Source organism: Cajanus cajan, chromosome 11 (assembly GCF_000230855.2).
Source record: "Cajanus cajan strain Asha chromosome 11, NIPB_CcT2T_4, whole genome shotgun sequence".
NCBI classification, from domain to species: Eukaryota; Viridiplantae; Streptophyta; class Magnoliopsida; order Fabales; family Fabaceae; genus Cajanus; species Cajanus cajan.
In genome coordinates, this window is record NC_138527.1 from 19,246,156 (window position 1) to 19,318,244 (window position 72,089).

At 34.1% G+C, this 72,089-nt stretch overlaps 2 protein-coding genes across 4 annotated transcripts; both read right to left on the bottom strand.

The window, feature by feature from the left end:
- Positions 1–7,612: 7,612 nt before the first annotated feature.
- Positions 7,613–12,046, bottom strand: LOC109794951 (uncharacterized). 3 transcript variants are annotated; one of them, XM_083066410.1, is made up of 9 exons: positions 11,625–12,046; positions 11,340–11,419; positions 10,967–11,218; positions 10,388–10,496; positions 10,111–10,178; positions 9,195–9,264; positions 9,036–9,110; positions 8,854–8,945; positions 7,613–7,952 (listed from the first exon to the last, which is right to left on the bottom strand). In XM_083066410.1, the coding sequence occupies exons 3-9, from the start codon at positions 11,176–11,178 to the stop codon at positions 7,877–7,879; spliced, it is 702 nt and encodes a 233-aa protein (XP_082922536.1). In that variant the 5' UTR covers positions 11,179–11,218; positions 11,340–11,419; positions 11,625–12,046; the 3' UTR covers positions 7,613–7,876. The 3 variants fall into 3 exon arrangements, with proteins under 3 accessions (XP_082922536.1, XP_082922537.1, XP_082922535.1); XM_083066411.1 differs by having other exon boundaries at positions 8,854–8,936; positions 11,296–11,419; XM_083066409.1 differs by having other exon boundaries at positions 11,296–11,419; positions 11,625–12,045.
- Positions 12,047–33,524: 21,478 nt separating this feature from the next.
- Positions 33,525–42,068, bottom strand: LOC109818572 (ubiquitin receptor RAD23c). Its single transcript, XM_020384087.3, has 12 exons — positions 41,839–42,068; positions 40,661–40,822; positions 37,139–37,192; positions 36,386–36,453; positions 36,197–36,280; positions 35,879–36,056; positions 35,529–35,681; positions 35,373–35,441; positions 35,235–35,282; positions 35,046–35,155; positions 34,873–34,951; positions 33,525–33,853 (listed from the first exon to the last, which is right to left on the bottom strand). The coding sequence occupies exons 1-12, from the start codon at positions 41,902–41,904 to the stop codon at positions 33,737–33,739; spliced, it is 1,188 nt and encodes a 395-aa protein (XP_020239676.1). The 5' UTR covers positions 41,905–42,068; the 3' UTR covers positions 33,525–33,736.
- Between the last annotated feature and the right edge of the window lie 30,021 nt (positions 42,069–72,089).

Genomic DNA, 72,089 nt, shown 5'->3' on the forward strand with positions numbered 1-72,089 from the left:
AAGCTTTTTGGCGTTCCCTCGCTCTACAAGCCCGCTCGCTCCCTCCTAGAAAATTTTAACTATGGAAATCCGGAGGATTTCCCTTCGACTCAGTTCGAGACTCAAGCAAAAAGCTCAGAACTCGAGAACTTTGTCGGATCAACTCTCCAAGTGATTTCTAGGCAGAGCACTGCTCAAAAAAACCCAGAATACTCAAGAAGAGGGTTAAAACTCAGTGTGAAAGTGTAGAATGACGTCCAATTGACGTCATATTTATAGGGATGAGGCGCAATACGGCCTCTGGGGGTCAATACGGTCCGTATTGAAGTTTTGAACTACAATACGGCCGTATTGAATTCAGTACGGCCGTATTGAAGTTCAAAAAACCTCAATACGGCCGTATTGAGTTCAGTGCAGCCGTATTGAAGTTCAGTGCAGCCGTATTGAGTTCAGTGCAGCCGTATTGAAGTTCAGGAACTTCAATACGGCCGTATTGAGTTCAGTGCGGCCGTATTGTAGTTTAAAATGTTCAATACGGCCGTACTGAACTTTTGGGAGGCCGTATTGGGCTTCATTCCCTCCACTTTCTTATTTTTTGCTACTCTAAGACCTCTAAACCTACAGATTGTCATCCTAGGGTCTTCCAGGGTCTTCCAGGAGTCCTTCCGGCTGACTTTCCTTTGGTCTTCGAGAGTCTTCAAGCTTTATTTCCGACCCGGACAATTTTAGGGGTCTACATGTATAAAAATAAGAAATAATAAGAGGGCGAGTGCATCACGTTTCAGAAACATGATTTCAATATCATGCTTCATATAAGTATAATTAGTAATTGAATAAATAAGAAAAACAGATTTGTAAAGTATTGAGGCAGTGAAAGATAATTTGGTAAATTAGAAGTATTTTCGTATATATTTCTGTTAAATATTTTTTATATTTTTTAAAACATATTCTTTAACATTGTCAATTAATTGGATCAAAATGTATATTTTAATACAAGGAAGGAAGATAGTGTAATATTCACATTTTTTAGGAGAAAGGTGTAATTTACTCCTTTTATTACTCTTTGGACATAGTTTTTTTTTTTTTTTTTTTTGTGGATATTCAGTGATCTATATATTTCTCCTCTTCAGGAAGGTAAAAATATACCGATAAAATTATTTTCTAAACTTACTCGCTGCACATGATTGATTTTCTAAACTTGGACGTGTTGTATATGGCGCCTTAACCCCCCGAGCCTTCTTCAATGCTACAGAAAACCCCTCCCCTCCCATGCACCTCCTTCAATCTTACAGCGTGGCAAAAGCTGGCGCCTCCATAGCTGGCGCCATCAATTTACACCACTTGTGAAACGTTCACAATACTTAAATGCGCAGCTCTGTTCAGTATTCCTTTCTCTCTCTCTCTTAATTTCAAATTTTCTGCAAAGTTAAATTGGAGTTGTTTTTTTTTTTAAATGGTTAACATCAAGGTTTTTGAATTCGTAGCCGCATTGCGTCCCGTCCGCAATCGTGGCTGCATTTCTCTGTGATTTCGACCACAATTTAAAACCTTCAAACGAACCTTGATCTATCTACCAATGGTGTTGTTTGATTTATAATTTCGATGTGGCTTTAATTTCGGAAATTCATTTTTTTATTTTTATTTAAGCACATCCTTTTGACAATAACCATATATACTTTTTACTTTTTTTCTTTCTCTACTTGTGTTTTATTTATTTATTGAGGTGTTGATTTTATTGAAAGCTTTTTTTTTTTTTTTGGTTCAGATAAGAAGGTGTTCCCGCACTTCTACATACTGGGGTGGTATTCGACCGGGAGTGATGCGGAGGAAACAGATATGCATATTCACAAAGCTGTAAGTTTGCGTTATTGCAATTTGTCTCGATTTAAGCATGCCTGTGATGTGATTGATAGGTTGATTTGGGTTCATGAGGAAATTTTAGTAGTTGTTCAGATGATGAAGGAGTGGAATGAGGTTTTGTGGACTTAAGATGTGGAGTGTTATTGTACAAGTTCAATGCACATTGAATAGGAATAGATGCTGTGTGAAGGTGGTTTTATTTGGATATATGCTTTGAAAAAGGATATAATATAGTAGAATTCATCTGGAACAGAAAGCTAGGCTAAAATAGGCTAAGGGTGAAGCAAATGAAAGTTTATTCGGGTGAAAAGGTTTGGCATTGAATGTAGAATTAACATGGCTTTTTAAATCCAGTTTTTCCTTCTCCCACCATGCATGGACTCAATTTCAGTCAGCTCTTTCTTCCTCACTGTGGATCTCACACTTTTCCATTATGTCATTTTCTTCGAGATCTTTTGTCCACCCACCACTAGGAACACTCCCACCTCAACCTTCTTTTTTATCTCACTTTCCTAACACCAAAATCTCTGCCAAACATTCTTATCGCCTCTTCTTTGAATTTCGTTGCTACTTTTCCTCTTTTAGCTAGGTTTTGGGACTATCACTCTTGGTCTGCACACTAGCAACTAGAATTCTAGATAGTTGCTTTTCTTCTTTGGTTTATCTGACCACCATGTAGTATCTGCCACGTGGGAATTTTAGTCTAACTAAGTTTGTTATCTTTTACTGTTATCTGATATTTTTTTATTAATTGGCATTGTGTTTGGGCACCATTTCATAACTGTCTGTCATCCCTTGGACCTTGCAACACATTTATGGACTGAAGGAGGCGCATGGGGGAGGGAGTTTTCTCTAGAAGCAACTTTGCTAAAATTTAAGCAACTCATAAAGTGAGTCAAAGCTAATGTGGCAGTGATGTGGTACAGGGGATTGCTTATAAGCAACCCCTATTGGAGATGCTCTAAGAGCATCTGCAATGGGAGTTGCTTATAAGCAACTCCCTGTGCCACATCAGTGCCATGTCAGCCCTGGCCCACTTTATGGGTTGCTTAAATTTTAGCAAAGTTGCTTTTGCTAAAATTTAAGCAACCCATAAAGTGGGTCCATGGTTTTAAATTGCGGACCGCAACACGTGTTGCGGCCGCAATATTGCTGTTGCGGCCTTGTCCGCAACGGCATCGGACCGCAATTGCGATGATACTAGAAATCACACATTTTTTCGCAACGTAACGGTATTGCGTCCGCAACACATCTGCAATGTACCGCAATACATCCGCAATACGATAAATTGATACTATAATTTTAAAATAAATTAAATTATTCATTAAAATAATAGAATATTTTAAAAAAAAGGAATTAAAATGTATAAATCCTTAAAAATAAAATATATATTGATAATTATAAATTTTTTATATTTAGTGAAAATAATTAATAATCTCACACCACAACAGTCGCAATCCGCATCGCAATACCTGCAATACCCGCAACCGCAGTAACTGCAACCGCGACCGCAACCGCAATTTAAAACCATGAGTGGGTCAGGACTGACATGGCACTGATGTGGCACAAGGAGTTGCTTATAAGCAACCCCCATTGCAGATGCTCTAAGGCGCCACGTGCCACGTCAGTAATGGAAAACGCATGAGGGAGAGGCGCCATCTGCAAAACTCCCTCACCCCCTGCGTTTTCTATGCCACGTCACCTCCTGCGTGTCAAAAATCACCTACTTTGATAATTAATTTTTTTTTTATAATTTATTTTGTTTATTTTTTATTTTTTTTAATTTATTTCAGCCAAAAAAACCCAGGAAATAATAAGACATCATAGGGACAAAGTAAACCAATCCATTGTCCAGTATATTGTTAAATTGTTACTCTGGCAGTTGCTCAATGGACTAAACTATCTACATAGGTGAGTCTTTTTTGTTTTGAAACTGTAATTGTTTCCTTTTCTTTTCTTTTTCTGTGTATATATATGTTGACTTATTATCTTTTTCTTTTTTGTTTATTATATGGAAAATTCAACGATACCCACTATAATTGTGGAGTACCAGAATAGTTGTCTAATATATATTTTTTTTATTGTAATTACTTGTTTTTATTTTTATTTTAATTTAATATTTATAATAATTTATTTTTATAAAATTTTCTATATCTTTATATTGTTTTTATATTTTTTAATTTTTATCTTAATGTAGCATATATTATAATTAAATAGTTTAATATTAATATTTTGTTAATATGTTTTAGTTTTTCTTTGGTGTTAATTTTTTGAATATATAATATAAATTAGTTTTTCAGTTGTATTATTTATTATTTTTCTTTTTCTTATTTTAATATTTTTATAGTATTATTATAACTTTATTTATAATTTTTTAATTCTGTCATATATAAATAAAATTTGTTATGAAAATTAATATTTTGATTATTTTTTCTTGAATTAGTCTATTAATTCATTTTATATAAATTTTTAATCTATAATTTATGTTATTTAAAGATTATTTTTTAAATTTATTTGTTCACATAATTTGAGACATCAAAATTCTTTAATTTTCATGAGTATCGTTCTCTTATTATATTATATTTTTTCCTATAGTAATTGGATAATATATGGGGACTTAAAGCCATCAAATATATTGGTAGGATTTTGGCCATCTTTCGTTATATGATTAGTTATTAAACTGCTATATTTTGACCATCTGTTTATGTGTTGTATCTATCATATGCATATTTGAGCAATTATTCTCACAAATATGTTAATATTTAAGATGAAAAAATATGGGTAATCATATAATACTTGACGTCATCTATATACAAAATTTCGAACATAAAACGTCAATTAGTTAGACGCTTTGTGTACACGATATTATATGCATTCCGGCTGCAAATTAACATCCCATTGTTTGTGGCAGACTCATCGCGCCATCCTTATTGACGTTTTGTTCTCGTTTACTCAAAATAATTTATTTTGGTAAATAAATTTTTTTTAAATTTATTTCAATAATTTTTATTTATCATGGCCAAAAAGCCATATATTAAACACAAACCTTTTTTTTGTGTAAAAATATTTTTAGAAGTTTTGTTTTAGCAGGAGAGTTTGTAAGGATTTTTATAAGTTCTTATCTAATTCAATTTTTTTTTTATCATAATATTTATTAATTAAATAATATTTTAAAATAAATTATCAATAAATAAAAAATTTCAATACAAATTATTTATCATAAATCTAAAATATAATTTATATGTTTAAAAATATTTATGTATACTTATTTTAAATATAATTTATATATTCAACTATAATATTTTTATATATAATATATTAGAAATTTTAATTATATTATATGTAAGTACATTGCACATGTTATGATACTAGTTAGTATTTAAACTCATGCAATGAATGAGAAAAATATTTTCATATTTAGTATGGAATTGGTGTTTTTATGTAATTTGGGATTTGTGGTAGAGGTTGTACGAGCCCGAGATTTTTAAAATTGTTAAAAAGGATATTTTAGGAATGACAAAAATACTCGTACTTGTGATATCCACGGATAAAATCCGTCAAGTGTAATAAATACATAGCCTAAATGGATACTCATGGATAATGACTATATGTATTTTTTTTACCTATTTATAAATGAAGTGAAGAGGATATATACAATAGTATCCATACCACAGATACCTATTAAATAATATTACTTTTTTTTTTAAAAAAAAGCTAGATATGTTAAGGCATCACGATGTAGAAAAGAGATCCTAACTAGATTAGCACCTCAATCCATACCAATCATCTGCAACATATTAAAAATACACAAACAAAAAAGTATATGAAATACAAGTACAAATGTTAGTCACATCTCATCCTATGAGATCTTATAATGAGAAAGACCAGCCCTATCCCTAGAGTAAGAAGACACTATACAAGAGGGAATAAAAGTCCACCAGTAAGATCCAGGGTGTTTAAGACCAAGCCCCACTAAGCTATCAGCACAACCATTTTCCTCCCTATACACATGAGAAAAACGAAATCTCATACCCCTAACAAAAACAACATGTTCATCCACTAAACATACAGTCGCTAGGGAACTAAAGAAGGGTTGTAAAAAGCCATGATGACTAGTGAGGAGTCGTACTCTATCCAAAGGGACATCCAACCATGATCCTGATCAATCTAGATTGCACGAATAACGACCAAGACTTTTGCTTCCAAAGATGATATGAACTCCACCGACTCAGCTAGGCAACCAACCAATAATATGCCATGGGATAGTGTTAGGTTTAGAATAAAGAATAGATCCAGTCTAAATAAAATTGTTAAACCAAGACTCAATCATTTTTAGTAGCAATATATAGGCCATTTATAGGCTCGAAAGCTATGAATTAACATACTTTGAAGAATAGCTTTTACCAACAACACATGTCCCATATAGGAAAGAAGGGACTCTTTCCACATTGCTAAAATAACATGTGATGAATTAGAATTGGACCAAACCAATCCATGATGAAAGAAATGCATAACTGATTTGTAAACATCAACACCAATGATATCCCAAAAGATTTGGAAGAATGATCCAGGGAAGCCATCAAGCCCAAGTGAACTGTAGGAGAGAGCTCAAAAATTGCAGATCTGACATCCTCCAAGGATGGAGGACCAATGAGTTTCACATTATCTGCCAGGAAAATAGTTTTGGGGATGACTTTTAAAAACATCGAATAGTCATGAACCAAATCAGATTGTGAAAAAAAAATGATTGGAAGTGATCTATTATATGACATTTAATGTCTTCTTAGCTAGTCAAAATTTGGTCACCACTTTTTAAAAAAGAGATATTATTTATTGTTGATCTCAATTTAAACTTTCTATGAAAGAAGTGAGTATTCCTATCACTATTAGAAAGCCATTGAACCCTTGCCTTTTCACTACTAGAAAAATTAAAATTAGAGAGGGAAAAAATCCGTCACTAAACTTCAAAAAATCCGTCACAAATCAGTTAGTGACGGAATTTGTGACGGAAATGATTCCGTCACAAAATTTGGCGTCACAAAATATTTAGTGACGGATTATTTTCTCCGTCACAATTAGTGACGGAATTAAGGCGTCACAAACAATATAATTTCCGTCACTAATTTGTAACAATAAATGTTTAGAAATTAATAAAAATCCGTCGCAATTTGTGAGGGATTAAATCCCTCGCAATTTGTGAGGGATTAAATCCGTCACAAACTGTGATGACTCTAACTAAGTAGAATCCGTCACAATTTGCGAGGGATTAAATCCCTCGCAATTTGTGAGGGATTAAATCCGTCACAAACTGTGATGACTTTAATTAAGTAGAATCCGTCATAATTTGCGAGGGACTAAATCCCTCGCAATTTGTGAGGGATTAAATCCGTCACAAACTGGGATGAATCCCTCACTAACTGTTGATGCCTAAATCTGAGGAAACCATTGTTTTTAAGAGTCTGGTAATCAATTACCTATACATGTAATCGATTACCAGCACTACTAGAAAAATTAAAATTAGAGAGGGAACAAATCCGTCACTAATCTTGTGATGAATAAATTTTTTAGAATTGTTTATTTTTAAATATTTTTAATAAATAAATAAAACAAAATATGTTTTTAATTATTTATAAAAATAAAACATTTTCTATAACTAGTTTGCTGTACACTTGCAATTTCGTAAACCTGTAAAATAAATGGAATTTTTTTATTTTTAAATTTGTATCATTTTATACATCATGTAAAAAGACTTGCACAACAATCCAGCTTCAACTGAGATCAAAATCACCTTGAACTATATTCACAACTCATCAAACTACAGAGGAAAAAAATATAACATCGTACTATTTTACTTACAGAGAAACTTATCAATTATTCAAAATTTAAAATAAAAACAAAGTCAAAAATGAATTCTTTCCATACACAAATAGACCCTCTTCCACTTGCTAGAGAGAATAATGGACTAGGCAAATAATGAAGAAACTACAATGATGCTCTTATATCAGCTGATGATAGAACTGCAGTTGGCATGTTCATGTCATGGTCGGTGATAAACATACTTTGTTCTGGGATCCCCAATGAGACCCTTTCCTCCATTCACTTCTAAGTCATGCCTACCAGATCACAAGTACAAAATGAATTAGAACCTATAATCTAAACTACATTTACAAGGAAATAGAAACATCAAACAAAATATATGCTACTGGTATCAAGCCCAAATACCTTCAGATATCAAGTGCAACATTTCATGAAAAAGAAAATGTCAATAGCGCACTCTTTATTATTGGTTGAAAACTTGAAATTTTATTGAGAATTATAACAGTCCACCTGTGCTTTGCACTGTCTATGGACATGCGAAAAAGCAACCCATTTTAATGGAAAAAAAAAGTTTAAATATATTTTTAATCTATCAAATATCTAGTAAATTTATTTTTAGTTTCTTAAATTTAAAATTGATTTTTTTAGTCCTTGAAAATTGAAAAAAAAAAAAACTTAAGTTAATCCTACTGCACAAATGTCGTTAGTGAATTTGTAAAATAAAAACTCGCCCATTACTGAATATTTTGCACAAAATTTATCCATTAGTGTCCTTGTTAGTGACAGCATCATACTAAATCCAACTAATGTTGTGTATAACCGACTCAATTTGACATTGTCAGTGATGCTATTAGTGATCTTGAGATACTAAAATAAGTTTTTTCCTCAAATTACAGAGACTAAAAAAATCATATTTAAATTTAAAAAATCAAAAACAAATTTACTTAAAAGTTGAAGGACTAAACATATTTAAGCTAAAACAAGTTCAGAATGCAAAGAGAGAGTGTGCAGTGTGGGAAAATTTGACACAAAATGATGACACGGGAATTTCATTCATTCCCAAATTAATGAGTCTTGCTTATGATTTTGTAATTCCCAACAAATTTCAATCAGTGTGTTAGTGTCACTCCTCTTTCATGGAACAACCTTATGAAAAGGAACAAATGATTAGAACACATGAAAACATAAAGACTCAACTGAAAGACGAAATCTGGGATGGTCAACTGTTCGCGGGGTACATATCTGAAGAGCTGTAGTAATCTATCAACGTATACCACTTTCTTCCAAACCTAAAAGTTAATCGTCAATGACAATAACATGTATAAGATGTCCTTAAATATAGTTTTAAGTCTGTAAATAAAATCTAATTCGTCACGCACCAAATTGTCGAGAAGCAACTGAAGCGCGAGTACAGTCAATTTTAGTCCAAGAGTTGGGTGAAGGACATATATTGCCTGCACATACCAGATTGAGAGATTAGAACAAAGACTACAAAGGCATAATCATAATGCTTTTAAGAAAATAGAAATGTTGCATACATGTAGATTGTGCTGGTGCTTCCTTCCAAGTATTTGTTGCAATCTTCTCATCCAACCTAGGTCCGGTTGCCTATTTATACAAAAACATTATCAAGAAACCATACTAATGAACATTGCATACAAATCGAGAGCAACCAATGATAGGAGTAACATAAATTTCACGAAGCAACCTGCTTATGTAAAATATTATTAACCAAACATCAAAACACAATTGTGTTACTATGTATTTGTTTATTCAAGTATGCTTCTCCTCAGTGGCATGTCTTGAATTAATTATAGAACAATTTTCCCAAACACTGTCACCTAACCTCAAGATTTGTTTCACAAAAATCTACCACTTAAACAGGCAAATCTGCTATCAGCATAATAATGGGTTCAAATTTAACAGAATAATGATCCTTGACAAAGGAGCATATATTAAGCCACAACACATCAAATCAAAGGACAACTAGATTTAAATACGACGTATGTGCCGAATTTAAGAAAGAAAAATAATGCAGAACCAACCATAATAGAGGTACATAAAGTAACTTCAAGATTCTATGCCACTCATGGAAAAAGGTCATGCCGATGTTACCAGAAACTATAAAAAGAACTATTGATATTTGATACTAAGGGAGACGTTTGGCAATTAAATACTATACAAGCGCAAACAAAAATGTTAAGCTATATTTCTGATGCTGAAACTTGAATTTCCAGTTCCTTTTTTCTAATTGAATAAACATGAATTTAAAGAATTTTAGCAATGAAAGCCTTTTTATTTATGTAATAAAATAATTCACATAATATAAGAACTAGTTCACCGATTAAGGTCTACCATTAGCTCATTCATAACCCTTGGCATATTTCATACCCCTAAAACATAAAAGAAAAGGACAAACCTGTAAATCCAATAATTCCATTATTTAACACTTACACTTGCAGAGATGTAACAGAGTGAAAGTATACAATAGTATAAGGCTTCTGTATTATAGGCTCAAACTCCTGAAATTTAACACCAAGATGATTCTAAGTATATTCAAATAGTAAAAAGGGTAACCCAAAAGAATACGGATTGAAACTTATGGTTATAATGCATAAATGAGTTTTAAGAGAAGTACACATGCCCAACATTGAAGATAAAAAATTATAATAGCTGAATTTATGCTTGTTAGCAGTAAAATATGTTGAGCTGAAGGGTAGAACTGAATCACCTTCACCACGTAAAGCAAAAATCGCTCCAGATCAAGACATCTAAGCAAAAAATGAGCCCCCACAACCACCATGACTGGACGACCCTCACTGTCTACCCCTCCGCGATAGCTGAAAAACATAAATACCTCTGAAATTAAATGTAAATATTAATCTGAACACATGCATGAAATCTTCATTTTGAATTGTTAAGTAAGCAAAAATAGTAGAAAATTTTAAAAGAGTAAAAAGCTTGGTTATTTGTTTATCTATGATTGAGATCTTAAAAGAATTAGATCATATCCAGAAACATTATAAATTGAATTTCATTAACCCTGTTAGAATTAAGCACGTGTATAATGAGTAGTGAGTCATTAGTATTACTTCCTCATCTGTGATTAGTGCTGATTAGCTCTAACTTAGGAGATATTTTTTTATGGTTAATAATATTATTCATAATATAAATATAAGCATGTGTAGACTGGTTGGCCGCACATATTTTTCTCCAATTCTATAAATCCAAACAATCAAATATATAATTATCCCTGAATAATTTAGGAACTCAGAGTATGCATAAGCAATGAAATAGATAGATTACTTACACAATTTTCATCTCTGCAATTTCAGACAAATTTAAGGATTTTGCTTTAGAAAGATATCTAGAGTGAAGAGAATATTCTTCAGCAGCAGACAATGGAGGTCCACCTAAGTCACCAAATCCAAGCAATTTAGCAAAATTCCAGCCTCTTTGTGCTTGAACAGTTTTCTCCCATTGCTCTAGACATCTTTCATCAGGGTCTTTAATCAAAGACATGAAGGCAGGATCCAGAAATGTATCTAAATATGATGAAGTCCTATAAAAGCCACATTAATCAGGAAAACTCTACAAGTAAAATTATAAAAAATGGAAGGCTCCTGTTTAGTCAAATACCATTAAAAAGGTTCAAGAAAATAAAGAAGAATGATAATTAATACTGTGAAATTTTCGGTTCTTCTCCTTGGAATCAGCCATGATTCCTGAGATAGCCTCCCTAAGAGCATCACTCTGAAGCTTCCTGCACAACCAACACCCAAAACAGACCAGAGACCACAAAATCTAGATTACACCACTTCCACTGAATACATTCCATTAAACAATTAAAAGCACTGCATTCACAGTGAAACGCGCGAACAAGCGAAGATATGCAACCGGAGACAGGTATAAGAAATCCGGATGGAAAAATAAATGAAAATAGGATAAAAAGGGGTGATGAACAGTACCAGGAGAACGGTGCTTCCGTGAACATCATTATGCACTGTTGCCAGAGGCGATTTTCAGCCACCGCAAATGTCGCTGGACACCGCCGCGCGCCGCCGTCAGAGGCGATTTCCGGTGGCGGCATCGTCGGCCTTTAACCTTTTCCGTGCACCTTTACGATGCCTAACTGAGACGAACCGCACACCACCGTCAGAAACGTTTTCCGGTGGCGGCCACCGCCCTCTACCTTTCTTCGTTTCCCCTTTTATTTATCTCCTCCTTCCCTCCATATAGCTGGTCGTCCACCTTAGCCATGACGATGCCATGGCAGCGTCTGCCGCGCCGTCGACGTCCGTGGAGGGAGGCGGCGCGCAAAAACCCTAGCAGAGCCTCCCCACTCCTTTCACCCTGTTCTATTTTTAGGGTTTGGCCAAGTGCCAACTGATGCCTTTGTTTCCTTCCTTTTTGGGTCAGTATATGGGCTAAGCCCATCCAGCAAACCATTAATGAACTTTTTTTTCAAAAAAGGGATCAAGTGATATTTAACTAAAATAATATATTTTGTAATTGTAATCATAATAACATTATATATATATGAAGTAAGTATACGTATAAAATATATATATAAAAATTGAATCTTTACGTAACATATATATATATATATATATATATATATATATATATATATATTCAATTGTCACGTAATCTTATAATAATAATAATAATAATAATAATAATAATTTTATATAATATCATTAATATCTATCTTTTTAAAAAAGGATTATTTTTATTGGCATCCCCTTAATATTAGATGATGATATTTGTTTCTTGTTTTAATAAAACTAGTTTAATTGATTTTATTTGATTAAGTTATTTCTTTATATGAATGTGATAGATATTCACGTGATTTTAATTCATTTAGACAACAATAATAATAATAATAATTACTATGATATCCTCTTATCAATATTAATATTAATTATATTTATAAAATGAGATTATTTGAATGTGACATTCCTTTAATCTTAAAACTTAAGGAAGTAAGTTGTGACAACTTACTATGTTAAAGTTATTTTTTTTTAAATCAAAAAATGCATAATTAAATATCGAAATATTACCAAAATATTCAACATAAATATTTGAAATCATTATATAAAAGATTTTATTGGAGGAACGATTAATTAGATGTGACATCTTTTTAACCTTTGAATTTAAAGTACAAGTTGCGACAGCTTATCTTTAAATTTTTCATCCAAAAACAAAAATGTCCAACCAAGAATTTTTTTTAACATAATAATATCTATAACAATAATTATAATTAGAATTTTATTAAATTGACTTTGGTGTACACCTTAGTTAATTTTATATTTTTAGGGTGAATAAGCTGAGACAGTTCAAGAATCCTATATTTAACAAAATAAAATTTAATTAAAAAATATCAACACACAAATATTTTCTACCAAAGAACTACGTGACTCTGATTCTTCATTACACATGAAGATACGTAGGAGCAAGAACTAAATCTTGTCGAGCCAAAAAATAAAAAATATATTATTTTCCTTTTTATATAACAATAATAATTTTAACCTTTTATATATATATATACAATAATAGTTTAGTTAAATAAAATATATTTGATTATTTAGTGAGATAAATATTTTTATAAATTATAAATAATTAGTTTAATTAATTAAAGGTAATCGTCTTACAACGAACTTCTAATGATGCTAAATTAAATATTTTAATTATTTTACAATAAATTAAATAAAAATATAATAAAATATGTTAATTGAAATTTTAATAAAATATATTAAAATACTATAACCAAAAGAAATCAAGTATTATATCGAAAGATGAATAATTGATTTAGTATGTATATACCTAATTTTATTTAAATTATATATTGAATTTAATTTTTACGTATGAATTTTTTATTACTGAATCAAATTTAAAAGATCCAATGAAGAATATAAAAGCACATTTCAAATATAAAAGATCCAGTCCATCGCATAGACACCAAAGTTGCATGAGGTTAATTGCCTTGCAAATTCCGCATATCTGCCACTGAAAAATGAGTACCAAGTCAGAAGTTGTGGGATAAATCCTATTATCTTACATTAGAAATAACAAAAGGAAAAAGATTTTAATGTTTTGACAATGACCTGAAAAATCAAACTTGGAAAACAAAAACAAGACTACACTAGTCCCACAATGAAAAATTATTATATATATATATATATATATATATATATATATATATATATTTATTTATATATTAAAACTTTAAAATTATTAATTTTTTAATGGGAGACATTCAAATTACACAATTATAATATTTGAGAGACTAAAATTGTTCAATTAAAAATTAAAGAACTAAAATTGCACAATTACAATTCTTTAGAGACTAAAATTATCCAATTAAAACCTTAAGGATCAAAATTGCACAATTACAATACTTGAGGGATCAAAAATGTAATTAAGCCAAAATTAAATTAATACTCTTTTTCTTTTTAATTTGACAACTTTTTTTTAAATATTTTTAATGAATGTCTTAATTTTTTATGCTCAAAATTGACAATTTTTTATTAAATCAAATAAATTTCATAATTTTTTCGGTCCTTGAATTTGTAAAATTACTCATCCAAACACACCATAAGGGAATGCAATTGTAAGAGACAATTATATGAGTAAGATGTTTATTGTATAGATTAGAGTACTCTGTGAGTTCTTAAGAGAACCCTGAGAGAAGCAAATAAACTATGCAAGTTTATATTTTGCTTTTTGATTGTTCTGTTGTATTCCTTATTGCGTGAGATGTATGAATATCTATTTAATTCCACAAATACATGAGTTTTGATTTGAATTAAACATGTTTGGTATTTCAAATATGAAAAAGATTATGTTATTCAATTTTTGTTATTTGTGTTATGGTATGTGGGGTAGAGGGTGTCACACAAATGATATATATTTATTATTAATAAATACATAAAATATATATATATATATATATATATTTATAATATTATTCATAAATTAATATCAATAATATTATTAGTATATTTGTATATAAACTAATAATTTGATAAATATAACTTATTATATATTAATATAGTTTTACAAAAATATAAATATACATATCTTATCTACTATATTTATATTTTTGTAAAAGTATATTAATATATACTAAGTTATATTTATCAAATTATCAATTTATCTATAAATATACTAAAAATATTATTGATATTAATTTATTAGCAATATTAAATTATTAATAATATATAAGTTTTATTTATTTAGTAATAATAAATATATATCATTTGTTACATTAATAAAAATTATAGTATATGTTAACTTAAATAAGCAAATAATGGTATAATTTTAAATTATTATTATATATATATATATATATATATATATATATATATAAAATTTTAAATTTTTAATGAGAGAGATTCAAATTGCACAATTATAATTTTTGAGAGACTAAAATTGTTCAATTAAAAATTAAAGGACTAAAATTGGACAATTACAATTCTTTAGGGACTAAAATTATCCAATTAAAATCTTAGGGATCAAAATTGCACAATTACAATACTTGAGGGATCAAAAATGTAATTAAGCCAAAATTAAATTAATATTTTTTTTATTATTTTCACAAGTTTTTTTTAAAATATTTTTAATGAATGTCTTAGTTTCTTATGTTCAAAATTGACAATTTTTTATTTAATTAAATGAATTTCATAATTTTTTCAGTCCTTTAATGAAATAAAATATTTTTAATTTTATTATTTTTTAAAAAAAAAATTAACATATTTTCTTTAATTATGCATAATTCTTAAATATAAAAGTTTCATAAATAAAATTTAATATTTTGAGAGGGAATAATTTGTCACAAATGTTTTCACAAAATATTTTAACCTATTTGTGACGGAATTTTGAGAGGGAAAAATCCGTCACTAAATTTTTTCATTTTAGTGACGAAATCTGTGACGGATTTTTTAGAGACGAAGCTCATTCCGTCACAAAATCCGTCACAAACATTTTTTTTAATTTAGTGATGAAATTTGTGACGGATTTTTAGAGACGGAAATTTTTCCGTCACAAAATCCGTCACAAATATTTTTTTTTTGATTCAGTGACGAAATTTGTGACGGATTTTTAGAGACGGAATATATTCCGTCACAAAATCCGTCACAAAAGTCATTAAATTCTTGTCCGTCACAAACCTTAAAAATCCCTCACAAAATCCGTCACTATTTGCGATGCTATTTTTTCCGTCACAAAATTCGTCACAAATATTAATTTTTCTAGTAGTGTTTGTTTCCAAAATGACTCCTCACATGAAAGGCCAAACTAAAGATCACTCATGGATTTTTGTTCTTGTTTGATTAAGTCTTCAGAATAACCAGAGGAGGCTATTAAGGATTGAATTTTAGTTAAATTGGAGGTGGAGGATTTGACCTTTTCATGAGTATTTCCAAAGATGTTATTGTTCCATACTCTTAGGGTAGCTTTAACATTTTTACGTTTTTGAGACAAAATATGCGTAGTATTTCCTAAGACTGAAATGTTCCAAGCATTAGACACAATATTCCTACAATTCGGGTGTTGTAACCACATGGATTGAAATTTAAAAGGGGAGGAATGAGTGTCACCTGGACTAACAACAAATAGCATGATCGGATGATGTTTTGATCTAATCCTATGTAGCACAAGTTCAGAGACGATTCCAAAAAGATAGGAATAAATCACTACGCAAGAATCTATCTAGTCTTTTATCAGTCCTAGTTGATCCAATACAATTATTAGTCCAAGTGTATGGAGGTCCAGTGCAATTAATGTTTAATAACTAACAAGAATCTTTAAAAGTAGCAAAATCATTCATAGAGGCCAAACAAGGATGTCCAGGCCCCTTATATTCATCATGATTAATTATCTCACTAAAATCACCTAAACAAACCCAAGCCCCAAGATTGTTAGTTTGAATAGTAATTAGATCACTCCATAAATTTTTACGTTTTTTATAATCACTACTAGGACAACACACTGCAACAAAAAAAAATTATTTAAACTAATGGAATGCGAAAAAGTAATAAATTGATCAGAGAAAGAGATAATAGAAGGAGACATAGCAGAAGAGCAAAAACACCAAATGGAGCTTTTTGGGAGATAGTTATTTTCAACAAAAAAATTTAATCTAAGATCCCGCTAGAGAGAAGATTGAATTTTAGAAATTGAAGTCAAAGGTTCAACAATAAAGAGAAAATCTGGTTTATGTTTCAAACAAAAGGATTTACAGGCAACTTATGATTCCTTAGAAGCAATGTCTCGAATTGTTAGATTATTTAATCTAATATTAACTCATATATTTAAGAAATGACTTTTAATGAAAATATGTATAACGTGATGGTTGTTAGATTTAAAATATATTAAAAGTCATTGGGGATTATTTTTGTTATTAAATTAATTCCCTTCCTTCTCACTTCATTAAGGACAATTTTGACAATAAAGAAAAAAAATATTAGATGATTTTTATAATCATGTGCAATTTCATAGTATTCATCATTCAAGATAATTACACTCCATAATCTTAAGGATCTTAGCTAATATATTTCTCACTATTCTTATACTCAATCATTTTATGAGAAATTTAGAAGAGATACCTGGATCCATAATGCAATTCAATTTTATGATAAGTTGTTCTTCCTTCTCTTACTTCCTATAATTGGTCTATTAATGGTATTGAAACCCTTTTTTAAATATTCTTGAAAATTCTCATTGTTTTCTTTTCTTTCTTTAGAGAAACCTTCATGAATGTAGTCATGAAGAAAAATAGTAGTCATGAATAAAAAGAGTAGTCATGAAAAGCAAAGAGGTTGTCCTTTTGTAATAAAAAAAAACAACCTCTTAACTTCCATAACTTCCATTTATTTATTTTTTAATTTATTTTCAAATTAATTTTTTTATTTTCAAAATTGCCCATAATGAAGTGAGAAGGAAGAGAATTAATTTAATAACTTAAAAATAATCTCCAATGAATTTTAATATTTTATATTTAACAACCATCACATTAGATATATTTTCATTAAAAGTCATTCATTAAATATATAAGTCAATATTAGATTAAATAATCCAACATTCTCCCACTTGGCTCATATGATGGCTTGAAGATTTAATATTAAACTATAAGAGTGCACCATACATTAAAATTACAAGTCACCATCCTTGATTAAATTAAATGATTGAATCTTGGCGGTTGTAAGTTATATTAACAACTTGATTCCTTTCATGTATCACAAATCATCCAATTTAATGCAACTTTAATTAATCTGTAATATGTGTCTTTATTGTTCTTTCTAAGACACATTTTATCATCTCACTAAAACAATAATGTATACCATATAATGTGAATGACAATATAAATAGAAATAACTATAATTGAATTCACAAGTTTCATACAATATGAGCATTATAATTGTAATGTATATATATATATATATATATATATATATATATATGTGTGTGTGTGTGTGTGTGTGTGTGTGTGTGTGTGTGCACACATCACACTACATTGTTAACAAGGACTTATCCATAATACCTATCCTTTCAACATGGCCAATGAATGTCTTGGGTGGTAAACCTTTAGTCAACGGATCCACTATCATTAATTTTGTACCAATATGCTCAATAGAAACTTTATGTTTCTGCACTTCTTTTTTAATTGACAAAAACTTTAAATCCAAATGCATTGCTCCTTTATAGTATTTGTCATTCTTAGAGAAGAAGACATCTGCAGAGTTATCACAATAAATCTTTAGTGGTCTGGCTTTACTATCAATAATACCAAAATCGAAAGTATAGTTCTGCAACCATAATGCTTGAATTGTAGCCTCAAAGCATGCCACAAACTTAGCTTCCATGGTAGAAGTGGCAATCATGGATTGTTTTGCCCTTTTTCGTGATACTACTTCTCTAGCCAAAAGAAAGATATACCCAAATGTTGACTTTCTTGAGTCCACACATCTAGCATAGTCTAAATCTGAATAGCCAATCACTTCAAGATGATCTGACCTCCTATATGTGAGCATGTAATCCTTTGTGCCTTGTAAATACTTAAGAACTTTCTTTGCAGCTTTCTAGTGATCTATACCAAGATTACTTTGATATTGGCCCAACATTCCTACGACAAAGCTAATATTCGACCAATTACATGTCTGGGCATACATTAAACTCCCAACAATTGATGCATAAGGAATAAACTTCATTTCCTTTCGTTCCAAGTCATTTCTAGGATATTGCATTTGACTAAACTTATCCCCTTTTCTAAATTGGAAAAATTGTTGCAGAGCGCTTTTCCATTCTAAATCTCTCTAACACCTTATTGATATATCCTTTCTAAGACAATCCCAACACTCCTTGTGATATATCGTAGAATATTTCTATTCCTATCACATAAGATGTCTTACCCATATCTTTCATTTCAAAGTTACTAGAGATATTTCTTTACATCATATAATATAGAAACATTATTAGCAGCAAGAAAAATAACATCAACATATAAGACTAAAATTACAAGTCTACTCCCACTAACCTTCATATAGATACATTGATCAACAGTGTTCTCTACAAAACCATACGACATAATGGTATTATTAAATTTAAGATACCATTGTTTGGAAGCCTATTTTAGTCCATATATTGACTTCTTTAATTTACACACCATATTTTCCTTTCCTATAGAAACATACCCTTCAATTTGGTTCATATAAATCTCTTCTTCTAAGTCACCATTTAGAAAGGCAATCTTTACATCCATCTGGTGAAGCTCTAAATCATAATGAGCCACCAAAGCCGACCCAATTATTTAAGAGTCCTTCTTAGAAACTAGAGAGAATTTATAGTTAATGTCATCCTTTTGAGCGAAACCTTTGGCAACGAGTCTAGCTTTATACTTTTCAGTGTTACTTTTTGAGTCACGTTTGGTCTTAAAGACCCATTTACAACCAATTCGTTTTGAACCTTTAGGCAATTCAACTAGATCCCATACTTCATTGTCATCCATTGATTTCAACTCTTCTTTCATTGCATTAAACTATTTTTCAGAATTGTCACTCTCCATGGCTTGTCTAAATGAGACTGGATCTTCATTAATGCTCAATTCACATTCATGCTCAAGTGAATACATAACATAATCACTTGAAATAGCTGGCCTTTTTTATCCTTTCAAACCTCCTTAGTGTTATTTCTGGTGCATCTTCTATCACTTGTTCATTTGTGTTTGCACATTGTATGTTTGTTCAGCACCTATATGTTCAACTTATGGGTTTTGAATGTGATCATGTTGTCTTTGGTTTTTATTTGACTATAATACAAATAGAGGAACAACATCTTAAGGATGGACTATAGGTGAAGAAGATTCACCAAGAGTATCTACAATATCCACAATTTGTGATTTCTCACTCCCACTGAACTGGTCATTCTTAATAAACTTAGCATTACCAAACTCAATTATTCTCGTACTAAGGTCAGGGTAGTAGAATCTGTAACCTTTGGACTTTTCAAGATACCCAATGAAAAAACCACTAATGGTTCTTGCATCAAGCTTCTTTTCATGTGGATTATACACCTTTACTTCTACTGAACAACCCCAAACATGGAAATGCCTCAAACTAGGTTTCCTTCTTGTCCATAGTTCATAAGGGGTCTTAGGAACTATCTTACTAGGAACCCTGTTAAACAGATATACAACAGTCTTTATTGCATACACCCATAAAGATAAAGGTACAATACTATAATTTAGCATAGACCTAACCATATCCATTAAAGTACGATTCCACCTTTCAGCCACACCATTTTGTTGTGGTGTACCAGGCATAGAATATTGTGCACATATGCCTCTACTTTCAAAAAACTTAACAAATGGACCTGGACATTGTCCACTTTCATTAAATTTTCCATAAAATTTACCACCTCTATCAGATCTTACAACTTTCACTTTTCTATCTAACTGTCTTTCTACCTCATCAATGAACACTTTTAAGACATCCACTGATTGAGACTTTTCATGCAGTAGATACAAATAACAATAACGTGAAAAGTCATCAATAAAGGTGATAAAGTACTTTTCATCGCCCTAAGATGGAACGTCGAAAGGTCCACAAATATCAGTGTGTATCAATCCTAGAAGTTCATTACTTCTTGTAGCTAATTTCTTTGATATTTGTTGGGTTTGTTTTCCTTTAATACAATCTAAACATATATCCCAGTCACTAAAATCCAATTGAGGCAAAATTCATTTTTCATTAACCTCAATATCCTTTCTTTGGAAATATGACCTAATCTTTGATCCACAAATAAGTTGAACTATCAGTATGTATATTACACTTGCTATTAACAACACACTCAACATTAAACAAGGATTCTTTAAACTTTACATCAAGATTGAAACAATATAAACTATCTATTAAAGTTCCAGATCCATAATAGTACAAATCCTTAAACATAGAAAATACATTGTTTTTAATATTGAAACTAAATTCCTAGCACATCCATGTACATAGAGACATCCTTCCAAATCTACATGACACCCTGTGTTAAAGATTAATTTATATGTTCCAATGCCCTTTATTTTTTCCTTCATTCTGTTTCCCATATAGAGAAACTTTTTAGTTCCTCTTATGGTTTGGATCGACAAGAATCCCTGCATTATATGTGACAATTGAGTAGTTGCTCTAGAATCAAGCCACTAGGTATTATTAGGAACCTCAACAAGATTTGATTCAAAATTTACAGATATATAAAATATACCTTTCTTTTCAAACCATTTCTTTCTTTTCGGGAAATCCTTCTTGAAGTGACTATTTTGATTACAAAAGTAATACTTCTTTTCTTTGCAGACTCCTCTGTATTTAACCTTCAATTGGAATTTGCCTTTGTTCTTTTTACCTGATTTGTTTTTGCTAGTCCTGGCTCCATCATGAGTCATTTGATGAATTGAGTTGTCTTTCATTTTCTTTAACCTCCTTTCCTCTTGAATTAACATGGCCTTAATTTCTTGAAAATTCCATTTTTCCTTAAGAGTATTATAGTTCACTTGAAATTGGCTAAGTTCAATAAGAAGAGAGTTCAAAATGAATTGCTCTAGAAAAGACTCACTCACTTCCATTCCCATGGAATTTAACTTTTCTACCAGATTAACCATTTCTATCACATGATCATGAATTGGTTGAGACCAATCAAAATTTTTGTTTGTTAGCTCACTTGATAGATTTCCCATAATTGACTTGTCAGTAATGTCAAATTGTGAGTATTCCTTAACCAATCTCATAAATTCCCTTGCATTATTTGTTTTGGGCATAGAAGGATTTATGATGGACCATGGGCCAAGGGCCCAATTACTAGAGCTATGGCTAGGAGCATACAGGAGGGATTGGATAGCTTGAAGGTTAATGGGCTTTCTAAGCCCAAGGTACTCTTCATCTGGACCACCCTATCTTAAAGAGAAGGCATAGTTATTTTGTACATAATTTTCATTGTATAGGTTTTTTTTTGCTTTTGTATTTGTAAGGAACTTTGTTTCCTTTTTATAAAACATTCTATTGTGTATTTCGAGTAGGTTCTTTGGAGACTTTTGCTCTATTTGACCTTATATTAAAGGTCACCCATTTTACATTTTTCAGTAATAGAAGTGCGGTGGAAAATTGTTAAGTCAGACGAAGAAATCCCTAACAAGGTTTTAAACATGACAAATATAATACATATTGTTATTTCTAACATGTGTGTTAGTGTTTCAGTTAAATATAAGAACAGGAAAAAATGAAAAATGAAGTACATGTTGTTACACATACTATGGTCAAAACAAACGAGGTCTGGTTGAGCTGTACAAAGAATCAGACGATGGTTGATCAAGCATCAAGACTAAGCCTGATCAAAAGCCAGACGAAAATACAACAAATACAAGACAAGGCGTATTATCAGTCGAAGTCTTGTAGTATCAGACGAAAGGCCAAAACAAGTATCAAACAAGGCTAAATCAAGAACAAGACAAAAGTTGGTTAAGCACTAGATGAAGTCCGTACAGACATCAGATGAAGCCTAATGATCAACCAGACGAAGGTCAACAAAGTATCAGATGATGGATAACACAAGACGAAGAAACATTCTAGATGGAATTAAAGTCTTCCATCTTCACAACTGACCAGACAGAAGGAAAAGTCAAAATCTACTCCTCTGATGGAGACTTCTCAGATGGAGACTCAAATTTGAGATGCATTACCAGACGTAGATGAAGAATACTAAAAATCGTCTAAAGTCCACTATTCACAACAAGAGATATCAAATATCGTCTACACTCATAGAAAAGCACACTAAGTCATCAAATTTGTGAAAAGAAAGAAGAAAGATAGACAAGCGCATGTCCACAAGTCAAAGCACGCGTGTGTCAGAGAAAGTACACCTACTTTTCAGAAAAAGGCAACGCCTCTACAACTACAATGACGGAAAAAGAACATAAATACCTAGGTGATGATTGAAGTCAAAAATAAAAGTGAACAGACTACACAAAAGACTTCATGTAACACAGATTCAGTAAGCAAAAATTTAATGCAAGATCAAATGCATTAAATGAAAGATCTATATAGCCATGAATGAACTACTATCTGTGCCAACGGGAAGCTCCGCTCCAACGGACACGTTCAAATTTAAACAACAGGCAGATTTATCACGAGGCTATAAATATCAAGACCTAACAAGAGAAGAAAGAGAAGAGAAGCAACGAGCAATAAGTAAAAGCGAACGGAAAAGCGAACTTACATCTCTTCCTGTACAGTCTTGAATATTTGTGTAAATCTAAGATAGCTTATCTTATTGAGTGTAGAAACCATCCTATCATCTCTGTGAGAGTAAAACACACTCAAAATACATATCTCTGTAAAACTAAGGTTGCATACCTTAACGAGTGTAGAAACCATCATATCCTCTCTATAAGAGTTATACACACACTCAAAACATCTATCTGTTGTAGAACCAGGAGTGGTTGATAATACTTGGGGAACCAGAAGTGGTTTAAGAATACTAGCACTAACGAGTGAAGTTAGCGAACCAGGAGTGGTTGATAATACTTAGGGAACCAGAAGTTGTTTAAGAATACTAGCGCTGACGAGTGAAGTTGGCGAACTAGAAGTGGTTGATAATACTTGTAATCCGTTGTGATTAGTGGAACCCTTCTGTTGAAGGAGACTAGACGTAGCTCAGGTCAAGCGAACCAGTATAAAAGTATTTGAACTTTTTATCTATTTCTTAGACGAAATTTTGTTTAGCTAATATATCATACTGAAAATTTTGTCCACTACTTATTTTCCACTACAACTATCTTCAAACAGAAAATACAATTGCTTAACTTATTATTTTAAGAAACATTTTCCTTGTGCAGACAATAAACTCTCAGACGCAAAATCTTTTGCTGAGCCAACCTTGCACAGTTTTTAAGTGTTCAAAATAATAATATTTTTTAGACGAAAAAGAGTCTTTTTGCGAAAATGATTTTAAAATTCCTTCATTCACACACACATTCAACCCCCATTCTGTGTGTTTTTCTGCTAACTTCAACTAGTATCAGAGCTTGACCCCTTGGGTTGAGCATCTAACACTGCAGGGGTACAAAACAACCGATGGAAAATAAAGGACAGGTTGTGAACCACCCACCTCTCTTTAGAGGAACAAAATATGACTACTGGAAAAAAGAATGATCGCATTCTTTGACGCATGTCATATAGACATGTGGGATGTCGTAGAACAAGGAGACTACATTCCACTTGACGAGGTTGGTAGGGAGATACCTAAAGCACGTTGGAATGAAGAACAAAAACAAAGATTCTTGCTAAACTCCAAAGCCTGAAATGCACTCATGTGTTCTCTGTCTGAGGAAGAGTACACCAAATTACACAGCTTCAAGAGTGCCAAGCAGATGTGCGATACCCTAGCTCTAACCTACGAGGGATCCCTAGAGGTAAAACGCAACAAGCTAAGCTTGTTGTCTCGTAAGTATGAACTCGTTGAAATGGAAGAGAACGAGTTTATCCAAACTATGTTTGGAAGATTCCAAACTATTGTAAATGAACTCTCTTTTCTAGGTAGAACTTATGATAATTTTGATCACATTGACAAGATGCTTCGTAGTTTACCTAGGAAGTGGAGACCACAAGTTATAGCCTTAAGAGCGTCCAAGAACCTCGAAAAGCTCTCACTGGAAGAACTCATAGGGCTACTCAAAGTTCATGAGCTAGAGCTACAACAAGATGACACTAGAAGAAAACAGAAGTCCATTGCACTAAATGTGAAAAAGACAAAATATACACCATCATCTTCAAAAGCCTTAAAGGCGGAAGAAGCGTTTGATGAGGGCTATGGTGAAGAAACATGTGATTCAGACGACGAGATATCCTTCTTATCAAGAAGGATCCACTCTGTGATGAAGAAGAAAGAAGGGTCATAATGGAGAAAATTCAACAGAACTCCAAGAGATAAGGCACAACCAGTATGCTTTGAATGCAAGAAACCAGGACATTACAAAATAGAATGTCCAGAATTGGAGAAAGAAAAGAAGAAGCCGACCTTCCACAAAAAAAAGAAGGTCATGTGGCCACCTGGGAAGATCTAGACACGTCATTGTCTGAAGATGATGAAGAAGCAAATATATGTCTCATGGCAGACACGGACTCATCATCAGAATCTGATGATGAAGAGGTTAGTAAATCTTACTTTAAATCTCTTCAGCATGCATATAATCAAATTCTGTCTCACTCGGCAAAAATTTCTATAGCCTATAAAGAACAGAAGAAAAGGATTTTTGAATTACTTGAGGAAAACCTTTTACTTAAGAATGAAAATGCAAAATTATTGAAAAAGTCAGAAAAAGGTTTTGAAAAATGTAATATAACTTTAGAAGAAGTAAACATGCTTAACAAAGAGATTGATTTACTAAAAACATATTTATCAAGGTTCACCCTAGGAACCAAGAATCTTGAATAGATTTTAAAATACTCCAGGAGCAGCAATGATAAATCAGGAATAGGATATGTTGAACCTAAACCTATAAAATAAATCAAGTACATATACATGTTCTACTTATGGGAAGCATGGACACTCTACGTCCAAGTGTAGTTACATGCACAAGAAGAGGTATTCCAAAACCTCAAACGCTAACACTCATAGACCCAAATCCATTTGGGTACCAAAGACTGAAATAATACCCGTCACAGATCTATTCAACAAAGAAAAGAAGTGTCTAGTCATGGTACCTGGACAGTGGCTGCTAACAACATATGACAGGCGAAAGGTTTGTGTTCCTAGACCTCAAATCTGAGAGGCCAAGTCGCATTCGATGGAGGGCAGAAAGAACAAATCATGCGGATAGGTAAAATAGGCATCAGCTCCTCTATTTCCATTGATAATGTCTTATATGTTAAAGGATTAACACATAACTTACTGAGCATAAGCCAATTGTGTGACAGTGGTTATGAAGTATCCTTCAACAAAAATAAATGTACTATTAGTCAAACTGATTCATCCATATTATTTACGGATAACATATGTAATAACTTGTATAAAATAATGCTTAATGAGCTAGAACATCAAAATGTTGATTGTCTAGTCTCATATGAAAACCATTGGTTCTGGCATAAGAAGCTTGGTCATGCAAGCATGAGATTAATCTCAAAGCTGAAAAAGCATAACCTCGTAAGAGGTCTACCAGGTCTTGTCTACTAGACGAATAGTTTATGTGAAGCATGTCAAAAGGGGAAACAAGTTAAAAGTTCATTCGAAAGTAAAAATCATGTTTCCACCTCAAGATCCCTTGAATTGCTCCACATAGATCTATTCGGTCCCACCAGAACTGCATCTGTTAGTGGTAAACGGTATGGACTAGTCATTGTTGATGACTACACCAGATGGACATGGGTATTGTTCATAACCCACAAGGATGAGTCCTTCAAGGTATTTTATGTATTCTGTAAAAGGGTTCAAAACGAAAAAGGAATATCAATTGCATCTATAAGAAGTGATCATGGGGGAGAGTTTGAAAATGAACAATTTCAAGATTTTTGTGAAGAAAATGGAATTAAACATAATTTTTCAACACCTAGAACTCCACAGCAAAATGAAGTTGTAGAGAGAAAGAATCGATCTTTACAAGAAATGGCAATAACTTTATTAAATGATTTTTCAACCCCTAAACACTTCTGAGCAGAAGTAGTTAATACCTCCTGCTACATTCAGAACATAATATATATTAGGCCTATTTTAAAGAAAACTCCCTACGAATTGTGGAAGGGACGAGCACCTAACATTTCGTACTTTCATCCATTTGGACGCAAATGCTTCATTTTGAACACTAAAGATAATTTAGGTAAATTTGACTCAAAAACCGACGAGGGTATTCTACTTGGATACTCTGAAAGTTCAATAGCCTTTAGAGTCTTCAACAATAGAACCAGAATTGTTGATGAAGCTATTCACGTAAAGTTTGATGAAAACAAGCCTGATAAAGAAATATCAAAGCTAGGAAATTTCTTTGAGAACATGCAGGTGAATAAAGACCAGACAAAGAAGCCTGAGTCTCAAGAAATTATAGTTCAACAGGATGAAAGAGGGGAAAGAGAACCAGTCAATCGAAACTAGCAGATGAAAACTCATCATCCACAAGAGCAGATCATTGGTGAAGCAAAGGATGTAGTAAGGACTAGGAGCTCATTCAAAACACAGGCATAGATTGCACTCCTGTTCCAGGTTGAACCAAGAACCACACACGAAGCTTTGTCAGACAAAAGTTGGGTTCAACCCATGCAAGAAGAAATCAAGCAATTCTAGAAAAATGACGTCTGGAAACTCGTTTTAGTACCAAAGGCTAGAACAATCATTGGTACAAAATGGGTGTACAGAAACAAACTGGACGAATCAGGAAATGTAGTAAGGAACAAAGCCAGGTTAGTTGCAAAAGGGTACTCACAACAAGAAGGTATTGACTTTACCAAAACTTTTGCACCATTTGCTAGGATAGAGACAATTAGAATATTGCTTGCTTTTGCTGCATGTACTGGCATGAAATTATATCAAATGGACTTTAAAAGTGCATTTTTAAATGGAACAATTTCAGAAGAGGTTTATGTAAGCCAACCCCCTGGTTTTGAAAATGACTTGCTATCATCACATGTTTTCAAATTAAACAAAGCATTGTATGGACTAAAACAAGCACCAAGAGCATGGTACAATAAACTAAGTTCTTCTAATAAGTAACAATTTCATAAGAGGAAAAATTGACAGCACCCTGTTTAGAAAAGAACTAAAAGATGATTTTATAATTGTTCAAAGCTATGTAGATGACATAATATTTGGTGCTACTAACGAAAATTTCTGCCAATAATTTTCCAAGCTTATGCAAGATGAATTTGAAATAAGCATGATGGGAGAACTAAAGTTCTTCATAGGACTTCAAATCATCCAGTCAGACGAAGGGATCAAAATTCATCAAACAAAATATACGAAAGAGCTTCTGAAAAAGTATAAGATGGAAGATGCAAAACCAATGAAGACTCTAATGCATCCATCATCTACTCTTGGTCTGGATGAAGATTCACCAGACGTAGATAGCACCATGTACTGAGGAATGGTAAGTTCACTCTTGTATCTAAAAATCTTGTTTATAGAATAATAAGAATTTTGTACTATTCTCATGAGCACGAGGTGTATATACCATTGACTATGAATTGAGTGTTTTGATCATAAATATACTAGTGTGTCTAAATTTTTGTGAAAAATCTTGTTTAGAGTAATATGAATTTGTACATTTCTTCTCAACATAGACACTATGAATAAGTTGTATGTATTTTAGAGACTTTTAAATATCATTATGAGTGTGTCATTAAAAATAGAACACATGCACATGTTTCATGACAAATACAACAAAAAAAAAAGTTACATTAAGAACTTTGGTTTTACATGCAATTTTACCATTATGGTTGTATTAGAAAAACAAACTGTTTAAGTTAGTCTCATGAAACAAGTGTTGCCTCGTCTTATAGAAATTTTTCACATGAAATTGATATTTTTTAGGTCACAAACATATTTTTTTACCTTATTATTAATTTTAGTTATTATTATTTTCATCAATTCCTATATATTAAACACAAACTTCTATCATTCACAATAGTGCTGTGGAGACTTTTCTTCAACCGAAGTGTTTGTAGAGACTTTTATAATTTCTTATCTAATTTGATTTGATTTATCGAAATTATTAGTTAAATATTAATATTTAAAAAATATATGAATAAATAAAAAATATTTTTTCAATACAAATCATTTATCATAAATCTAAAATATAAATTATATGTTCAAAATATTTATGTATATTTATTTTAAATATAATTTATATATTCAAATATAATATTTTTTATATATTTTATTAGAAATTCTAATTATATTATATAATATGAAATTGGTGTTTTTATGTGACATGAAATGTTTCTTAGAGCTTGTTAGAGTCCATGATTTTTAGAATTATTAAAAGGATGTTTGAATTTATTGAATGAATTTTAAAAAATATTTTAGAGACTTTTCAAATAGTTATAGACCTTTTTACATAAATAAAAAAAATGTGTAAAATTATTTTATTATAATAAGTCTTTGTAGAAAATATGTGTTTTATTTTAATTTATATATATATATATATATATATATATATATATATATATAATTGGACTGTGGAAAATGTGTTTTATTTACATATCATTTAGTTATAATTTTTAATTAATTAAAGTGAGGAAAATTGTAACCACGATTTATTCAATAAATGTGAGTTAGTAGTTTTACGAGAGTTTATGTTCAATTTTTACAAATTTTACTTCTCATTTTTTAAGAACCGATCAATGCGAAGAAGAGAATCAACAGTAGATTTCTATCCTTCAACAAGTTCTCCTGGAGAGTGAGTTTTTTCTCCTTTTTAATTTGTTGAGTTTAGAATTTAGAATCCTTTTTTGTTTGTGCATCAAACTCTTTGGAGAAATTCATGGTTTGAATTGTGAAAGTGGAATTAGGATTTTGTTTACTTCATATGAGCATGACACGCTGTGAGTCAATTTTGTACGTTTCTTCTATACATAAGACGTTATAATTGACTAGTATGTATTTTAGAGACTTTTGAAATTGGTATGGGGTGTCATGACAAATATGACATTTGCAAATGTTTCGTGGTTAATACGGCAAAAAAAATTACATTGGGACCTTCGATCTTATCACATAAAAAGTACAACAGAAAATAAGGAGACAACCTCAAATATCACCAACAAGAAGAAAACTAAGTCACAGTTTAAAACATGGTTTTTACATGTAGTTTCGCTATTATATTTAATTTGAAGTTATTAATTTTTTTGGGTAGAAAATTACTATCTCTTTTTGTCTGTATCACATTCTTTGGAGAAATCCATGATTTGAATTGAGAAAGGGAAATTAGGATTTTGTACATTTCATATGAGCATGAAATGTTGTGAATGAGTTGCATATATGTGCATTGGATATTGTGATCATGAATGAGTGCATAAGAATTATGTGAATATTCTTGTTTACAAAATAATAAAAATTTTGTACAAGTGAGATGTATGTATTGTGAATTGAGTGTTTTGATGATAAATTTATGTGTCTCTGAGTTTTCATATATGTATGATTTATAATATAAGTAGAAAAATAATGGTCAACTTGAAATCATTACATATATGCATGTTTCAATGTAGATACAACAAAAAAAAAGTATTACATTGGAAGTTCTGGTTCTACTGAAAAAAAAAAAAAAAAAACACTACAAAGAATAAAATAAGAAGAAAAAATAAGTCATAGTGTAAAACATGATTTTTACTTGTAATTCCGCTATTATGGTTCTTCTAAGAAAACAAACAATTTAAGATAGTGTTATGAAACAAGTGTTGTCTATGATGTCTTATTTACATTTTTCATATTGTATTGGTGTTTGTTATGTAACCTTGAGAACATATTTTTCTAAAATTCCTGTTCGTGAAAAAATTTAATTATTTATTTTATTTTATTTTTCTTCTCTCTTTCTTCTTTCCTACCTTATTATTAATTTTGGTTTGTATTTTTGGTTTATTAGTATTTAAACTCATGTAATGAATGAGAAAAATATCTTCATTTTTGGTATGGACTTGTTTTTATGTGGTGGAGCTTGTAACAATCCAATATTTTTAAAATTATTAAAACAACATTTGAATTAATTAAATGAGTTTTATAAAGTATTTTAGAATTTTTAAAAATAGTTATGGGTGTTTTCACTTAAATAAAGAAAGATTTGTGAAATTTTTTTTATAAGAAAATGTGTTTTATTATGATTGTACAATTGTTTGTGCATTCGATGTTGTAATCATGAATGAGTGGATGTTAAGTTGATAATAAAAACTAGAGGAGAGATAAGGATGTTTTTGAACTTATTATCCCATTGTGTTGAACTCTTTAATAAGTAAGTTGGCTTTAAGTACATTGTTTTTAGTTTTCTCCTCTAGGTTCTATGTGGTATCCGTGTGTGGGCAAGGTTGAGACACACATGTATAAAGTGATGAACCGAGTAAGCTACTAGGTTAGGGACTTAGTCTCTAATCTAGTATCAAAGGATCGTGGTATTTGAAAGGTATTCGGTGGGCTAATCCCATAGGTGATTGAGTGTTGTAGACTAAGGTCTTGGTAGACCCATATCTAAACTATTCTACCCTGACATAGTACCATACTTCCTTATTTAAGTGGTAAACCTGATAAATCAATCTAACTTATGTTAGTAGTGTTTCTAACCTTGTGCTAGATGTTGTTTAAGGCCTCAATGTTAGCTGTTGTGATTCAGTAGCGTCAAGTCACTTAAACTGTTCACCCTAAGATGTAGGAAATCTCTGTAATTCACATGCATCAAACACATTAGATATGATGCGTAAGTTGATATGTTGTATATGCTGAGAGATGTTAAGTTGTTGTGTTGATATTGTTGTTCTACTGTAAGTTGTATATAATTGTTGTGATAAAGTTGTTTATAAAATGTTATGTTGAATTCTTTTCACTAGTTTATTATGTATTTTCCTTGTGGTTGAAATTACAATGATCATACTTGGTATAGGAGCAAAACAAGATTAGTAGGATGGTTGCATAGTTGGAGGATAATCATGTTGGAAGTGGCTAGTTTCGCTTTTGTTGTAGGCTACTCATATGTTGTCCGGTTTTGTATAAAAGCTGACCAACATTTAAGTTTATCTTACTCTTATTACTATATTTTGTATATGGCTTCTATGTATAGGATAATAGTTACTAGTTGTATTACAAACTCTTATTTTGATGCATGTTGCATAGTCTTCCGCTACATAATAACTCTTCAATAGTATATGTAATAACCTATCAGATTGTTATAAAAGTAGCTTAGATGATTTAATTATTAAATTTAATTTTTAAAATGCATTAATTTATTACAATAATAGATTTCAAATATGATATAATTCAATTTTAAAAATGTATTAATTTATAAGTAAATTTTGACTATAGCAACTGTAAATTTAATTTTTTTTAAGTGAGTATTATATTGTCACTCTCTTATTATATTAAACTAGTAAGGTTGGAGCACTTCATGCTTCTATATATTTTGTTTAAAAATATTATAAATAAAAATAAGAAATTATAAAATATAAATTAAGTGAAATAGTATATAATTAAAAAAATAATCTTAAACAAAATTAGTATGCAACAATGGTTAGAAAATAAGAAGATAGTTATTATTGATAGAGTGGATAATTGATTTTTTTTTATACATTTTTTTCTTCTATTTTACTTTTAAGAGATAGTGGTGAAGAAAAAAAAAATCATATATAATAAAAAAATAAAAAAATCTAAAAAATGTAAAATTAAAAGGGAGGTATAGATTTAGTATTTGGTGAAAATAATAATTAAAATATTCTTTTAAAATATATAATTAGTTTTTAATAAAATAATTTTGAAATAAATCAAGATATAAATTGATAAAGTATAATACATTTACGTCTGTTAAGATAAAAAAAATGTATAATTTAATACATGAAAAAAGAGTATTGTAATACTTACATTTTAAAGAGATATTTGCATAAAGAAAATTTTAAAATAACATTTTTCTTTGACAAAAGTTAACGAAACTCTTAACAAAAGATTGAAAAAAAAGAAGTGTCATATATTATAATATTTTTGAGAAAGGAAACTATTTATTTGCCTAAAATGGGAAAATACAATATAATACTTGTATATCTTAGAGAGAAAGAATGTAATTTACTCATGCAAAATATTAAAAAAAAATAAAATGGAAAGATCTAATTATATATATATATATATATATATATATATATATATATATATATATTGAATCTAAAGACCTAATAAAAAATAAAAAGTACGCATTAACTTGCTTTAAACTTTAATTATTTCATTTATAAATATAATAAAATCAAATACCATCTATGTAATAAGGTCCAATTTGACATTAAATCATTGTTAACCATAAATTTCATTTATTCTTTTACTAATATTTATAAAAATATATTATAAGCACAATACTTGTAATAATTATTAATAAATTATTTATGTCCCTGCGTTGCACGGTACTGATACTAGTTGTATACAATTAAGTGGATATGAATTTTAAATCCAACACATTTAATTAGATATGAACCGAATATTAATCAAAATTTTAAATATCCAACCAATCATTAACAAACACGCACAAGCACACGCCCACAATCCATGCCATAATAACAAAGCTGCCTATTCTGTTCCTGAGGGCAAGGGAAACCTCCTCACCAATAGGTTGCTTAGAAAACTAACTTGAAAACTTTCATCTTTAGACTTGTCGAAGGGATGCACCATAAACAAGAATACAAGCCAAACAGCTATGTATATGAATATTTATAAAATTCCAAAGAGAAGAAAATGATGAATACATGGACAATAATGTGGTGATTAAAATATTCCCTGTTCATTCGAGACTAGTCATTATCAAATATTACCTCATTACATAACAAAGACCGTTCAAAAGGAAACATGGTAAATATTTAGACAAATTGTAACGGAGATCTAATTATTCATCAAACTCATGCATGTGATCTAAAAGGTAGTTGGCAGCAAGTTCCTCGTTTTTGTTACAAGCAAAGTACACCTCCAATACAGTTGCACGATCGAAACCCATTGCTTCCAGCTGAAGCAGAAAACAAGGATCAAAACTCACAAATTACAAAAGAACTAGTTAATAACTTGTAACATATTCACCCTGCTGTTACAATAAAAACAGGAGGCTGCTGTTTTGTTTTCTGCTTAAGACCACAAGGGAGACTACAATTTGTTTTATGAGGAACATGTGATCAAAACTATAATTTATTAACAATGTTAAAGCAAGAAATTGAAAGCTAATTGTACAATTCTACTGTTACAAACTCGTAAAACTGTACCAGTGACTCCACCTAGATTTTACAAGGAAGAATTTGGATTATGTAGATAGTCAACATAAATTATCTAAAGCTAACTTTACTATTATGAGATTCAGCCGTATATGTTTGATTTACCATTAAAGAAGCCAAAATCCTGAGGGAAGAAAAAATGTATTTTGCCTCGAACACTGAGAGCATGAGATGTTTGTCATGTTTTAGGCAATATAAATTCAGGTTTCTAACTTGGTTTTAACTCCCTCATCGCGAACTAACATTATGTTGCTACTTGCTTTTGCGTTGAGTTAAACCCTATGTATCTTATTGACAAAAGTATCCTTTCAATTTAATATTAAATTACTAGCTTAATATAATCAATAAGTTGTATCTATTTTAAATTTAATAGTTATATATCTCTAAAATTGTTTTTTATTTGCATTATTCAAACATTGTGTCAAAATCACATTTTCAAATAAATGTATCCAAACATTTATTTAAAAACCTACTCCTAACCAAAATGAATTTTTTACAAAATTAAGTTGACAAACCCTTTTCCAAACACAGGTAATATTCACATCGCATCCTACTATTCAACTATAGACCTCAAATTGTTGGAGTAAAGCAAATATATAGATGAAATTAATTAATGCAGTACATGGGATCCTCACATTGAGAAAAGACAGCCAGGAAGTTTAAAACGAAAATAATGTTTCCCATGTTCTAGGAGCATCAAACAGGGAAACATCTATAATTGAATGTTTTATATAGACAAAGCTAGACAGGATAAACTTACGCGTTCAATTGCTTGCCGCTCCTCAGGGGTGACAGTCACTGCTTGCGGCATGGCACCAGCCAGTTGTCCCAGTATATTTCTAAAACATAATAACAGAAAATTAAGTCATAGGACATCAATTTATAGGAAAAAGAATAACACAGAATATGAAAATAGCATCGATTAATCCTCACCCCTCACCACCTTCAACAGGTTCATTAATTAGGCGAAGGAAATCAGCTTGATGCTCTTGAATCAATCTCATAAGATGAGGATTTTGTTTGCCAAGCTCTTGCAGCATAGGCTGGAAAAACAGTGAAATTCAGGAACTGTGATGAAGAAAATAACTTACACTACCAAGCCAAAGAAGAAATCAAGAAAACCTGCAATATTTGTGGATTAGCCTGCACCATTGCACGTAAGGCTTGGAACTGAAACACAGCAACACATTGAAAAATCTAGTTTAGACAAGCCTTGCAAGTACAAAATTAAGTGATGGGACAAAGGAAAATAGTGAATACCTGTTGACTGTTGCGCAGAAAGTCTAAAGAGCCAGCACCAGCAGCACCAGAACCAACATTAGGAATGCCCTGACACACAGTATTAACTTATTAAGTACACCAAAGTATTTTTATCCTGTATCTTTTTTCTTTGATAAAAAATATATCAGAAGCTACCTGGGGGAAGAGGTCTAAAGGATTAGCATTAGGTCCACTAGAAGGAACAGATGCTGGTTGTTCTGCCTGAGGAGCAGCAGCTGGAGGATTTGCAGGTTGAGCACTAGCAGGTACCCGGGTAACAGGTGGAGCTTCAGCTTCCTCTGGTATGCCCTAACATTTATCAACAATGAACAATATTTTAAAATAGAGTGCAAGACAACGGAATACAAGAATCAAAACCACTAAACCAATGCTAAATTTCCATAAAAATGGAAGCATAGCCGAACTGTAGAAAAAAAAGCCACAAAAATATAAAGTAGACAACTATTATCAGGTATGATATTAATTATATTCTAAAATTTACATACGGAATACAAATATTCAACAGCTCTCTCAGGATTGTTATAAGCAGCACGAAGAGCACGAACAACAGTATCCCTATCCCAGCTTCCTCCACCCATATCAAGGATTTGCTGAACTGTTTCCTCCAAGTTACTTCCAGCAACAAGATTGGATGCTGCCTGCCCATATATATCAGACCCTGGCCTGCTTCAACAAAGCTTCTGTCAACAAGAAACTTGAAAAGAGCCAATAGGAATTGAAAGGTTGTTCCATTCCATCTTCAAAATGGAAAATTACAGAAACAGTAAAAGGTGCATTCCAATGATAACAGAATGGAATATTACACAGCAGAGCCTGAAGATATAGGAGCAGGAGCTGGTGCAGGAACAGGAGCAGGAGTAGCTGCTTGTGCAGTAACAGGTGTAGGCCTGACAAAATGGAATGAAGTTGCAGACAGAATACAGCATCAAAATATTTTATTTGAAATTATCTAAACATATTGAAAGAAATGAAATGAAAATATCATGACTCACGTTGCTCCAGATGAAGCAGGAGCTTGAGGTGCAGCAGACACAGAGGTTGAAGTAGGAGCTGCACTTGTCTGCATAGTTTGACACATTAGTTAATATTTTATCAAGTTAAAAGAGGGATATATATATATATATTGAATTTCTATGTCAATTAATAAAATGTCAACTTCATAACAATTTTCATTTTCTCTCTTCCCCTTTTCCCCCTTCTGCCTTTTCTATTCTTTACATTCTTTTGAGTGGAATGAAATTAACAAGTACTAATAAAGATTGAATAAATAAAATACTGTTCAAACAATGCATGCCAACTTTTGTCTTTCAGCTGAAGCTACTCTAAAGACAATGAATTATGAGACAACATTTGATTTTTTAGAAGGGAAAAAATGGCACCAGAAGAAAATACTGGCAGTTCAGTCACTGACAATAAATAGTCTCAAAAAATTTATCGGTTTTTAATTAAAAGGAAACTAATTAATAGAATGTTTGGATGCAGAGTGAAACAACTGTGGCACATTTTTTTCTTGAAATTAAATTCATAAAATTAAAAAACAGCTAAATAATAGAATGTGGCCGCATACTTTCAGTACTTAAAATTAAATTTCATTTTATATGCATTTACTCTATAAAATTTCATGTAAAACATCAAAGAAAATATTCCAATCAAGTAGTGGAAAAGACCAAAAATATAAAAAAAAAATTAGCCGAATAAAAGTATCAAACAGCAGTGCTCATTAACATCATAGTTTATCGTCTCACCTTAGCCGAAGGTGCAGTTGAAGCAGTGGATCCTTCACCAGATGAGCTCTTAGTCTAGCATATTTGGAGCACATATAGTATAATTTAGTATTCAATAAATGACAATGAAACATCAAGAATTTATAGAAGTAACATTAATTTCTCATTGATTTAAAGGGTGCAGGTCATCCTTCATGCTCTAATCACTTGTAATGAGAAGATAATCATCATACAGACATGCATGTGACCAATAGTCAATGTATTTCAGAAGTCAAGACATTAACATATGGCTTGGGGGGGAGGGGAGCGGGGGCGATGGAAAGCAGGATGACCACTGTCATAAAATTTATAAATATAAATTAAATAAATGATATATACAAACCACACACATGCTCAAAAAATGTTATCCATTATTAAATTCATATTCATAATTAATAATTAAAAGACAATTTTAAGCCAAACAGAAGTTAATAAAAAGAGTCAATCAAGTAAAATAAAAGGGAAGAAAAAAGTACAGCAAGAAGTGTCAAGATAAAACTGTCTAAACACAATAATGACAGAAAGGGATAAAAAAAAAAGGGCATACATATATGACACAGGATCAATTGACAGCATCAAACTTTTGCACACCACATGACCTTCTATAGAATACAAAATTAAACAATATAACAGTTGAATCATTTCATATTATATTTATAATCATGTATGTCAAATTTTACTTGATTTGAACATTAGTTGATTTGTTTTCTAGCAATAGATATTTTGCTTATTTAAATAGAATTGCGATGAAATAAATCATATTTTATTTGCCTGAAATCTTTAAAACTTAATTTACTATATAGAAGCATTCAATTCAACAGTTCGATTGATTAATTTCATATTCTTCAAAAAGTTATTATGTGATGTAAATATTAAAATTTGACACACTTTATCAATTGATCCTATCTTTACGTGAATAGAGCATATTTGAAAGGATGTGAAAGAGTAGAGACAAAGTTGCCCAAAATGTGGGTAGGTCAAATATGCTGGAGAGATCTGGGTTTGATGGTTCCAAGGTTATCAATAACAAATAACGGCATATGGCGGTGAGCCAAAAACCCACCATAAACTTATGGAGAATGGCATGGTGGCCAATGGCAGACAACAAAAATATGTGTGTGTGCAGATGGGTGGGTGTGTGGGAGTGTGGGTGTGTGTGCAAAAACTGAAAAAATAAATAGCCAAAATAAATTAGAAACATCATGAATATATCAAAAACAGCAAAATCATAGACTAAAATCTCAAAAACAATGTCATAAATTCATCAGTCTCATAATCTCATCACATAAAGTGTAACCAGAGTAAAGAAACCGTAGGTGGTTTTTTTTGTGAACATTAAAGAGTCAAGAGACCGAGAAAGAAAAGTGCAAGCAGTATTTGGGGGCTGTCTGAAATTTCCCTTAAGGAAAAAACTTAAGTACAATTCCTTAAGATGCAGTTGGTGTTGTTTTCTAATCAGAATTGGAGTTTTACCTCGATATTATGCAAATGCATTTAATGCAGGTCTCATTAATATACATTTACACATACTATCAAGATAAAATTCCAATTGAAAAACAACACCAACCGCACCTAAAGAACTGTACATAAGTTTTGTCCTTCCCTTAAATGGGATTTAAAAAAGAATTAAAAATTCTGCCATGACCACCATAAGTCACAATGGCACCATGGCCAAGGCGAGTGCCATCATAGATATGACCAGTGCTGCCATATAAAAACAGATGGTGAATGCCAATCAAGCTCCAAACCACCATATTATTCCTTTATAATAGTGCAATAACGGTTTTTGACAACATTGGATGGTTCATATAAAAGACAAACGAGACCAATAAGAGTAGTGTGTTATTTTGGCCTTTGAAAGGAGTGAGAGTGCAAAAATAGGATTTGTGTTTTGATGAAATAAAGGGAGTTGAAATCTCAAGATTGCCCCCTTTAAACAGCTCTGAACAACATTGTTTGAGGGACAAAAGAGGGACTTTCATCTCTAATGCAATAGCAGCCACAATTCACATAATTCCGAGTGCAACATTAACCAACAATTGACAAGCTTCTAGGCCGTATCCGCAACACCACTACAGCATGCAACTAACTACTATGAGCATAAATTAATAATCCCATTCTCACACTAAGTTGGATAGGAGTTCTCATAATTATTTGTAGAGCCATTTAACAACTTTTACTAGTTTGCATAAATTACTTTCCTTCAGCGGCTATAAGATGAACTTCTAGTCCCCATTCACTTAATATCTTTCATTCTTTCAATAAGAAAGAACTGGCACGGGCTTGTGATGGCGTGTCAAGCTCGGAATAAAAGAAATGAAAGGTTGGATAGAAAATGTGCATTTGTCTAAACAAAGTTATAAAGGATTTTACATTAACAACGAAGTTCGAGGAATCAAATTGTGGAAAATGGAGGTTAATCAACAATACTGAACTAAAACGTCGGTTTATATTTAGGCACTTAGATAGCATAGATCAGAATTTGCTTACACTGTCTTATAAAGGGAATTTAATATAAATAAATACTAGACGTGAAACCTCAAAAGGCATTAACATTGAATGCACGGTCTGACCACATAAACACGGTAAGACCTCACATTATCATGGTCATTAACTCTTGTATTACAACTTACAATGTTGTCAAGATCACTGGTTAGATCATGAGATTACACAATCGTACAATCCCAAACCCCCTGTCCTGAGCTGGATTGTGCATGGAAATTTTCCTTGGCAGAATCACAGCAAGATTGACGCAAAATTGTGAAATTGGATGATTTATGACAATAGTGACCCATTTCAGTTTTAATTTTATTCTAATGTGGTCATTTATAGGTTTTTTTCATTAGGATCTTACATACCTTTTTACAATCCTATGCTTTACGATCAAGCAATCCCCCCATCCCCTTCCCCCAAGGATCCTAAGTAGGATCTCAATCTTGACAACATTGATCTCATTGATCTTAATAAAAAAAAATAACATAATAAATTAGATATAATTAGCAGAATGTGTACTGGGAAGCCTAAAGGAAGAAGAAATAATGGAATACAGGAAAAGAATTAGTCTTGTATAGTGTGACTTTTTTGTGGAACGGTCACCGAAAAAAAAGTTTCAAATCCTATTATGTTAATAAAAGAAAAAAAAAACGAAAAAAAAAAGCATTAGAAAAGGGGTTTGGAATCCTATATAGCACACAAGAAGTCTCTATTTTGACTAGGTCGCAATGACTGTTATACTGAAAATTGCTCCCTTACTTGAATCCTGTAAGTTCAGGGCCACTAAGCTCTACTAATCCGCTATACTGTCACTATTTACAACCATGCCAGATTCAATACACCAACTAATAGATCGAAATATGAGCTAAGCATATAATAATACGCAACACACATGTAGATTTTAAATTTTAAAACAATTATGTCTATAACTAAATAATTGAATATATTTGGTAGTACAGAGATCAGTGCAGTTTCCAGAAACGGAAAGAAAAAAATAAAATATTTTTTTACCTTTGATAGCATAATTACAATAAAACTATTTTCAGCTACTTTATTTTCCTCCAAAGTAGTACCATCCTTTAGAACTTTTCCTTGGTGAATAAGCATTTGCTGTGCAGCAGGATAGACATCTGCACCCTGAACAGTTTCTATATTTTTCTTCACTTCAGAAAGCTGTAAAGAATATCCCAAATTAATCAAATATTACAGACTAATTACTGTAGTTCAGAAAGAACAGAATGTGGTAGAAACATAAAGAGAGAAAACTATGAAGCAAGTAATTAAAAGATGAATAAACACACTCTTAAACATCTCTATATCATATATAACTCAATAAATTGATGGGTGTCCTTAAGAAAGAGAAGGATAAAGTTATTGGTGCTGATTGAAAACTCAAGGTAATGGATTTTGACCATTTCATTGTTTGTTATACATCTTTACGCATTTTATTACAATCTTAAACATTTGTCTTAATCAACAGCTATAACTCCATAGGTTTCCTCTGACGCACAACCTTCACTTCAGAGAGGCCAAATTCCTTATTTCAGTCAAAATCCAGGATGGCAAATCCTCCAGTTCATAATTCAATTAATTATTGATTCAAGTTTATAATGTATACAAAGACAGTCGTTATAACGGTCCTCGTGGCCATGAGCTCCAATAATAATCAAAATCCAGTACTAATCCAGATTTTTCGTCCTTACAAAAACCTGTTTGAAGTTCCCAAGAAGAAAAATTCCGAACAATATCAAAGTCAAACCTATTCATCATCATGCTTCAAACATGCAAGTTCGCGGCAATTGGTCTTACACTCTACTCTAATGCACAACTATAAGCCACCCAACAAAAAATTTAGAAACAATAAATAAATAGTAAGCAAACTGTTAATGTTCCCAGCACCATCCCATATTAATTCCAGAAAAAAAAAAATGCACACACAGAGCAATCAATTCAGAACCTAAATTTTACAGTCAATTATCAAAATTAAAAAATTAATAGTGGAACTATAAATTGCCATTACTCGAATTCAATAACAATTGAACAAGGAAGGCAAAACCCTAGTTAACCCTCAAATTCAAGGATTCTGCTGGCAAAATTGAAGTGCAGAACCCAATTCGCCATGCCAGAAAGCCAAAGGCAACAAGTGACGACCGAAATTGAATTGAAGAAGGAGATTGGTAGGGGCAAACCGTGTCTGAGGGGTTCACTTCAATTTCGAAGTGCGTTCCCTTGAGAGTCTTGACGAAAACCTTCATCTTCACCGGTGTCCGATCGCCGATTGAAGAGAGCCGAGAATCTCGCGGGCGAGGCTTTGCTCCACCGATCCAAAAAGGGGTTTTGTGCCCTAACGAAACGACGATGCTAGAAGAAGAGCGAGAGAGTGCGCCCGAAAGGACTATGAGCAGAATCACGTTTTATTTGAAGCCGAAACACGACACCTCGTTTCATTCATTTACATTGGGATGGTTGAGAGATGATTGCCACGCGCCATGTTACTGTTGGGTTTACGCTGCGGTGATTGTTCTATGTGTAATGCCAGGTGGACTCTGACATGCGCGAGTGATGTTCACGTGAAAATAGGCAATTGGAAAAGTGTAAATTGCTGGTTTGAGAAACATACGTGTGAGTGGTTTAATTTTATTTTTTGATAGAGGTAAGATAAGTAGTTTATTTTAATAATTTTTTTTTTATTAAGAATGAGAATAGATTAAATTAAATTTTAAATATATAAGTTAGACTTATTTTATAAAATTTAAATTTAGATTTGTCCTATTAATCTATTTAAAAATATTTATATTAATAATATTAATAAAGTTAATAAATATAATTTTTAGAAAATCAATAAAATTTATTTTTAAATACATTGTGAGTTTTTTATTTAATTTATGTGATAAAATATAATTTATTTAATATTATTAAAATTTAAATTTTTAAATATATAATGTCATAAAGACAAAAAAGAGAATTATTTTTTATTAGAGAGATAATTTATGTATAATCAAGTATGTTGATGTACACTTCACTTACGTACATATCATAAGCATATAAATCTATAATGAAAAATGAATAATTATATAAAAAAAATATTTTAAGTGTTTCTTATATCTAATATATTCTAAATAATTAACTCATATTGTAAAAAATTTAAATAGTTTACAAACTAAAAAAATATTTATTGTATATGTTGTGATTTCAAGAGTACCAATTACATATACAATGACATTAAGAGAGAATAAATAAAATTATTTTTTATTAAAAGAATAATCCATGTAGAGATTATGATAAAAGAAGTTAATTTTATTTAAAAAAAACTTTAATTATTTCAATTATTTCATTTGACATAATTTCAATATCCAACTCTTATTTTTTTTAAAAAATTAAAATGATAATACTCATTCAAATTATTGGCTTAACTATAGCAAAATTTAGTAATCTAAAAAGATGACACAATTATTCAATACAATCAGTTTGATATTAATACAATTATTTGTTTATTTATATATTATTAATAATATATGTATATTAATTTTTATTATATTATATAGATAAATAGATTGGCCTATCAAGTTTAATAGACTTTTTTTTATAAGTTAAGCCTAGTCTTTTTAAATAAATAGATTTTTTTTTTAAAATTTAAATTTGACATTTTTATTAAAAAGATAAGTTAGGCTTTAAAGCGAAGAGGTCATAGATCCTTGTTTAATAGCTAGCCTATTTTTATCCCTAATTAGTGTGGTTAGTTTATGTTTGATAAAATAAATAAATAAAATTGAGAAGAAGAAAAAAAGAGAAGTGAAGTGAAATGTAGAAAAATAAATAAAAAAATAAAAAGGTATTTGGTAAAGAAGAAATAGAGTGAAAGCTTAATTTTTATAAAAATAGTAAGTAAAAATTATTTCAAAAATTAAAAAAAATGAAAAGAAAAAAAATATAAGATAAAAAAGATGAAATTAAGAAAATGTGTTGTTTACTTTAAAAAAAGTGAGGTAATTAAATAAATTAGTTAAATCATATAAAGGTAGCTAAATAAATTAGTTAACGGATTAAAAAGTAAAAAAAAATGTAGATGCCAAAATATAGTATTCATTTATTAATATAATAGATTAATGTTATAGATAACATTTATTTATTATTATTGAAAGTTTAACTTTTTATAAGTAATTTTATTTATAAATAATTAAAATTTATTATTATTACATTATTGGAAGTTACTATTTTTAAAACAAATAAATAAATTTTAATTTTTATTTAAGAATATGAAATAAAATTTATTGTTATTATGATAAAAGTTAGAATTTTTATTATTTTATTTTTATAATTATATATATAGCATTATTACATTAATAAAAGGGATATTGTAATTTGGTGTCTACCTTTTTTGGACCTTTTTCGCCTCTTAACTAATTTACTCAACTATCTCACTTTTTTAAAGTTAACTAAATAGTTTTTTTTCTTATTTTTTATAGCAGTGGAGTTCCTCTTTTTCGGTAATAATTGTTAAATAAAAAAAATGATGTTAGATTTCTTAGGGTATAAATTTTAATGATAACAAACTTAAACATTTTTTAAGAGAATTTTTTCTTAGTTCATATTATAAGACCAATTGTGATAGACAAGTGGTTATATCGACATTAAGTCTCTTAAACGAAGTGTTTCATTTTGATGATTTAGCTCATTACAAGCCTAAAAGTGAAAAATCATGATATACCCTAATCTTAGGAATTAGTAGAGCTTTGGAATTGTTTTGGGAGTGGCTTGTAAATAAGTATGGGGTGTAATTCCAATGTGTTTTGTGTATTGGTTGGTTACTCATATTTTGGCATTAGCTTGTTGAAAAAAAATAAATTCAAAGAAAATGAAAGGGAAAAAAAAAACAGAAAGATAAGAAAAAGAGAAAAAAAAAATATATAAATAATTTGTGGCAAAAAAAATAGGAAAGAAAGAGATTTTTACGTTGAGGCACTTTTCGTACTTATTTTACTTATTCCCCATTGCTCCTCTTTTATCTTTGGTTTTAGCCTAAAAATCATTCTCTTATCTTACCTTTACCTTAGCTGTATTACAAGCTAATAAAGTCCTTTTGATCTGTTGGAGAGAAAGATACATACTAGAAGGGGGGTTGAATAGTGTATATAAAAAACTCGCGCGTTTGTATGACAATGAAGTGGCAAATATAGTGACAAATGAAGTACTGGAACGTAATCAGATGAAATAGTGTAAGGCAATAGTTGAAGAGGCACAAGTATTTTATATTGGTTCATCTCAAACCTAGAGACTACGTCCAGTTCTCAATCCAACCAAATTGAGTTCTACTATCTTTTCCAAGATGTATTCTTTACACAAGTTACTTCTAGTTTAACATCAAGTATTCTTTCAACAAGCCTCTCTAGGCTCAAACCCAAGTATTCTTTCAACAAGTCTCTCCAAGCTCAAACCCAATTATTCTTTCAACAAACCTTTTTAGGCTCAAACCCAAATATTCTTTTAACAAGCCTCTCCAGGTTTAACACTAAGTATTCTTTTGCGCAAACCTCTTCAAACTCAACCCTCACAAATAAGATTGATAAGAGTTGCAACTATAGCTTCGTCTCTTCTAGACCTAATGCAATGAAATTACAACACATATAGACTACAAAGAACAATTTATAAGATTTACAATGAAGATCTTCTTTGTAGTACTTTAGCTTCATTCTCAAAGCTTTTGATCAGTTTGAACTACTCAATGAATGTTTTTTCTCTTATATACGACGCTTTTTCTTTGTATATGTATATTCTAAAACTATCACTACTACTTTGTAGTATGAAGGCTTGATCCTTATATGGTAGCTTTAGAGAAAATGAACGTTGCAACAACGTTGGGTTTAAACATTCAAGTTTCTTCACAGGTTGCTTCAGCTGTCTTCATTGCTGGTCCTAGAGATTACCGTTAATGCATTTAATGCAAATATTAAATGCTTATTAGTAAGACATCTATCTCTTATTTGATCTAGAAAACTACTTATCATCATTTCCTCCCATTTTGAGTGTAGTAGAGTAGTATCAGCGTAGAGCAGTTGGGGCTGGTACAAAACAGTCTTTTTTAGTACCTTTTCCATGATATCTGAGATTTGTTTTTGCTTCTCACAGTCATTTTGTCTTTTTCCTCTTAAATGCACTTCGAGACTTTTGAAGCTCCCTTTTGTTCAATCTATTGAGGAATAATACATTAAATTAAATTTAATGTTAGTCTTACATAACATTGTTCATTTAATGTTGCCAAATGGACTGTATGCTTTATCTAATTTCTTTCACCTTACAGATGATATGTATTTTCTTCACATTTTGTCTGATATGATTTATCCTTGAAAAATGTTAACTTTTGCTTAAAGAAAATCTTTTGTTTGTCATCATTAAACTTAAGGATCGTCTATTGTCTTAAAATAGGATTTTTGATTTAACAATCTCCACCTTTTTGATGGTGCCAAACATCCAAAAAATTATTTGTTATATTTTGAAAGTGATTTTCTTTATTTGAGAAGACAGAATGAGTTTTCCTTTTCCAAAATTTTTTTTATAAGAAATTTTCAGTTTGAAAATTATTAGACTAATGTGAGTTATACATTGTAGACCTAATTTCATTTGAGGTATCGAAACCAAGGACAAAGATCTACTAGAGCGAGACAAACAACCCTTGAGGGGACCAACGCGTTGGGTAGCAGTTTTGTCATGATAACATCTGTCATTATAGAACTAATTTTGACGATCCAACCGTTTCCATTAAAGACCAATGTATTGAGAAGATATCATAAAAATTCTAGTATGATCCAACGGCTAACGAGTTCTCTAGAAGCCTCACACTGCAGTTTGAAAAAGTTGCACGCAAGGCCCCTAAGGGCCTAGTAGAGCACCTAAATGGGTCAAGATGGCTCCGAAAGGCCCAAAAAACTCAAGAAAACTGATCTGGGGCGCGGAATGAATGTTCCCAAATTAGAACAGACCGTTCCTAATGCTGGAACGGCCTGTTCCGAAATCGGAACGACCCGTTCCCCTTTCCAGAAAATTTTGCATTGGGCATCGTTTTTGTTATGATAATATCTCTCTCTAAATATCTAATTTTCACGATACTACCGTTGAAGTTAAATATCAATGTCTTAAGAAGATATCATCAAATTTTTAGCATGATCCAACGGTTAATGAATTCTCTAGAGGCCTTGCATTGCGGCTGGAAAATATGAATCTTGTACCAGACAACATTTTTGTTATGATAGTATCTCTCACTATAAACCTAATTTCAACGATCCAACCGTTGAAATTGAAGATCAATGTATTTTGAGGATACAATTAGCATGATCCGACATTTAACGAGTTCTCTAGAGGTCTTGCATGGTGCCTAGGAAAAGATTGTATTTTTATAAAATTTAGTCCCACATCGGATAGCTCTCTTATGCTTCTGTCTCCTAGTTGGCTATATAAGAAATCCTCTGGCCAAGGGATTATAAAAAAAGCTGCATAGCTTCCCCCTCTCTATATAAAATTTTGAGTTATAGTGAGGTTTTTGTAGAGTGAAGGGAGTGAAGGGTTGTCAAAATGCGTCCCACACACATTTGGGAAGATTACCTTATAAAAGACCTGCTTTAGAGGTTCTAAATTTTTCTCTTTTATTTATTCTTTTACTTATTTAATTTATCATTTTATTTATTATCATTTATTATTCTATTTATTATTTTATTTATTTTATTTATAAATTTTATATATCAATAAATAATGATGTAGATAATAAGTATTTTTCATCATGTAAATAATATTAAATAATGAAAGGGGATATGATATTTAAAATATTATTTATTATTATGCTAATTTCATCATAGGGTACCAATTTAAGGCATTGTAAGGGTGTCTAATACCTTCTTTAGACGTAACCGACTCCCGAACCCAATTTTGGCTATGAAAACGTTTATTTTAATTTCAAAATCTTTTCTTTTTCCAATGTTTTGAGTAAAACATTGGTAACGACTCCATAAACTCATTTTTCAAAATCATTATTTGAGGATTAGTCTAGTATCCAAGTATTTCTTAATTAATGAGAATTTTCAAAAAGGCAGTCCAAATCATTAAGATAAAAAATTTTCGAGTTACGACAGATGGCGACTCTATTAGGGATGCTTAAAGAGGGTCAGACCCAAATAAATGATGAAATTAGCAAAATAAGAATAATAATTCAAATATTTTTCCCCTTTCATCATGTTTGTAAATATTCATCTTTATCTTGTTCTTCTATCTTTTATCTTTATTTGTTATCTTTATCTTTTATTTTTTATCTTCATCTTTTATCTTTTCCTTTTATCTTGTTTATCTTTTTCTTTATCTTTTATCTCCTTTGTAAATATATGCTTATCTTTTTTATAGAGTGGCTTTGATATCTATTTGTCTATTTAAATTCCGCACCTATTTGAAATAACAACTATACACAAATCCTTGCACACAACAGTTCCCTCTATACCCGAGGGCATGAGAGCGTAAACATAGGGAGTGGTTGATGTATGACCGGCCCAAGAACAACCTTAAAGGCTATAAGCCTTGTCGGAAGTCACACTCAAGGTGATAACCAGTTACTCTAACCCGAAATACTATGACAGACCTTAGAGTTTGTCAGGTGATGGTGATAAAGGTACTGGGTCCCCATAATGGGGGCACCTTGGGAGCCTTTAAAGACTAGTGAGGAAAATTAGAACCTTCCTATACAAAGCACTTTCTTTGACAGGGACCCTAGACCATGGATTTGAACATGATCATTTGTGGGTGTACATTGATTGAGCATGTATGTGCGCATTTGTTTGTATTATTTTGTTTCAATAAGAGTGGATAGGGATTTTAAAACAAACAAACAGATAATAAAATAAATAAATAATAAAAAATAAAAAAATTTATACCCTTTTGTACATTCTTAGGTCATCATTCCATTAACATCATATAAGTAGTTTCTTATTTTAAAGGAAATAAATAAAAATCTTATCTTTGTCATGCATCATCTCCTCTTAGATAATAGAAACATGATAAAGTTTAGGCAAAAAAATGACATGCATTTTAGATTAGCTCATTAGTTCCATTCATTTTATTTTATTAGTTAACGAAGGATTAGGTAGCAACATGTATAGAAAGTTAAGAAAAATGAATGCTCTAATATACGAGTATCTACACTCTAAAGAAAGATCCAAATCAATTTTGAAAATATTATGATCGAGCCCTTACTTTGATATGTCTGTTGAAACAAGTCTTCTTAGGATCTAATATGCACGTTTTGCAAACAAAAAAAAAGAGTATGACACGAATGTTTTATTAATAAATTTTTTGAGGAAAATTATGAATCTACTAAGACAAAAGTTTTGATACAAAAAAACAAGTGTAGATTTAGGCATCAATAAGACGTGTTTCACACAGACATCAACCACTTAAAAAATTTATTTAGATTCTCATTTGATACTGTCAAAATCTATTTAAGCATTCACTGATAAACAAATTAACGAGTGATATTTATCAATTCTCAACTTTCTCTACATTCTGCATTACATTCATCTAGAACATATCCTTCCTGTAAAAGAATAAATAAGAATAAAAAGAGAAATTAACCTATGTGTGTTAGTCGGAAGTAATGGAAAGTAAGCCACTGGTAATCAAGCCCACACTCAGGAGCGGGGCATGCTTAATGATTAAACTAGTTACAATCCAAGTGGGTAAAGGGGAAATAACGTCGAAACAATTAACTATCAAGATGTCAAACCTTTTTCACGTGATAGAATTATGTCGTGGGCCCGCGGAATCCAAAGTGTCATCAGCAAAAGACCCATCCAACATCACCGGGGTCAGAGGATTGATTAGGAGTGGCCAAGACTACACTTCTAGCAAATGGTAAAGCTAATGCTCAGATCACGCCCGACGTCTGATACAAGGCCCACGTCTGATAGTGTGCCCGACATGGTTCTCCCAACGCCCGACGTGATTCACCCAGGGATTCCCATTCCAAATAGCCCCCGACGCGACTAGCCTCGTGCCCGGCGTGATTTGGCAATGGTGGTCCTTGATGAATTCACGTCTGGCGCCAAGAACTGCGCCTGACGCATTTACTACCAGAAACCCTCGAAAATTTCTTCCCAACATGAATCCAATTCAAATTACACGAGCTCAAATCATTACAAAGCATAAATACTATCCAAAAACAACATATTAAGCAATGAAATCAAGTCTTAACCACTAATTCATGGAAATCATGAAGAAACTCCAACCAAAACCCTTTCCCCTCAATCCATCCTTAATCATGCATAAATCATGGAATCAATGTGATATTTCAAACCCATACACAGCAGATTAAGTCTTATAAGTACTACCCTTACCTTAGAAACCTCAGAAATGCAAGGTTTGAACAAAACCCTCAAATCCCAATTCAAACTTTAATCCCCCTTTTCAAGGCTTTAGAGGTTAAATCTCTTAAAACTCCAGTTGTGAAGATTGATCCTAGCTTGATAAACTTCCCAAATGTGTCCTCAGCTTCCCTCCAGACTAGAGCCTCTCTCTCTACTTCCTCTCTCTAGAAACTGTCTCTATTTGACAAATGAGACCCTCCGGTCCTAAGTTCCTATATATAGCCATTTTCCAAAATTTCCAAATTTCACCCTAAGCACCTATTCACCTCAAATATTCTATTCCTTGAAGTATTTCAACTCCCTAAGCTCTAAAACAACCTCAAATTCACTTAGAAAGACTAGATTTATCTTATGTTCCTATCATTCAATCTCCTACCCATCCTATTCCTTTCCATGCAATACTCATAACTCACCACCATATGAAATGCAACATGTATCAACACACAAACAAACATCACTTTCAGATACATATGCTTGGAAGAATGAGTTGCATGATAATACTTCACTTAACTAAGATGAGAAGGAAGGTGATCAGTCTTTTTCCCTCTTAGCACCAATTCAGTATAATGGTGTACAATGCATCATTCACCACATTCATGATACACATGCCTATATAAATCTCTCATCTCATACTACAAAATCACTACTATGTCCAAACAACTAATCAAAACGACATAATTATACAACATGCACAAAGATAAGTACATTTCAAATCCACACCTTCATAATCCAATCTAAATCCAAATAAACAACATACACATATATACATACTTATATATACATATATATACATATATATACATATATATATATATATATACATGAAGTATATCTACTAAATAGCTCGATATTTCCATGGCGTTACACCATGTGCGCCTCCCTCTAGGTTGGATCACATGGGTCAAATGGATCCTAAATGCATACTAAATGGCATGTAAATGAATTAGCACATGTGATTAACTATCCTAGTCCTAAAATGGCCGAAAATTACAAGGCTCAAATCCTATTCTACTTGGCCAAAATACAAGCCCAATGGGCTAGGCCTATTCTACATGTGTAGCCCAAGTGAAAAGGACTATGGGCTTTTCCTTAGCATCAACCCATTCTTCTTGAATCCTGTTGGCCATGGCCCTAGTAGTTCGGCCCTTGGCCCATGGGCCTCCATCATGTCACCTACAAAGGCTTGCACGAGATGCTATCTTTTGTTCTATATTAGTATTAGTACTAAGCTTTTATTCATACATCAACTGAGGTAAGACCTTTCTCCTTAATGTAAGGAATGAGGACATATTACCCATTAGAAATCCCTTCTTTTAGAGTACTCATGGAAGCCAAACCTTTTGAGTTGGGATGAATTCAAAGAATGTTTGATCAATTGGACCTCATCAAAGAAGAAAGATTAGATGCCATATGCCATGAGCAGACATATCAAAAGGGTTAGTAAGGCTTTTGATAAGAAACTCATCCTCGAAGTTTTCAAGAAAATGATCTCATGCTTAAAAAGCTCTTACCTAATTTGAAAGACAAGATAAGGAAATGAGCACCCAACTACGAAGGTCCATATGTAGTCAAAAAGGTTTTCACTGGATAAACACCGATTATCAATGACTTGGGTGCCAAAAAACTCTGATGTAGTGAAGAAGTATTATGCCTAAAAACATCGCTTGCAAAAACACGCTAGGATGAAAACCTGCAAAGGGCTTCATAGGCAAAAGTTAAGGCAAAAAAAAAAGTTCCAATGCTAAGATACGTCCTAGGAAAAAATTAGGAATTGAGAATAAAAATAGTAAGTGATTATTATCAAAGTCGAAAACCAAAAGGCAACTCAGATACTTCTTCAAGAAATCAAGGCTCTATGGAAATTCTGCCTTAAACTCAGATACGCATCCCATGACAATTAAGGGAATGATTATGCTCGTTATCTAAAGAAGTGTTTGTATAAAACTTAAACATTAGCCTATCTCGGCCACCCATTCTTTCTAAACACCTTTTGTATTCCTTTCTATATAAAGCCTTTAAAATCAATAAAACATCCTTTCTTTTTTCTTCTCTTGACCAATTGTAAATGACGTGTCTTGTTGGTATTTGTTAAAAATTAAACATGTCTAAAAAAGGAAAAAAAAAAGAAAAATGAACCGTGTAGACCCATAAAATTGTCTGGGTCGGAAATAAGACTCAAAGACTCTCGAAGACCGAAGGAAAGTCAGCCGGAAGGACTCCTGGAAGACCCTAGGATGATTCTTTGTAGGTCTAGAAGTCTTAGAGTAGCTTAGAATAAGGGTGTGTGAGGATTGGAGCTCAATACGCCCTCCTAGAGGTTCAGTACGGCCGTACTGAGCCATTTGAACTACAATACGGCCATAATGAAATCAATACGGCCGTACTGTAGTTCAAAAACTCAGTACGGGCCGTATTGACTCCTTAGGCCGTACTGCGCCTCAATCCTATAAATAGGACGTCATTGGCTCGTCCTTCCACACATTTGGAGCATTTCTCCACCCTCTGGCTGAGTATTCTTGGGTTTTTGAGCTATTCTCTGCCCTAGAAATCTCTCCGAGAGCTGATCCGACTAAGTTCTTGAGTTCACGAGCCTTTAGCTTGAGACTCGAACAAGTCGAAGGGAAATCTCTTTGATTTCCATAGTTAATATTTATTTTTAGGGAAAGGAGCGAGCGAACGTGTAGTGGGAAGGAGCGCCAAAAAGCCTCCTAACTCCTTTTTGAATATATAAAAGCCCGCTCCGAAGGTTTCTTTCCAAATCCTTTCTTTTACCGCTATCGCTTTTTGATTGTTGCATTGCACGTTTAAAGCTTTCATCATGTAGATAGTTTACTTATAATCGTTCTAATAAATAGGGGTAGTTTAGTAATTTTACGCTATTATTTATGAAATAATCCGTCATAGGGAACCCGAAAGGGGCGTTGTGGGGTGCTAACACCTTCCCCACACGTAATCGACTCCCTTACCCAACTCTGGTTGTAATGGCCAAAGTTGATTTGCGAAAATCAATTGCCTTATGTCTTTTTCCAATGTTTTGCGTAAAACATTGGTGGCGACTCCAAGAACCCCTTTTTGCGAAAACCACTAATCCATGGAGGGTCCCGTTTGGGATTAACACGGATTGGTGAGAATCATTTAACAAAATTGTTAGTTCGATGAGGTCTCAGTTTGAGAATAAGTCGTTCTAACAATCCATCATTTTTCAAAACCAAAAAAGAGTCCAACCATCGTCGCGAATGCCAATGTCCGTTTCGGCGGGTGGCGACAGATGGCGACTCCACTGGGGAAGCCTCGAGAGTCAGTCCCATTTAGTGATGGATTATTTCTAAAATGATAGTTTAAAATTACTTCATTACCCCTCGCTTGTATGATAATATGTTTTACCTAATTGGCTTTAATAACTGTTGGGTGTTTAAATTTTCGCAATTGTTTGAAATATAAACTGCACACGAACCTTTGCACACAACAGTTCCCTCTATACCCGGGGGCATGAGTGGAAAGCCATAGGGAGTGGATGCTAGTACGGCCGGTTGTCGAATGGGTCTATAGGTGCCCGTAGACCGTTGTCGGAAAGCATCACTCAAGGTGAAAACCATGAACTCAAGTCCGACAGTGCGTTGGAACTTTCCATCGACTTACGACGAAAGGGATTGGGTCCCTATAATGGGGGCACCTTGGGGGCCTTAGACCGGTGAGAACAGTTAGAACCTCCTTGAATATGCACTTGTCTGCAGGATACCCCTACCTCGTGATTCGCTCGTGACTGTTCGTGGATGAGTGAATTGTTTGTGTATAGGTCTATGTGACATTGTTTGTGCATTAATAATAAACCTCGTGATGAGGTCTAAGAATAACCCCCATGCATGAAAAATGTCATGACATGAGAGGAAAGACCATGTGTGAAAATATAATGAAAGTGAGGAGCATGTGCATCATTACCAATAAGACATCATGCATCCTCATAACCATTCATTTTAGGCTCACCAATACCCCTTGACATGAGTGAAAGAGACCCATGACTATTGAGATTCTCCGTTAGGGGAGAGATCATAAGTCAAGGAGGGTGGTAAACCTCCGTCTTAAAAGGGTAGCACCTTAAAGATGGAAGGTTATCAAGCTCATGTCAAGAGTGTATTCATTCCATAAATAAACTAATTAGATTAAGCATTCATTTTAGAAAGTGGCTGGTCATCTCTCTGTCCTCACGCGCGCGCAGAAACTCAAGAAGATGGACGCGTTGGAGGAACAAAATAGGAAGCTTACAGCCGAGCTCTCACAGCTCAAGGAGCAAATGGCGCAAATGATGGAACTCATGCGTCACCAAAACATACACGGGGCTCAACACAGTGACCATGAATCTCATCATGAGGAGGAGCAAGAGCAAGAGCCTCCGCAAGCTGTACCCCTTGGGGCGGGGATTACAATTAGAGAGCCCGAGATTTCAAAGGAGCAATTCCACGCTCTCGAGGACCGGCTGAGGGCTATGGAGGGGCATGATTTTGATATCAAAGATGCCGTCAACATGTGCTTAGTGAGGGACATCCAATTCTCTCCCAAATTTAAAGTGCCCGATCTCCCAAAGTATGTGGGATCGACTTGCCCCAAAAGTCATCTCACCATGTATTGCCGAAAGATGGCTGCATATGCCACTAATGAAAAGCTCTTAATCCATTGCTTCCAAGAGAGCTTGGCTGACACCGCACTCAACTGGTATATGCAGCTGGATGGGAATCAGGTGCTTACATGGAAGCAGTTGGCCGACGCATTTCTCAAGCGCTATAAGTATAACATCGACCTAACACCCGATAGGTCCGATCTTCAAGCCTTGAGTAAGAAAAGTGATGAATCCTTTAAGGCGTACGCCCAACGATGGAGGGAGTTGGCCGCACAAATAGAGCCCCCGCTGTCGGATAAGGAGACGGTGTCCCTGTTTATAAACTCGTTGACCGGTCCTTATTATGACAAGATGATAGGGAACACGACAACGCTCTTCTCGGACATCATCACCATTGGAGAAAGAGTGGAACAAGGGCTGAAAAGTGGGAAGCTAGCTAAGCCTTCCCAATCATTTGAAGCTAACAAGACCTATGGGAAGAAGAAGGAGGGAGGAGTCAACGCCGTAACTATTTCTTCATCTTCCTCCACTTCGAAGTCGGGAAAGTCACAGTACAACCCTGTGAAGAAGTTTGATAAACTTCCGACCACATATAGCGACCTCCTGCCGAAGCTAGTGCAAGCTCATCTTCTAGCTTACATTCCACCAAGGAAAATTGATCCACCTTACCCCGATTGGTACAATCCGCAAGACAAATGTCTATACCATTCGGGGGCACCGGGGCATTCAACGGAGAACTGTAGAGCTCTCAAATATAAGGTCCAAGACCTTATCGATGCTGGGTGGATCACTTTTGATTCGATAGCGCCCGACGTGAGCAAGAATCCTCTGCCGAAGCAGGAGTAGAGAGAAGAGCAAGCCACGATAGGGCCCCTCCACATTTTTCTTTTCTTTTTGGGACTCATGATCAGTACCCGAGATCATGAGATCCTTTTCATATAAATAAGGGTTTTTTGTACAGTTTTTTATACATATCAATAAAGAGGCATTTTTCACACATCATTCTCTCATTTATTCTTTTCTCTCTTTCTCTCATTAACATTAATAATTCTAAACCAAAAACAGAACCGATAAAACAATTATGTCTGTGATTGTTCGCTCCGACCGGGATCCGAAAGTTGAGGATGAATGGGTTGAGTTGGACAGTGATGAGGAGACCATCTCTCCGGATCTGCAAAGACTGCTAGATCAAGAAGCTCGTCTACTCCAACCGTATCAAGAGAAATTGGAGACCGTGAATTTGGGGCAGGGCCAAGAGATAAAAGAGGTCAACATTGGGACCCATATCAGTGATGAAATAAGGGCGCAATTGATCCAATTGTTAAGGGAATATAAGGACGTATTTGCATGGTCGTATCATGATATGCCCGGTTTGGACTCTAACATCGTCGAGCACAAGTTACCGTTGAAAGAAGGGTTTCGACCCATCAAACAAAAGCTCCGACGAATCAAGCCCGAATGGTCTTTAAAGATCAAGGAGGAGGTAGAAAAGCAATTAGACGCGGGATTCTTGGTTGTATCTCAGTATCCCGAATGGCTGGCTAACATCGTGCCAGTCATTAAAAAGAATGGAAAGGTTAGAGTTTGTGTTGACTACAGGGATCTGAATCGTGCCAGTCCAAAGGACGATTTTCCCTTACCGCACATCGATACACTAGTGGATCATACAACCATGAACACACTCTATTCCTTTATGGATGGGTACTCTGGGTACAACCAAATCAAGATGAATGTGGAAGACCGCGAGAAAACTTCCTTCATTACACCCTGGGGCACTTTCTGCTACAGGGTGATGCCTTTTGGACTAAAAAATGCGGGTGCCACCTACCAACGAGCGATGGTGATGTTATTCCACGACATGATCCACAAAGAAATCGAAGTATACGTGGACGACATGATCGCAAAGTCGAAGGTCGAAATGGACCATATCCAATATTTGAGAAAATTATTCAACCGGCTCCGCAAGTATCAGCTTAAGCTAAATCCGGCTAAGTGTACTTTCGGAGTTCGGTCGGGTAAGCTTCTCGGGTTCATCGTCAGTAAAAAAGGCATAGAGGTGGACCCCGATAAAGTGAAGGCAATAATGGAAATGCCTCCTCCTAAGACCGAGAAAGAGATAAGAGGATTCCTCGGCAGGGTGAACTATGTCGCAAGGTTCATCGCACAGTTGACTGACACGTGCAAACCAATATTCAGGCTGTTGCGCAAGAATCATTCCGAATCTTGGGATGAGGATTGTCAACAAGCTTTTGATAAGATCAAACAGTGCTTGGCCAATCCACTAGTATTGGTGCCACCTGTCGAGGGAAGACCATTAATCCTCTACTTAACCGTGCTTGATGAGTCCATGGGAGGTGTGCTAGGACAACAAGATGAAACGGGAAAGAAAGAACGAGCCATCTACTACCTGAGCAAGAAATTTCTCGACTATGAAACCCGCTACACGCCGTTAGAAAAGACGTGCTGTGCGTTAGCATGGGCAACACAACGGCTCAAGCAGTATATGATTAGGCATACTACTTGGTTGGTTTCCAAAATGGATCCAATTAAGTACGTGTTCGACAAACCAATAATCACTGGGAAGATTGCCCGATGGCAAGTACAGTTATCAGAATTTGACATCATACATGTCACACAAAAGGCCATCAAGGGCAATACCCTAGCTGATTACCTAGCACACGGGCCGACCAACGACTACCAATCCCTTCAGGATAATTTCCCCGATGAGGATAATGAATCTACAACATGAAGAGCCTAAAGATGATGCGTGGACCATGTATTTTGATGGAGCCTCCAACATGCTTGGACGAGGGATTGGCACAGTGCTAATCTTTCCACAAGGAAAATACATTCCCATAACGGCAAGACTCAACTTCGATTGTACAAACAACATGGCTGAATACGAGGCTTGCGCGTTGGGAATCCAAGCAGCCATCAACAATGGTATCCTAAAGCTCAAAGTGTTTGGTGATTCGGCCCTAGTCATCTACCAACTACGAGGTGATTGGGAAGTCCGAAATCCTAAACTGATACCATATGTTGAGCACATCAAAGATTTGACACATCTCTTCCAAAGTGTCGTCTTTGAATACATTCCAAGGGAGGAGAATCAGTTTGCCGACGCTCTTGCTACGCTCTCGTCGATGTTCGCCTTGGATAGTGAGCATGAAATGCCCATCATCAATATCCGGTGGCACGATAAGCAAGCGTTCTGCCTTCTGATAGATAAAGCTGTCGATGATCGTCCATGGTTCCATGACATCAAGCAATATTTAACAAAAGAGGAATATCCTGATGCGACCAACGATAATGACAAGAAGCATATCCGAAGAAGGGCCATGGGATTTCTGCTAGTCGGTGAAACCCTCTACAAGAAAAATTATGACTCGGTCTTGTTGAGATGTATAGACCGAGTCGAAGCTCAAAATATGATCAAAGAAGTACATGAGGGGGTTTTCGGTACCCATATCCCCGGGCCTGCAATGGCTAAAAAGATCCTCAGGGCGGGATACTATTGGTCAACCATGGAAAGGGATTGTTACCAGTACGTGCGAAAATGCCATAAGTGTCAAGCATACGCCGACAACATTCATGTCCCACCGACTCCACTCAACGTATTGGCTTCACCTTGGACATTCGCAATGTGGGGCATGGATGTTATTGGACCCATCGAGTCGAAAGCATCCAATGGACATAGATTCATCCTTGTGGCCATTGACTACTTCACCAAATGGGTAGAAGCGACATCGTATGCTCATGTGACCCGAAAGGTGGTAACATCCTTCATCAAGAAGAACATTATATGCAGATACGGTATTCCCGATAAAATCATCACTGATAATGGGTCTAATTTGAATAACAAAATGGTGGAAGAACTGTGCCAAGAATTCAAGATCCAACACCACAACTCTTCCCCATACCGGCCAAAGATGAATGGGGCAGTCGAGGCAGCCAATAAAAACATCAAGAAAATAGTGCAAAAGATGGTTGTCTCATTTAAAGACTGGCATGAGATGTTACCCTTCGCTCTTCATGGTTATAGGACTTCAGTACGCACATCTACAGGAGCTACTCCATTCTCCCTCGTCTATGGGATGGAGGCAGTTCTACCTGTCGAAGTCGAGATACCTTCTCTAAGGGTAATCATGGAAGCAAAACTTTCCGAGGCAGAATGGGTTCAAAGCCGATACGACCAGTTGAATCTTATCAAAGAGAAACGGCTGAACGCCATATGCCATGGTCAAGCCTATCAGAGGAAGATCAAAAAGGCTTTTGACAAGAAAGTCCACCCTCGAGTCTACCATGAGGGAGAGCTGGTAATGAAGAAGTTGCTACCAGCTCAAAAGGACAAAATCGGAAAGTGGGCCCCGAATTACGAAGGACCATACGTGGTGAAGCGAGCCTTCTCAGGAGGAGCATTGATCCTCACGGACATGGATGGAGAAGAACTTCGATACCCAGTCAACGCTGACGTGGTAAAGAAGTACTATGCTTGAAGACGTTGCTTGCATAGGCCCGCTAGGATGAAAACCCGAAAAGGGCGTCTTAGGCAAAAGTTAGGGCAAAATAAAAAGCCCGCCAGTACAAGGGTATTAGGCAAAATAAAGGCGAATTTATCCCCGCTAGGATACGTCCTAGGCAAAAATTAGGGGCAAAAGAATAAGACACAAAAACAAAGCAAGCAACGATCACTTGAATTGAAAACCGAAAGGCGGTTCAAGTGATTATCTTCTAGAAGCAAGCGTCTTGCAGTGTCTACACTCCTGGCTCAGGCATCTCACCCGAAGCAATTAGGGGAACGTAAGAGCAACAATTACAGATATAATTGTTAATCCTAATGTATATAGCCTACCCTGGCCAGCCATTCTTCAGAAATTCCTTTTGTGTATCTTTCTGTAAAAACATTTGTGAATATCAATAAAATATCTATTCATTTCTCTTCTCTTGACCATGTGATTATGCCTCTAAATTGGTGTTTCTTAAAAAAATTGTACGAAATTCCTTTAATAATCGGTCAATAAAGAAAGTTGGAGGGGTTCCTATAAAATCCGTAATCTCCTGCGTAAGAGGCTCATAGAAATCCTTCCTCACGTCGACGACAGAAATTCCTCCAAGAAGAGGAGGATAGGGAGAGCCATTCATTTTTCTAAAAACATTAACAAAATGATTAAACTTGCATTTTGTGCATCACACACACATTAGTTGCACATTCAAAGACCTTATCATGAGGCAGTCGCATAAAATAGAAAAATAGGAAAAATTTCTTGTGTATGACAGCAGCCAACAGAAAAAGCCGAAATCGACAAAAAAGGCAAAAAATTCAGAAAATCCAACAATCGTACAGAATAACTGAGCCTGGAGAGGCTTGTCGAAATAATACTCCCCAGAGACATCTCAGCTTGCACTCTTGGGCCGAATTCTCAGTGAAAGCTATCAGAGCAAGATCAACAAGATTCCCCAATGGAAGCATGATCATCCAAACAAAATATCCGAGTCAAAGGACTTAGACTTCCTCAGTGGAAGATAGCTTTCCAACTCGAGCGACGAGTGAAGCTAAGCCTGAAGAGGCTTTCTAAATAATACTCTGGGATACATAAGATCCTCAATCCCCATTCGCCTACTCAGAGGCACTCCTTCAAAAAGAGAAAATCCGAAAAGATCAATAACCATTCCCCAAGCGGAATTCGGTATTCAGCTAAACACCGAACGTCAAGATAATCCGCCTAACAGAAGAGGCCAATCAAGATCAATACGACAGAATCCCCCAGCGGATAACAGCCTACGCAGAGGCAACAAAACCAGAAAATCAAAAAAGTCACCCGAATAAGGATAACCGGGATACTCCACCAACGTCGAAAAAACGTCAGCCAATCATAAGGCATCGCTCACCTCAGAAAGAGCATCTTTGTGTCTGCATCCCCAAGGAATCAGAATTTCCCCAGTGGGCACCAACTACGCAATGGAAAGTTGGGACACAAGAACCTATGAGTAACTGCACATCCCCTAGACGGATCCCTGCGTTATCCAGCCCTCAGCGGCACCAAAATCAAAAACAACCGTCGAAGCAGCATCGTGGACTGTGGAGACAAAATCATCACAAATCCCTGGAGAGGGCAAACTCACGCTACCAAAGTGACCAGAAGCACGGAGGTATGCAACCCTGGGGAAGGCAAACCGCAGACCCTGAAGAGGGCAAACTCACGCTACCGAGGTCGTCAGAAACACCGAGGTATGCACGAGCCTGGAGAGGCGACGACTAATACTCAGCTACCGACGTCGTCAGAAACACGGAGGTATGCAACTGCCAACGTCGTCAAAAACACGGAGGCATGCAGACCCTGGAGAGGGCAAACTCACGCTACCGAGGTCGTCAGAAACACCGAGGTATGCACGAGCCTGGAGAGGCGACGACTAATACTCAGCTACCGACGTCGTCAGAAACACGGAGGTATGCAGCTGCCAACGTCGTCAGAAACACAGAGGTATGCAGACCCTGGAGAGGGCAAACTCACGCTACCGAGGTCGTCAGAAACACCGAGGTATGCACGAGCCTGGAGAGGCGACGACTAATACTCAGCTACCGACGTCGTCAGAAACACGGAGGTATGCAGCTGCCAACGTCGTCAGAAACACGGAGGCATGCAGACCCTGGAGAGGGCAAACTTACGCTACCGAGGTCGTCAGAAACACCGAGGTATGCACGAGCCTGGAGAGGCGACGACTAATACTCAGCTACCGACGTCGTCAGAAACACGGAGGTATGCAGCTGCCAACGTCGTCAGAAACACGGAGGCATGCAGACCCTGGAGAGGGCAAACTCACGCTAACGAGGTCGTCAGAAACACCGAGGTATGCACGAGCCTGGAGAGGCGACAACTAATACTCACCCTGGAGAGGGCAAACTCAACCTGGAGAGGCTACTCAACAATTTTCCCACCTGAAGACACTACAAGTCAGAAGGATGGCTTACTCCCCGGATAATTGGGTCAACTCTTTTACTTGTCAACCGGTACACCAAAAAAGCCGTTCGACTAAGTAAAGGGGGGGCAGCTGTAGACCCCTAAAATTGTCCGGGTCGGAAATAAGACTCAAAGACTCTCGAAGACCGAAGGAAAGTCAGCCGGAAGGACTCCTGGAAGACCCTAGGATGATTCTTTGTAGGTCTAGAAGTCTTAGAGTAGCTTAGAATAAGGGTGTGTGAGGATTGGAGCTCAATACGCCCTCCTAAAGGTTCAGTACGGCCGTACTGAGCCATTTGAACTACAATACGGCCATAATGAAATCAATACGGCCGTACTGAAGTTTTTGAACTTCAGTATGGCCGTACTGTAGTTTAAAAACTCAGTACGGGCCGTATTGACTCCTTAGGCCGTACTGCGCCTCAATCCTATAAATAGGACGTCATTGGCTCGTCCTTCCACACATTTGGAGCATTTCTCCACCCTCTGGCTGAGTATTCTTGGGTTTTTGAGCTATTCTCTGCCCTAGAAATCTCTCCGAGAGCTGATCCGACTAAGTTCTTGAGTTCACGAGCCTTTAGCTTGAGACTCGAACAAGTCGAAGGGAAATCTCTTTGATTTCTATAGTTAATATTTATTTTTAGGGAAAAGAGCGAGCGAACGTGTAGTGGGAAGGAGCGCCAAAAAGCCTCCTAACTCCTTTTTGAATATATAAAAGCCCGCTCCGAAGGTTTCTTTCCAAATCCTTTCTTTTATCGCTATCGCTTTTTGATTGTTCCATTGCACGTTTAAAGCTTTCATCATGTAGATAGTTTACTTATAATCGTTCTAATAAATAGGGGTAGTTTAGTAATTTTACGCTATTATTTATGAAATAATCCGTCATAGGGAACCCGAAAGGGGCGTTGTGGGGTGCTAACACCTTTCCCACACGTAATCGACTCCCTTACCCAACTCTGGTTGTAATGGCCAAAGTTGATTTGCGAAAATCAATTGCCTTATGTCTTTTTCCAATGTTTTGAGTAAAACATTGGTGGCGACTCCAAGAACCCCTTTTTGCGAAAACCACTAATCCATGGAGCGTCCCGTTTGGGATTAACACGGATTGGTGAGAATCATTTAACAAAATTGTTAGTTCGATGAGGTCTCAGTTTGAGAATAAGTCGTTCTAACAATCCATCATTTTTCAAAACCAAAAAAGAGTCCAACCATCGTCGCGAATGCCAATGTCCGTTTTGGCGGGTGGCGACAAGCCGCTAGGATGAAAACCCGCAAAAGGCATCTTAGGCAAAAGTTAGGGCAAAAGAAAAGAACAAAAGTACCCGCTAGGATACGTCCTAGGCAAAAGTTAGGGCTTCTAAAACAAAAAGCAAAAAAAAACAAAAGAGCCCCTAAGACAGCTGAATGCATTAATTGGCCAATATAACTAAAGTTGCGCACCAACTAACCAAAAGTTGCTCTCTTGAAAGAAGGAGAAAAGGAAAGTCAACTTTTGAAAACCAAATAAAAAATGCATTGCATGCATTCGAAAACATTTCACACACTTAGAATACTTTCTTTATCCTAGGGGAATTATTCAAAATATAAAAAACTAGCATTCTGTATAAATGAAATAAGCATTCAACATTTTTTCATGTCGACATATAAAAAAAAATTATGCTTTGCATATACTTGTTGCATCCTTGTATTCTTTACCTGTGTCTACTTGCCATGAACCATGGAGAGTTCTCAAACCGAAAAACATCCACAAATTGCAGAAAAACTTGACACTCGAGTAAGGTCACAAGGGCCAAAATAGTATGGACAAAAAGATGTCAGAAGCAGGGACTTCCCCTAAAAGTGGCTTCAAAGCCACTACAAGACGAAGCAAACTTGCACAGGGAGAATAAGCGAGTATTTAACATCTTGCATATAAAAAAAATAACAATAGCAAAGCAAAATAAAACAAAACACCATCCTCAGCCTGGGAGATTCATCTACAAGCAAAGGGGCAGAGTCTCCCCTATCGCAAGCCATCTACAAATCAATTAAAACACAACTGGGACACCTTCAAGCCACACCAAACACCCCAAACATCACATCCAGATTGCTCTAGAAGCCTTCTTGCCCCATGGCAGGTACTTCCTAACATGCCTGACAATTGCCACGAAATCCCAAGGCATCAATGCTTACATCCTCATGCTCAAACATCACCACCATAAGCATGACTCAAAACAACACTCCAACAGAACCCCCATATGAGTATGCCCTACAAATCAACAATCATCAATCAAGAAAAACTAAACACCACCACAAGAAAATACCTGGAGAGACATTACAATACTCACCTAGCGGGGCATCACCAACATCCCACTAGCCTTAGCCCAAAATGCATGCATTTCAGGCATTTCCCTACTTGTAACCCCAAGGGGCACTCCATAATAATCAATGGGAGGACAAAATCGAGTTCCTTAAGTCAACACACTTCAGGCCTGGAGAGACCTCGTAGAAATACTCACCATTGTAGGCCTAGAGAGGCTGCGTAGAAATACTCATCTTTGTAGGCCTGGAGAGGTCGTGCATAAATACTCACCATTATAGGCTTGGAGAGGCCGCACATAAATACTCACCTTTGTAGGCTTGGAGAGGCCGCGCAACAATACTCATCATTGTAGGCCTGGAGAGGTCGCACAAAAATACTCACCTTTGTAGGCCTAGAGAGGCTGTGTAGAAATACTCACCTTTGTAGGCCTGGAGAGACCGCGTAGAAATACTCATCATTGTAGGCCTGGAGAGGCCATGTAGAAATACTCACCCTTGTAGGGCTACAGAGGCTGCATAGAAATACTCACTTTTGTAGGCCTGAAGAGGACGCGTAGAAATACTCACCATTGTAGGCCTGGAGAGGCCGCGCAGAAATACTCACCTTTGTAGGCTTGGAGAGGCCGCCTAGAAATACTCATCATTGTAGGCTTGGAGAGGCTGCACATAAATACTCACCTTTATAGGCCTGGAGATGCCGCGTAGAAATACTCACCTTTATAGGCCTGGAGAGGCCACACAGAAATACTCAACATCAAGCTCAAAAAAGGTTGCTGGACTCTCAAAACTAGTACAAGCTTGGAAAAGGTTGTTGGACCCTCAAAACTAGTACAAGCTCAGAAAAGGTTCACTGGATCCTTAAAACCAGGACACGACTTGCAATAGGTCAGTTGAAGCCTCAATACCAGTCCAGCTTAGAAAGGCTAAGCTCAAAACATACTTCTTCTTCAACGAGCTATCAATAAGGATCACACTATCACAAAATAAGTAGAAGTAGCATGGGATATCTACCTCAAGCTGGAAATCTAGATGGTACAGTTTACCATCCTTGTCACCCAACTTTGCACGCAACCCAACACTTAATTACTCCAAAGGGCAAGGACATAGGTAAACACCATCTACTAGAGGGAAACGATGCAGAGGCATCTACAATGTTGAAGTGAAAGGGAAGATTCAGATGTAGCAACAAAACAAGCAACATGAAACATTTACACAGAGCCCGAAGCCTAGATGGTACAATTTACCATCCTAGACACCCAACAGAGCATGTAACTCAACACTTAGTTGCTTCAAAGGGCAAGGATACAGGTTAACACCATCTATCTGAGGGAAACAATGTGGAGGCAGCTATTGTCAAAGCGAGAGTGAAGACCTAGATCTTCACCTCACTAGCAAAAAAAAGAGCAACTAGAGTAAATGGCATGGAACGTCTACTTGAAGATGGAAGGTCAGGTGTACAGTTTGCCACCCTTGTTACCCAATAGAGTAGGCAACCCAACACTCAGCTATTCTAAAAGGCAAGGATACATATAAACCCACCTATTTGAAGGAAACGACATGGAAGCGCCAACACAAAGAGATAGAAAGAAGACTCGGATGAAATGTCTACGTATTTACTTGCCTTTGGAAAAACAACACCTAGCTATCCCAAAGAACAAGTAAAGAGGGGCATCTGTAGACACCTAATTTTGTCCGACTCACAAATAAAGAAATGGACTTCTAGTATGAAGAAAAAGAGTACCCGAAAGTCCAAGAACGACCTCAAAACTGAAACAACACGACATCGGAAGGCCCAAAGCCCAATAAAGTCAAATTAGAAGTCCAAAACGGGTCGTTTCCAATCTGGAACGGGCCATTCCAAACTACTAAAAAGACCTAGAAACCCTAGGTCGAAACATACCATTCCTTAATCTGGAACGAACCGTTTTGACATAAGTTATTAAGGGTAAAGTTCAAATCTAGAATGGACCATTCTGATTTCAATATGGATCATTATAGATTCAAATTTTAGCCTTAACAAATTGATCTAGAATGGGCCGTTCCAAAACTAGAACAGGACGTTCTAGTTAGATTTGATGCCTATAAAAGCAAAAGTTGGACACTGCTCCCAAGGACAAGAAAATCCGCTTACTAAAGTCTTTGATAACTAAAAAATTCTCTCTTTCCCTCTTCTTGTATTTCTTGAGAGTAATGAGGTATATTGTGAGTGTGAAAGGTAGCCAAAAAGCGCCTCAAGACCCCACATTCAAAGCATTTATAAAAGCTTGTTCAAAAAGGTATTCTCATCTAATCTTTTCTTCATTGTCTCATTTTCTTGTTATAAGCGTTACTATAATTAAAAGCAATCATGTAGACATTTTAGGGTAAACCGTGTAAATTTAAATTCAAGCATGTAAGTAATCATCAATAAAGGGAACTTAATATTTAAACCATTATTCTTTATCGCACTAGTTTCATTATAGGGTACCCATGTAGGGCGTTATAGGGTGCCTAATACCTTCTCTATACGTAAACGACCCCCGAATCCAAGTCTGATTGTAAAAGCCATTTTTGGAATTTTTAAGAAATCTTTTCCTTTCTCTAATTATTTGAGTAAAACATCAGTGGCAACTCCTTTGAACTCATTTTCAAAACCATTAGTTAGGGATTAGTCCAGTTTCTGGGCATTCTCTAATTGATCAGATTTTCAATTAGAAGTCTAAACCATTTGTGGATAAGATCGGAATTTTTTGAGTTCTGACATGGATTCATTAACAAACTTAGTTAAGTCCTTCCTGAGTTGCATATTTTCATTTTTTAAGATATCTACATCAAGAGGCACAAAACTAGTGATCTTGCTTTTGAGACATAATATCTCTTTAGCATCATTTGACATTTTTCTTTTGAGTTCAATGTTATCTTTTTCCAAAGCTTTATATTTTTCTTTCAGCTTCTTATACTCAAGAAAAATCATGTGAGAATTAGCCAAGAGAGTCTCAAAAGACATTTCATCATTATCAGATTCAGATGAATAAGAGCTAGAGTTAGAGTTTACCTTTATATTAATTGTGTCTGCCATAAGACAGATGTTGGCAGCTTCTTTTTTTAAATTATTTCTTTCACTGTCGAGATCCTCCCAGGTGGCCATCAGACTCCTTTTGAGTTTTTTTACTTGACCACCTTTTCCTGAGTAGTGGACAATCTTCTTTTAAATGTCTAGGCTTATTGCATTCAAAGCAGACGATATCCTTGGCCTCTATTTTTCTAGCATTTGTCTCTTTCTCTTGCTTCATGTGTAGGTTCCTCAATCTTCCCTTCTTTTTCAGCATGTTTTAATTTCTTGGACATTAGGGAGATTTCATTGTTTGTTGAGTCTTCTGAGGTATCGTTTGACTTGTCTAACTCAGATTTAGCTTTTAGCGCTTTTCTTCTTTCTTTTCTTGCGCTTGTCTCACTACTCTTCAAGGAAATATTGTATTTTGCCTTAGGTTGATCTATGTTTTTCAAATGAACCTCATGAACACGAAGTGCTCCAAGATGTTCATCAAGAGTGAGGACTTTTAAATCTCGTGCTTTAGAGATCGCACTAGCTTTGGGTTCCCAAACTTTATGTAGGCTATCTAGGATTTTCAAATTGTTTTGAGCTTTAGAGAACTCAATTGGTAGGGATTTTAACCCATTTAGAATGTTTGAAATCTTTCAAATTTTTGGTCAATGGTTTCGTTCTCTTTCATAGAGAATAACTCATAGCGCCTTTAAAGAGTGGTAGCGCTTTTGAGCCTAACATCCTTAGTGCCCTCATGAGTCACCCTAATAGCATCCAACATTTCTTTTGTAGTAGAGTAGCTGTAGAATTTGTTATACTCAATTCTGGATAGAGAAGAGGCAAGCATGTATCTTGTTTTAGTGATCTGTTGCAAGATGTTGTAATCTTCCTAAGTGTATTGGCTCTCAAGCTTATGAAGTTAGCGGAAAAACACAAAGAAGGGTGGTTGAATGTGTGTGAACGAAGGAGTTTTGAAATCTTTTCACAAAGAGTCTTTTTTTTCATCTAATAAGAATATTACTTTAGACACTTAGAGATTGTGCACAGTTGGCTCAGAAAAAGATTTTTCAGTCTGAGGATCTATTGTCTGCTTGAAGAAAAGTTTCTTATAAGTAAAAATTGTTTCTTTAGATAATGAGTTGGACAAGTGTATTTTTCGTCTAAAAATAGTTACTGTAAAATGGATTTAGATAATGGACGAGATTCTTAGTATGATATAATAGTTAAATAAATTTTTCTTCTGAAAATGGATAAAGAGTGCAAAGAGTTTTATACTGGTTCGCTCGACCTGAGCTACATCCAGTATCCTTCAAATGAAGGGTTCGACTAATCACAATGGATTACAAGTATTCCCAACCACTTCTGGTTCCTCAACTTCACTCATCGACGCTAGCATTCTTAAATCTTTTCTGGTTCCCCGAGTATTCTTGTAACGCCCGATTTATAACTCCCAATATTATACGTGTATATATATATATATATATATTAAAAATACAAGTGTATTATTAATAACATTATACGTGATAACAATAAAATATTTTTACAGATAATAGTTACAATAATGTACTATTTTACACATTATTTCTTTCTTCCACTTTTATTACAATATTTACATTGATAGTGGAAATAAATTTATAATTGAAATAATATGGTTGGCAGTTAAAATTATAATAGATCCGTCAAACAGCCTTCACATTCCAATTCCTTCCAAGGACAGCAATAACTATAAAATGACCTGGAATCCTGGTAGATCCATCTATTTTGTAATATATTTAATTTTAAAAACAAAGAAAAGTGAGGAGTAAGAAAAATATCAAATAAATACAAATAATCCAATAAAATGTACAAAATCATTTTAATATATATATATATATATATATATATACATATATATATATATATATATATCATATCATATAATATATTTTCATATTACAATAAAATTTGAATTATACTTGTAGTGACTAGTCAGGATAAATGAGCATTATTGATGGAATAACACTAAGGCCAAGAAGACCAAGAGGTGATATATTGAAGGAGGCAAGAGGAATGGGTTAGTGTTGAAAAACCATAGGAGGAGTAAGCCTACTTTTGGGCCTTGGCTCCTAAGTTTTTATAGCATTTATTTTTATTCATTTTTTTTCTCTTGTCTTTAATTTCCTATTTTACCCTTGTATTTTGGGGTATCTTAGTCATAAGATTTATTTTCTTTTGTATTTTCCATTTTACCCTTGTATTATGGGGTGTTTTAGATCATAGGTTTTTAATTTTGGGCTAAGGTATTTAATTAGGGAGCTAGACACATTTTTGGTGGTGTTTGGACCTATTTTTGGACTTAGAAAGGCTTAGGCCCAAGTGGAGGGCAAAGGTTGCATGGTCTTATCATGCACCTAGATGTAGCCTAACTAAACCCAAAGATTCCATCCTTGGCCACCAAGTTGCATCTAGGGTTAATTTGGGTTTCATTTGGTGTGCATTTGGCACCCTAAATGCAACCCTAGATGCCTCTCACTCCTATAAATACCCTAGGCACCACACCTTGTAAATACTTTGGATATTGAATATAAAGAGAGCCTTTTGTGCCTTTATATCTTTCCTTAGTCACCCTTGGCTAACTCGGCCACTTCCCTCCCATCTCCACCTTGAGAGAAACAACCCTTGAAGTGGCCTTCATCATCATGAAGTGAGCCAACCCTAGAGTACCCTTCTCAAGCATTTCCTCAAATACCTTCTACCTAATCTCCATTTTCATCCATTCCATCATCATCCACCCTAAAACCTTATGCCACCTTTGAAGAACTTGATCCTTGGAGAAGGCGTCCTCTTCCTTTGCGCATCATCTCATGTTCATGCAAGTAAGGATGCCATCAAGTGGTATCTAGAGCCAAAGGTTCTTCAAGGGTAACGTTTTTGGTCTCTCATAAATTCGGTCATGTCTAATGTGTCTTCTTTCTTGTCTTAAAAGTGTGCTTGATATATACATTCTCTTGGTCTATATGTCTTGTGTTGATCATTGATTCATGCTATAAACTTTCTTATGAATCATCCTTATGCCTAGGATTCCTTGTGTAGGATTCGCCCATTTTTTGTTTTAAGTGTGGGTGGCTGGAAAATTTTGGTGCATGCTAAGAAAATGATGATCATATAATTTTCTCTTTTTAATCTATTAAGTTTTGTCATAAGAGTATGATTCTCCCTAAATTTTCTTGAAAGAAAATTCCAAGTACACATGCCTAAACACTTTTATGATCAAAATATGATATGCATGCCTTGTGTTTGTTGAAATGGCCATGGGGTTTAGAGTGCTTTAGAGAGTCAATCATGCATGCTAATTAGTTCTAGCATGTTCTACATCACTTACAATATCATGTGTGATTAATTTCTTTGCACATACTTGCTTCAAATTTCGGCCAATTTTGTGTATTCCTTGGTGAACTTGTATACCTACATGATGTTTGATAATTTGAGTGTGAAATTGATTTCTATATGCCTATTTTTGCTGCTGGACGTGGGCTATTAAAAACCTAAGAAAAACACTCAAATTTTGTCTCATTGAGCTAGTGTAAGTTGCTAAAAGAATACTCCAAAAAGTTGCTAACAAAACCACCAAAAACAAGTGTAAAACCCAAGCAAAGGAATAGTATAAAATTCAAAAAAAAAAAAAAAAGTGGCTGGACTTGGAACATTAAAACCAAGACTTGGACAAGCCCAAAAAGAACAAAGAAACCAAAAACAAGAAAAAGGGAACCCTTTGCTAGACTTGTGGAGTTTTGGACCAACTTTCATACCATAGCACTTGGAGTTAATTCTTGGACCCTTGGACAATGCTTAATGGCCAAATGAGACAATAAATCAAACATGTTAAGTGCATAATTTTTTCTTTTAAGCCTACTTTCTAAATTCTATTCTAGTGCCATTCTAGGAATTACTCTTTTGTGTGCTTTCCTTTTATTAATGTGCCTTAATTTCATTTTTTGAGTCTTCTTTCTACTCTTAAGTTTGTCTCATAAATTCCATTTGAGTTTAGCCTTTTCTTAATTGTGCCTTTTTAGTTTTTCTTTCCTGGCCTCTTGTACTCTTGGGTTGTGTTTTCTTCTTGACCTAGGTGGGGAAAACTTCTAAAACACTACACACTTTCTTGGTGGATTGAGTGGAGGGGTTGTTCAATTGGAGTTCAAGGAACTTTGGAGGATCACACCAATTCAAAGAGTGCAAACACCATTTCAAGACTAACATTGGGTGTTCATTGTGAAGGGGTGGAGAATTGAAGACTTGGAGGCTTCCTTTTCTACTTATTTCTTACTTGTTAAATTTTCGGCTTCTTATGTTTTGGCCTTGGTTTCATTCATTTTTTGGTTTGTAATTGGCCATTTTAAACCACTTCATCTTGGTTTTAATTTCGTGTAGTTTGAAGGTGATTTGAAAACCTTCACCTAGGAATTCGACTAGCATATGCTTTAAGTGATTTCCTTTGCATGCTTTAAAGCTTTTGTAGTATATTTGCCTAGGACTTTACTTTGTCTAATTGTTTCGTTTAGAAGGCTTCAATTTGCCTACTAGGGGGTCGTGCACATACACATAACTTTTGTGCAAAAATTATTTTGTGTGAAAAGTGTGAAAAGGCTTAGTGATTTTTACTTGATAAGGCTTGGTTATTAAGTGATTCCTAGTAGTCCACCTCCCTTTGATAGTTCACTTTGTACACTTAGGCCTTTTTCATAACAATCTTGCACCTTTGAAAACCTTTTTGTGAAAACCTTTTTTATCACTCACTCTTTGTGAAAACCTTTTAACCAACCTCTTTGAAAACAAATTTGTGAAAACCTTTTTTCTTGATAAAAGATGAGTGATCACTCTAGTGTACATGGTCATACTTCCTATAGTAGTAGACTTAGTGTTAGGGATGAGATTAGGGAGTTGAAGGAGTACATAAGAAAAAAAGAAGAGGAAAACATAAAAAGAGTGGAAGACATTAGAAAAAGATAAAAAGAAAATGCAAAGAATAATGAGGAAATAAGAAATTTACTTGCAAAGTTGGTAGAAACTAGTGAATCCAAACCTAGGATTGTTCCAACTAGATCTCAAATAGGAAAAGAAGTTAGAGTCCTTAGGAGTATGCATGAGGAAGAAAATTCAACAAGAT

Bases quoted from the DNA above. Each gene is read 5' to 3' on its own strand.
- LOC109818572 (XM_020384087.3), bottom strand. From the start codon at position 41,904: ATGAAGGTTTTCGTCAAGACTCTCAAGGGAACGCACTTCGAAATTGAA. The intron at 36,454-37,138 runs GTGAGACGATAA...CAAACTATGCAG, and splicing joins CAACTGCACCTTCGGCTAAG to ACAAGTGCAGCTCCTACTTC. The intron at 35,156-35,234 runs GTTTTCTTGATT...CTGTTTTTCCAG, and splicing joins CTAATCCACAAATATTGCAG to CCTATGCTGCAAGAGCTTGG.
- LOC109794951 (XM_083066410.1), bottom strand. From the start codon at position 11,178: ATGTCTTTGATTAAAGACCCTGATGAAAGATGTCTAGAGCAATGGGAG. The intron at 10,179-10,387 runs GTGATTCAGTTC...GTTAAATTTCAG, and splicing joins TTTTGCTTTACGTGGTGAAG to GAGTTTGAGCCTATAATACA. The intron at 9,111-9,194 runs GTATGCAACATT...TGGTATGTGCAG, and splicing joins AGCACCAGCACAATCTACAT to GCAATATATGTCCTTCACCC.